The following is a 60,472-nucleotide window of genomic DNA, read 5'->3' as shown; positions in this document are numbered from 1 at the left end:
CTATAGATTGCTTCTTTGAACTCCATGTAAATGTTATGTCTTCCATATAGAAAATAAAACTCATAGTACTCTTTCTATCATCCATATCCCCAACTCAATTACTATCACTATAATCCACAAGTTTAAAGCTATTAGAATAACCATAGAATAAGCCAAAATCAATAGTACTTTTGATATATTGAAGAATTCGCTTCAATAATTTGAAATGTATCACGATTGGTGTCTCTATAAATATACTTTCAAGTCTTACTAAAAAATATATTCAGACGAGTGCATGTCAAATATCTTAAACTCCCAACTAAGCTTTTGAATGTTGTAAAGTTTATCTTCTCTCTTTCATCATTCTTTGATAGTTTTACTCCATACTCAACTACAATATTTACTCTTGCATAATCCTTTATCTTGAACTTCTTAACAACCTTCTTTGTAAATTTCTCTTGATTTACAAAGATTCCATCTTTTCATTGTTTGATTTCAATCCCTAAGTAGCAGGATATGAGACCAATGCTCATTATCTCAAACTCCTTGATCATTGCTTGCTTAAAGTCTCTAACCATTTTTGAATTATTTTCTGTAAAGATCAAGCCATCCATATACATATATACATACAATAAGAGTATCACCACTCTCTTTGATCTTTATATAGATAACATATTTATAGGCGCATTTAAAAAATCCATTCTTTAAGGAATATCCATCAATACATCTATACCAAGCCCTTGGGGCTTACGTCAATTTATATAAGGCTTTGTTCAACTTAATACCTTGTCTTTAAGTCCCTTCACTTTATCCTATACGTTGCTCAATATAAACCTTCTTTTTTAAGAAAACCATTAAGAAAAGATGATTTGACATCAATTTGATAGATTCTCGTATATTGGGCAGTAGTTGTAATGATTAATCGAATGGTTTCCAATATAGTAACTAGAGCAAATACTTCATCAAATACTCTTTCTTTGACATTCTTCTTTTCTTTAAAGATCTCTTTTACATCTATTGGATTCTTTCCTTTTGGTCTATAAACCAATTTCCATGTATCATTTTTCTCAATTGATGCAATCTTCTTATTCATAGTAATTCTTCATTTTGCATCTTTTATTGTTTCTTCAAACACTATAGGTATGTTGTAAGGTGACACTATAATGTTACATCATTATCAATAGAATTTGTTACCTCATATAAGTTATCAAGGCTCCTCATCTTTCTTGATGGATTTGGTGGAGTGCCACTACTTGAGCTTTGACTAGAAAAAAGAAGAAGAAGAAGAAGTTAAGCTTATTGATGTTTATAGAGGTGTAATTATAGGTTCTTGATGATCTTAATATCTTTCCTCCTCTGCATCAAGAATCGGTAGAAAGTCATATTTCTCAATATCATCTACCTTCCAATCTCGTACTCCTTTTTTTTTTTTATTGAACTTAACATCTATATTAATCATTATCTTTCCTTCATTAGGGTTGTAAAGCTTGTATCTCTTAGACTTTTATTCATAACCCACAAAGATTATCTTTTTGCTCTTGTCATTCGACTTAGTCTTTACTTGATCATCTACATACACATAGTCAATGCTCCTAAAAACTTTCAAGTGAGAAACACTTAGCTTTCTTCCACTCTATACTTCTTATGAAGTCATGCCATTCAAGCCTTTCATAGGAAAAATATTTTATAAGTAGATAGCACAATTTATAGCTTCGGTTCAAAACTTTTTAGGCATCTTCTTGGTTTTAAGCATCTTTCTTGCCATGTTGAGGATGCATCTATTCTTTCTCTCCATCATGCCATTTTGTTATGGGAATCTAGACACCATTAGGAGTCTCTTTATACCATGATCTTCACAAAACTCATTAAAATTATTAAAAAAAACTCATCATTTATCTATCCTAAGTGATTTTATAGAATAACCACTTTCTTTTTCAATTAATGCCTTAAATTTCTTAAAACAACTAAACACATTAAACTTTTCTTTTAAGAAGTATACCCATGTTTTTCTACTATAATCATTAATAAAAAGTAAAAAAAAAAAAGATTTCTACCAAACAAACATGGTTTGATAGGACCACAAACATCGACATGTATTTCTTGTAGGGGTTGACTTACTCTTGATGTAGACTCCTTTAGCAAGCTTTTACAAAATTGCTTACCCACTAAATATCATTCATACAACTGATTTGGATATTTAATGGATGATAGACCCTTCAACATCTTCTTTTATGCCATTATCTTTAAGCTATCAAAGTTCACATACCCAAGTTTCATGTGCCAAAGCCAAGTCTCATCTTTCACATATGTAATTAGGTATTTAGGCACATCCATCTCTATGTTTAGCATGAATATTCAATTCTTTGTCATGGATGCAATCATAACTTCTTTAATATCAAGTAATGTCAAAGTATGATATTTCATCATAATCTCGTATCCCTTCTCCAACAATTGTCATGAGCTCAATATTTTACTTTTCATTCTTAGTATATAATAGACATCACTAATAAATTGATGACTTTCATCTTTCAGTTTAATCAAAATCATAAATTGATAACTTTTTATACATATTAATTAAATCGAGAAAGACATAATTTTTGAAACAATTATTATTCCCGATATTAGTTGTGTTTAACTGCTATTCTAAGCAGCAATTGTGTTTAAACTATATTATTTTTCTAATACTTTTCTAATATGTATTATTTTCCCAAAACTTTTATCATAATGTGTTACGATTTTAAAATACCCACTTTTTCCAGGTAGGATAACATGTGATTTATGGATATAGTTTTAGATAGTGTTTGATATTGTGTCAACGGTTGTTTTTTAAAGTGTTTTTTTTGCTTGAAAGATACATCAAAATAATATATTTTTTTACTTGTTATTTTTTTTTACATCGGCAAATCAAAATAATTTAAAATTATAAAAATATTAATTTAAAATATAAAAAATAATTTAAAAAAAAAATATGAAGCATGTAGTTGCATACTTGCATAGGAAAAGATACGTATTTCTTTCCTTCTTTCCAGCCTTGATTACTTACCAAAAGTAAAGGTGGACCAATGATTCCCACCGGACTTCCTCGGAAAAGAGCAAGGCTTGTTTACAAAAAAAGGTCAAATGAGATAAGCATATACGAAATTACGAATTGTTGAATTGGCAAAAGTTCGTGCAATAACTCCCCACAAGGGAAAAGTCATTTCATCTGAAGTTGTTTAGCCCCTCCTAACATGTGAAGTACAACATGTAAAGTTCCTATCCTTTTTTTTTTTTTTAAATTGCATTACAATCCATTTTGACATAAAGAAAATCTACATGCAAATTTCCTAAGTGATTTTTATTAACTTGAAGTTATTTTGCCTGTTGTTCATCTTCATGTTATAGCATCCACAATTCGAATACTTTCAATATAATAAAAAAAATCAGTTGAATTTAGGTTGCAATAACCTATCAAAAAATTAATTTAATTCAAAAACTTAAACTGCCAAGTAATGTTTTAAGGGATATCTATTTGTTAGGTTATGCATTTTCACTTGTATTTTTTGATCTATTGGCCAACACTAAGTTCTAATTTCTAAGTTAATGATTCACCTTTTCATCTATACATGTGTCGTCATTTAGGGTAGCAGCAGGGGTGGATTTAAAAGGGCTAATTGGGTTAGGCCCTGTAAAAAAAGTTAAGTTTTCTCACCTGATCCGAGTGAGAGCCTCTCTTTTTATTTTTTTTTCCTTCCTTGGGAAAACATGTTGTTTTCCATCAGGGATACAAATTTCTATTTCAAAAGATCATGGCTCAACCAATTTTTTTTTTTTTTTATGGATTACTTATTCATCCTTATCTCTTTTTTTTTTCCGACTTTCCTAGCCCTTATTATTTTCAAGATTGTTGATCTCTAGTTTCTTCTCTCTATAGCAAAGATCCCACCTTTTAATTTTGGCAACTAATTCTCCAAAAACACATTTATTTCCTCTCTTTTTTATGTTTTTTTTTTTTTGTGGGATTGATGAATATGTGCATAAGCCTTTTTTTTTTCTTTGATGGGTTTAATTTGGATAAGCTAATATCCAAATTGAAAAGTTTGAGACTTTATGAATTGTGAGCAAGCTTAATTTGTTGATTATTAGAGAAGATTATTGTTGTTGTAATAGCTTGAGGGTTTGAATTCCCATTTTTGAATTTTGATTTGATGGAATTTTGATTAGAATTAGCCTCTGGTACAAAAGTTTATAGGTGCTTTCGTTTAAGCTCGAAATGAGTGAGAAAGAAATATGATTTTTTTTTTTTTGAAAATTTCTCATTTTGTCAAATTTAAAGATTGCATGTTATTTGGACATGAATGCTTGAATTGGTTGCATTGTATGTGAGTTGATAGCATAAGAGGGAAAAAGGAAGCATAAAGAGTTTTTAAAGGATTAATTTTGGTGTATTAATAGGAGTGGTTCCTGAGTATCGATAGCTTAGATATCGTCCAATATGTATCAAATACAAAATAAATTAAATTATTTAGTCTAGTCTAAAGCACACCAAACATAATATAAAATAATTATTTGTTCAGTTTTGTATAATTTATTTCAGTCTCATTTAATTAAAGAAATCTATCAAAATGAATAATAGTATTATAATAGTATCTAGCATACTAACCACTACTTAAAGAAATCTATCAAAATTTAAAATCAAAATTTGAATTAAATATAATGAAAGATAATTTATAATAATATATACATGTGGGATCCATCACTGGTATGAAAAAAAAAATATTCACAAGTTCAAAAACAATTTCCCCTCATAACATTTTTATTACTCAACCCCCACTTTCAATAGGTTTAAGTTTTCTCCTCCACTACTAAAGTTTCCTATATAGGATAAAAAGGTAGTGTCGGGGTTAACAATTAATCCTCTTAATCTCAAACCATACATAATTACTTTTAGAACAAAATGAATTAAAAAAGAGAGAGTATATGTTCCAAATTGCCTAAAAAATAAATAAATAAAAATTATTTTATAGGATTGTACTTGTTCATTTAACTTTTTTTTTTTTTTATTGCATCCACCACTCTCTCCCTGTCTTTTTTTTCCTTCTCTATTTTTAAAGGAATACCCGTTGTGCTTCTATTATATAGATATATAAGTTATGGTGCTCAGGTATGACACTTTTATCTTATCCATTTAGTATATAATGTCATTTAATCCGGTTCAATTTTTTATTCGATTTGACTAGCATCAAATTGATAACGAGTAAAATACAATTCAATCCAATAAGGGATTCATCTAATTCATCACCCAACCCTCGCTTCAGCCATTTATCTAACCTTTTTTTTTTTTTTTTTTTTAAATCTACGGAGTTGTTAGCATACTTTCTATCGATGGTTGTGTGTGTGTGTGGGGGGGGGGGTAACATATTATGAAGACCGAGGCCTTGAAATTAATCGATCGGAGATGAGTGCATAATTTAAGTCCCCATGCCAAATTATGAAGTATTTTGTTTTTTGTTTCCAAGAAGTTGGTTGAAACAGCAAGCACAGGATTCATTCAATCTAAATATTATATTTTAGTGAAGTATCTATGCTTGATTGGTTCTATTTATAGAGATATTTTAAATTTTAACTTCAATATAATTATAGTATGGATCGTATATGCATTGGTGTGAAGCTACAAAGTTCCTCATTGAATGTGAGATTGGCCTGTTTACGAACTCAATTTTAGAAAAAAGAAAAATAAAATAAGAAAAAGAGGAAGAAGTATTTGATTTTTGAGAATTTTAATTACTTCCCTATTTATGGACTTAAATCCTAAAATCAATACCTAATTGATTGCATTTAAATTTTGGCAAATCACGGCCTTGTAAATTCTCAAATGTGACTTCAGTATAATAAGAGTGTTCAATTTCAAAATCCAAACATCTATGTTTTGTCTTTTTTGAATTAATTAATAAATGCCTTGGCCCTTTTTTCTTCTTCAATATAAGTACCCAATTGATGATCCTATGGTTGACATAGCACCACACCTAGAGTAGCAAAAACATAGCCTTGACATTTTGTTTAATTCCCTTTTCTTTTATTTCCTTGTGTAGTAGTAGTGGTAAATTTAACTCTTTTTCTCAAGTTGCAATTTCTTGTAGGGCCCTTGATTTTAACGCTATCATGTAATAAACGGGGACACAGCATTGCTTTCATTTACTACATTAGCTTTCAAGATAGATACTATAAGATTTCCTCCTCCATAATAATGACATCTGAGTTTAATTGGGAAGGTGGTAGAGGGAGCTACACGAGAGTTAAGCCTTCAATGGTTCTTAGCCAGGATGGGGACATGGCATTAAAAAAATGGGACATAGAAATCTTAATATACAATGAAGTTGGTCCCAATTCCGGCCACCCGACATTCGTCCGGTGGCACAATCTCTGAGGACTGTGACACTTACCACCATGCAACACGACGGACTTGGGGGGTGTTATTCATCAAGAGATGATGATCAGAGAATCAAGGTGAGAGCTCTTCCCGCAGATGGTAACAAAGACAGTGTAGGATCGAGTAATGTTTTGCTCATACATTTCGTGGTGCCAGTAAATGATGCTCCAGATTGGAAAGTAAATGAAGCAGTGCTAGGTCTCAGCTTAATGATTTCAGCAACTTTGTTTTAAAATTTTGTCCCACACTCCCATTCACGACTTAGTAGGGCTCTAAATGATTATAAATAAATAAATTATGTTCTTTTATTATGTAATGTACAAAAATGCTCAGTAGCTTATCCATATCTGTTTGCTGTATGTTTGATGAAAAGAAAAGGTTGATATAAAATGATTATCAGATAATTTTATAGATCAGATCATGTTTTTTTTTTGGTATTTAAATAATAATATATATTATTTATATTGGAATTTTGACACACATTGGCTGCATTTGTTTACTTGTACCTTTTGCGTTTGCAATACAAAAAACGCAATAAGGTCTCTGGTAAAATATGAAATTGTGTTTTTTAATGTTGAATCCACTAAAACATCGAGTTTGAATCGCGGTTTTTAAAAAGCAGTTTTTTACGAACCTATTTGTTTCTGTTGTTGATACTGCTTTTGAAGCAAACCACGGTAAACAATTGTTTGGTATTGAATAAAACATTATTTACTATTCATGGGCCCTACTATTATTTGCGTTTAAAACACAATGTCACTAAAAGCAACCCGAAGCTGCTTCACCTTTGCAATGCTGTGAAGAGTGATTTAATTCACCTCTCCATTTCACTTAAATCAAAAGTTTAGAAACAATTTTCCTCAAATAAAAACAAATGAAAAATTCAACATGAACAATCAAACAAAAAATTATAAGGAAAAAGCAAATAGCAATTATAATAAGAGAATGTAATATTCAAAACAAAATATATATAGCTCACTTTGGTTTGGAAAGTCAAAACCAAGATCGGGTCCGATCCAAAGAAAACTTAAATTTCTGACATTTTTTTTTTTGAAACCGGGTCCGATCTAGTAAAAAAAAATTATTTTCCCGGAAACTATTTTTAATTGTATTTTATTCGAAAAACTAGTATTTAACATTATTCAATGACACTATTTAAATTAGATAGAGATCGCTTGATGATGTAGCATTTGCAAAATTTTGATCGCAATTTCAATTTTGTTTTTTGATGATATTTTACCTGATGTTATTGTACGCTTAATAAACCAAGAAAACTGCAGTTCTTATCAGATGTATTTCATACGTGATGGAATTATAGATAATTTAATAGAACAATAAAAAATATTTTATATAAAATATTATTTATTTTATGACGTAATAGCAGTAGTTAAATCTATATTATTTAAATTAAAAATCATCAATATATATATATATATATATATAACCTCAATTTGAAAAGCATTCTTAACCAAACACATTAAACTACTTTTTATTCAACCACAATTTTAACCAAACATATATAAATACCAAATCAACATCAACCAAAAGTATTTTTTTTTTTTATAAAAATATTTTTTTCAAACCACAACCACAAAACCAAACACACTAAAGTCCAATCTTATCTGGAGTTTTCTCATGACATGATCAATATATATGTATACATGTATTTGTATATGAGATAAATGATTTAGATGTTTTTTTTTTTTTTTAAATTTCTTTCCTATTTTTTTTTTCAAAGTAGCACACATGATTTTTTTTTTAAATATCACACTTAATAAGTTAAACTATTGAAAACAACATAACCTAGTAGATTAGGTTGCTCCTAACATGTAACTAAAATAAACTCGATGACTCAATACTCGATTTGTACTATATTTGAAATTAAACCAACTAAATACAGTAGCTTACTCTCTTGCAGCCGCTATGAGTGGTGCAATCTATCAAAAACTTCCATACAATACCGACACTCGTTAATTACAGTTTTAGTCTCTAATTATTGGGCACTGACATCTGACTTTCTCCCTATAATTTTTATATTTTAATTGTGAAATGTTATCAAAGGAACATAGAAATTACACTCGGCTCGGGTTGACTCAACTAAGAAATCGGATTCCAGATTTTATGCTCGGCTAAGGAACTAGGTTCCAGATTTTATGAGTCAATCTAAATTTTTTTTAAAAAAAAATTATGTATATATATACTAATAGATTTAAAATTCTAAATTAAAAAAATATAATTTTTTTCTTGTAAATATAGAGTATATATATTAATGGGTTTCAAATTTCACATTGAAAAAACATTATTTTTTTCTTAGAAACATAAAGTATATATACTAATGAGTTTCAAAGTTTTTTTTTTAGAAACATAGAGTATATATATTAATGAGTTTTAAATTTCATATTAAAAAAATATCATGTTATCCTTTTAAGTTGAAGTATTTAAACCAAAATATTTTTTACCCTATATTAAAAACATAATATTTTTCTTGAGAATATAAAATATTGGTTTCAAATTTTATATTTTTTTACAAAAAAAAAACCTAAACTTTTTTTTGGACAAGTGTTGTTAAAGAACCATCTCAACTTAAAAACTTATACTCTTATGTGAAATTTAAGGATATAATTTACATTATTACTTTGAAAAACCTAACACCCAATTATTTATTTATAGTGGTTACTGTATGGGCCTGCCTTGGGTTCATACATGATAACTGCGTCCTAAAAGAATCTCTCTGACATTGGAAAACCTAAACCTCGGGTTTGAGGCTGCAGTCCATAAAAAGCATCTGCAGAATTACTGCGTAAAAACAAGAATCTCCACAGTTACATGATTATCATGGCTTCTGGTTCAGCCAACAAAAATCCCATTTGTACTCTCAATCTAGAAACTAGAGAGAGAGAGTTTTGGTTGTTGAGTATGGTAAATGTTGAAAATTGATGGGTGAGAGCAAATTTTTGTATCCATTTGGAAGAAACATTGATTGACTGTGTTGAAAAATACTCATCAATGGTGAAGAAACATTGAGCAACTGTGTTGAAAAATACTCATCAATGGTGAAGAAACATTTTACTTTAAATGAAACCGCGCGCAATCCCATACTGAATCTGCATTTACTCCTTCCCTACAATCTCTGCCACATTTTATGTGACCTCTCCAGAAACACCAGAGCCAGAGACATTTAAGAGATTTTCGGACAAATTTTTATGCATCGAAATTAAATCCTTCCCTGCTTAGATCTTAAACAAGACATCTAAGAAATTTTCTTTCTCGTGAGTTCGTCCAAAACTCGAAGCCTTGGACGAAAACGAATAATGTACATAAAAACCCACTTGCCAGTTCGGCAAGAACTTAATCTCAAGATACGTGGAGAAATCAGAAATATTTATGAAAATATGAAGTATATTTTGGAATTTGATATAGATAAAGAAAATTAAATTACATCTTCACCGGAGATCACGCAGATGCCGTGCCTGCGCATTGAAAGCTAAGCTTCAATCTTTTTTATATATCGAATATTATTGTAGCGGACAACTTGCTGGCTTTGCTCAGCACTCGTCTTCATCACAACCTTCCTCTCTCATTTATTTCTTCCTCCTATCTCTGTTTACAAATTCAAATTCACAAGCTTATGTTCACTTAGTCGTGTTTAGAAAATGTTGCTGTAAGTAATGATACTGTAGCTGTCCATTAATTCATGTTTTTTTTTTTTTTTTTCTAGTGCATGTTCAATGAAACATTCGTGAATTTTGTAATTGCTAGCTGGGGCCTCCACACCATGGCAGTAGTCAAGCAAGTGCATGCTCAATGAAACATTCGTGAAGTCTTATGGTGCATGCTCAATGAAACATTCGTGATTTTTTCCCCTTAACTTTGTAATTCGTGAACTTTACTAAAATATTATTCCCCAATTTCTAAAAATTTCAGCTATTATTAAATTTGTGGGACCTGTCGATGAAATCCAATGTTTAAAGATTAGATTTTATTAAAATAATTAGTTTTGAGAATAATTCTTTGATAAAGTCAGCACTATTGTTTTCTAAAACAATGAATCTTTATTGGAATGTCTCATTTAAGAATTGTTTTTTTTTCTTCTAATTTATAAAAATTAATAAAAAGAAAAAAAAATCCTAGGTCGATTAATAAATATGTTATTTCTTGAAATCTCTTTTCTATTCAAAATTATGGTGTAATTAAAGTGTTTATCTTTATTTTATTATCTTAATTAATTTAATTTAATTAAATTTACTTAAGCTTGAATTAACTTTGAATTTCGCTTAGATTGATTCTACTTTTATTCTTTTTTCTTTTTTAACTAATTCAATTTTTTTTAAAAAAAAATAGAAGTTAGATATATTTAATTATATTTCTAATTTTCTTTCATAGTGGTGCTCATTGACGGCTCAATTCCTTCCTCCCCCCAAAGGAGACCTCCTGCGTCTTTCACCTAGGATGCGCAAGATAGGCCCAAATCCAAATACCCAGAACTATTTTCGAGGGAAAGACGAGAGTTTTGGAGGGGAAAAAACTACGTACTATTAAATTCATCCATGAATTATTACATTATTTTGGATTAATAAAATGACTAATCAGGCTATATTCAACTCATCCATGATTAAATGATGAGCTATTTAATTTTTGTTTTTGCTAAAAACGAAAAGGAAATCCAGGAAAGAGCCATGCGCGGTGTTTGCTTGCTGCTGTCGAGAACTATGGACTTTGCAACTTCAAAATGCATAAGAAAGTACAGAAATAGATTGCTTTCTGTGCTACAATGAATGAATGATTCTGATAGCCATTGAATTTTCTTCAACTGTTAATGGAAAAAAGAAAAGAACAGGCTTCATTAAGGCATTCTTTTCTGGGTGCTGGGATTTTTGGGTGAAACATTCTTCACAGCCCTGGCTTTGCAGCACATATTTTGGCTTTAGGTTTCTAATAAAGCCATGGCGGCATTCATGATTCCTTTTCCCTTTCCATTTCCTCTCAGAAGAAGGGGACTCCCCTCTTTCAAAAGTGCTTTCACTGCCTTCTCCAGCCCTGCATTTATGGCCATTCGTCCTGATTGCTTGTCCTTTCAATCAAATGAAAGAAACGTGCAAGTGAATCACAGTATTTCATCTGGCATTCTCATTTATCCTTTCATGGAAGACGATAGATTTGAACCTCTCAAGGTGTATATAAACCTAGCTAGATATATATATCCATGGAAATCCATTTTCATGTCTCTCCATAAATGAATATACATTGGTTGCAATGCCTATAATTTTTTTGGTTTTTATTTGGATATCCTTACATCTTTTTAAAGGATGAGGCTAGTCCCGTTCGGGGTTCATAACTGTCTCTTTTAATAAATGCGTTTTCTGAAAATCAAACTTGTATTCTTATCCTTACAGAAATATAATAATGCCTTAATTGCTAAACAAACACTTCATTTTTGCAATGCCCATTATAGCTTTTAACAAAAGTAGCCGTTTTTTTTTTTTTTTGGTAGAAAGCATCTTACAAAGCTTGCAATTGATTTAAAATAAGAAAGGTGCTATTGCAACTTTTTAAATTTTAAAGAACAGTGTAAAATAGGGAATACTACCAGAACTTTATGTAAGTATAACTTATCCTAAATTTTTCCCATATGGGTATATTACAATAATATTTTTCATAACGAAGAAAATTAATTCAAAATCTAAAATCTTTTTAATATGAATATACTCTGAAATCTTGAATCGACCTTCCATACTCCACACACCTGTGAAAAATAATCATTCAACCAAGTTAGTAAATGATCTGGTTTGGCTTTTAAAACGCATTGATACATGTTGAGATATTATTTTGATTTAAAAAAATATTAAAATGATATTATTTAAAAAAAATTAAAATCCAAACTAAATCTTGACTATGTCCACTAAATTAACGGGATCAATTTTAAGTTAATTTGTTTTTAAAATTTGTACTTTGTTTTCTAAAAAATTAAAAAAATTTATATTTTTTTAATTATATTATTTTAATATATTTTTAATTAAAAATATTTTAAAAATAATTATTACCGGACTTTAAAAAAACACTTATTTCTTCTCGATAGACGTCCGTTGAGCCGATTTACACAAGGTCACAACTCACAAGAGATGTATATTCTCGATACACAAGGTCACAACTCACAATTTTACAACCAATCCGTGTTGTTACAATAAATTCACGTCTTGTGCAGGTGGTCCTGTTGATGTCATAAAATATTGTTTTACTCCATGGCCGGGAGGCTGATCAACCAGTAATGTACAACTACAAGGCAGCCTCTGCCACCTGACATACAGCACATTCAATAGGTTTGAAAATTATTTTTAAATTTTTTTTTATTTTAAAAATTTTATTTTTAACATGATCAAATAAAAAATAATAAAATATATTAATTTAAAATAAAAAGAATAAAAAAAAATTAATTTTTCTTTAAAAAACTTTTAAAATACAAAAATAAATTTACCTTTAAATCAAACAACGTCTACAAAGAATCTAAGGCATACTTTTTTGCAGGATGATCTAAGTACACTCGATTACCATCGATTGTGTATTTTTTTTATTATTAATGTAAATATTTAGGTTAACTTGTGTGCATCTCGACTAATTCCACGAGTTTTAAAATTAACGGTCATATAAACTTTCAATGACCCTGAAATTTATAAAACTCAAACTAATAACTTCTAAAATATAAATTTATAACTTAACTAATTAAATTATACCCATATTAGTTTGGTTGTGAATTTCTTCTATCTTTAGCAAGCAGTACTAAAAGTCCAATCATGTTCGATTATGGAAAATTTTCTTTGCACTCCACCATTTCTCTTTACGTGTGTGTCTGTATGCCGAACACTTTTCTTTTCCTCTTTATTGAACAACTAATAGGGACTTGGAATTAATGCTGAGTGTGTATTTAGTTAAATATTAATCTCTTAGTTTCATTCAATATCTAGCGAATAAGAAATCATCAAATATAAGAATATTAAGATTATTCCATGTATTATGTGAACTAAATAATCAAACATATCATTTAGATATAATTATATTAATAAGTACAATAATTAACATAATTCATTATAACAACCAAAGTTATTAAATTTGACCGGGTGAGCAATTTTATAAGTGTTAATTAAAATAATCTTATTTTTAAAAAAAATAAACTAGGTTTTGATTAAAGAGATGGAATTATAGGTTTGAATAAACCTTTTAAATTGTAAATTTAATTGAGTTAATTTTTATTTTACTTTTTCAGAACTTAACTTGAAATTTCAAAGTTTGTTTGGTAGTGTGGTTGTGGTTGTTTTTCATATAATTTTTCATGTTAAAATACATGCCAATGATATTTTTTATATATTTTAAAAATTATTTTTGACATCAGTACATCAAAATGATTTAAAAACACTAAAAATATATTAATTTAAAGTTAATAAAAAAATAATTTTTTTTTAAATCACTTTTAAAACACAGAAACAAACATGACCCGATAAACCAGTAAAAGTTTAATAACACATGTGACAACAAATTAAACTATTTTAGCAAACATCCACTGAATTTAAGAATTCCTTCGAATAGAATCACTCTATCACAATAATGTCAAAAATATTTAATGTTTTATGGAATTGATTAATAGTTTTTGTCTCCTACATTCGTTGCATTTATTTTAGTCTCATATCATTCACTCTCATCTGTATGTATATTAAAAACGATACAGTAAATTAACATAATGTTTTCCACACGCTTTTGATGAGATGGAGAATATTTTTCAAATTCACAATAATATAATGAGCTTCGTGAACAATCACCAAGCCTCGATTGTTCTTTGAACACAATCTCCATTGCTCTTCATTAACATCCTCATCTTATATATAACCTCCTCACCCCCTCTCTCCCCATCCCTCCCCTCATCTCCTAATTTTCTCTCTCTAACGGGCACCTTTCCGTTGTTTGTGAGTTTTCACTGTCCCTTTGGCTTTGCATGTGTCATCCTGGGTGTCTGTGCTAAGTTTCTGCAACTATACCTCCCTAAATCCCGTAAGATCGATCACCAGCAACAGAAGGCAAGGGTTAACCTGACTTTCAGACAATGAGCTTAAAAGATACCCTTGATGGCGATGGTTTAGTCCCTTTCACATCACCACTTTAGTCTCTATGTTTACTCCATTTGCGATCCTTTTATCCATCTTGACAATCTCGAGAAATACTATTGTACTCGCTGTTTTCATGGATGCTATCATCTGCCTCTTGCTATACCACTTCACTCTCTCCGCCCTTGTTTAGCCCTTCATTTTTTTTGCTCGCTTTCCCAGAAAACTACAAGAAAAGCAAGTTTTTTTCAAGAAGGAAAAGGTCAAACGTTCGTTCAAAATGACTGAGAGTTTGTCTGATTTTCTTGAAGAAGTACACCCTGAATTTGGCGACACTGCCTTTGATGGAGATGATTTGTTTGCTATTTTTGAGAGTTTAGACAGTGTAACAGATTTCCCTCCGGTAACACCATTAGACGAAGCTGTTGTTAGCTCAAAAGAAAGCGAAGAAACAAGGCGGTTAGTGTCCCAAAAGTCTTCATCTTCTAATGCTTTGCATGATTTTGATGAGACCAATAATGAGCTTGAAACTTCTCCAAAAAGCAAGAGACAAAAGATTTCAGCGTCAGCAGCAGCCACAGCTTCTTCAGATCAGGAAGTAAATCCAGATGGGCAGCAACGTATGTCTCATATTACAGTGGAACGCAACCGGCGAAAGCAGATGAACGAGCACTTGTCTGTTTTAAGGTCCCTCATGCCTTGCTTCTATGTCAAAAGAGTAAGCTTTTTCACTTGTATTATTTTTTTTGTTTTCTTTAGGTGTTCTCCTCCATCTGTTCCTAATGTTTTTTGCACTCTTTTATTTCTTATTGTTCTACTATATATGCGTAGGGAGACCAAGCATCAATAATAGGAGGAGTTGTTGATTACATCAATGAGTTGCAGCAAGTTCTACAATCACTTGAAGCCAAGAAGAAAAGGAAAGTTTATAGTGAAGTTCTTAGCCCTAGGATTGTTTCAAGTACTCCAAGACCTTCACCACTTAGCCCTAGAAAACCACCACTAAGTCCTAGACTTAATTTGCCCATTAGCCCAACAACTCCACAACCATGTAGTCCTTACAAGCCAAGATTGCAACAAGGTTACCTTTCTCCTTCCATGGCTACTTCACTTGAATCGTCTCCATCTCCATCTTCCTCCTCCTCCATTAATGACAACATTAACGAACTCGTCGCGAATTCCAAGTCAGCAATTGCTGATGTTGAGGTTAAATTCTCAGGCCCAAATGTTCTATTGAAGACTGTATCTCCTCAGATTCCTGGTCAGGCTGTGAAGATAATTTCTGCCCTTGAAGACCTTGCCCTCGAGATTCTACATGTGAGCATTAGCATAGTAGATCATGAAACTATGCTCAACTCCTTCACAATCAAGGTAAAAGATGTCACTTCCCCTAGATTTAGTTTTCTTGCACCAATTTAATTATCATTCGATTTATAAGAGCAAAATAATAATTAATGGAGAAGAAAAGAAAAAAAAAATAAAAAAAAAGGAATTTATGCACCAAGTAGGCCTCTTAAATTAATGGTAGGAAGACAGACATTCATGTAGTTTTGTTTTCTCCCTACCTCTCTCTTGTCAGTGGAAGAAGAGGAAAAAAGTTTGAGCCCAAACGTACATGGAATGTCACCGCATGATAATTACATGTCCATGGATAGAATGCTATTTTTTTTCTTTTTATTAATAGTTCAATTTTCTTGGCCAAAATAATTAAACAATATTACAAATTAGCTGCACCTCAAAATTAATGGTAGATCAGCACTGAAAAGGACATGACCATTCACTAATTAATTGTGGGATTAATTTATATGTACAAATAGTAAATATGGTTGTAGTTGTAACGGTAATTGCATGTCCATTTGTGAAAAAGCACTTTATTGTACCACACACTTGTGCTGACTTTGAAGTTCATTGCATGTCTCTCGATATCCACGACATTAATTTTGCAGAAAACTAGGGAGTTTTTTTATATGAAAAAGGACACTATATGGTAAAATTTTTGAGAGAATGATACACGTTTGAAAACTATTTGGAAGTAAAAAAAACAACCATGTTTATGAATATCACAATCACTAATGAAATTTCAATAGCAATTGTTTAGTCATGTTTCAAGATTTCATAAAGATTTAATAACCAAAAAAAAAAATACAAGATAAGGTGATATAACAAGAAAGAAAAATAAAAAAATAAAAATAAAGAATGAATTATCAAGTACATATCAGGAATCTATTTTTGACACTCTCGGTATCATTAAAAAAAATTCAACGAGACAATTTTACTTAACTACACCTTAAAAGACTACCAAACAAGATTGTAATTAACATGTAAATTAATCTTAAACCAGTTATGACCTTGTTCGGTGATATTTTAATATATAGTTAGAATTGTTTCGTTAAAATCTTTCTAATGATACCAGTTGTGTCGAAAATGAATTCCCAATCTGTTTCTAGTGACCCATTTTTTCTTTTCTTTTTTTGTCTTCTCTTATTTTCTTTCATGTCACACTAGCTTCTCATATTAGTTCTTAAATATCATCTTTTATATTTTTGTACATATTAATTCATTTGAAGGAGACATTAATTTTGAAATAGTAGTTATTTTAGTAGCGGTTATGTTCAATCAGCGCTATTTTTCTAATTTTTTCTAACATGTGTTATTAAAAAAAATATTAATGTGTGGTAGAATAAATAAAAGAACCGAAAAATAGCTAGGGTATCTTTGCAGTCATTTGTCTTCACTGAGTTTGAATTCACTAAGGATTTGTTTTTGTCTCCTTGTGCTCATTTAAATTTAGATTTGCAGTAGCTAATGATTGAAAGCTACTGCTTTCTTGACAGATTGGAATTGGATGCCAACTAAGCGCAGAGGAACTTGCTCAACAAATTCAGCTAACATTCTGCTAACCATCTCGTTGTAGCTGGCTAGCTAGATAGCCAGGAAGGCCCTTGTATTCTTGAGCATTCTCTCAATTTCTCAAGCTTAATTTATTTCATTGTATGGATTCAATTTCCATTTCATTGATCAATCAAATTGCTTGCCTCTCGAGTGTCTATTCACTAATGTGTTGATGCTTCTCTTGCCCATCATGCTTTTAACAATAAATTAAGAATTATAGTCAAATTATCCGATTTTCTTGACATGGAAATCCAATGTTAAGTTGGTGATCTCCGGTGATATATATAACTCTTGAGCATGCTTTTTTATTTTTTCCTTTTTTGATAAATTGCATGCATGAACATATTCTACATAGGATCTCTTGCATGCTCTAATGGGAATTTGAAGCTTGATATTAAAGTTGAGGGGACTTTGTTATATAAAGATTTCAATTTCAAATCCCAATTTAATTCAATTCGTTTAGATGTTAAAAGGGGTTGCATGAAGTGAAAGTATAACTATATATGATTCTCATTTTTTTTAGAAACAAAATAAGACTAAATTGGTGATACGTACTATACTACAGGTTGGGTTAATGCTCAAGTGTTGTTAATATGTTTCTAAGAAGTGAAAAAAATCTCCAACTCAAGTCATAGACATGACTAGATTCAGTAAACATGCTTTATTTTATTATATGATAAAAACAAAACAAAACAATCAACCAGTAAATTAACTGAACTAAAAGAAAATTAATTATAATAAATGCACAAAAAAAGGCATGCCCATAATTTGAAAAGATTTCTTTTCAATGTTCTTAGAAATTTCATATAATCTTACATGATAACAATGTCAAAATTAAATGAAATTTAATAAAATAATAACTAAAATACAATTTTAATTCATCTAAAAACAATAAAAAAATATGTCAATAAACAAAAAGTTAAAGGTTAAAACTAAAAAAATATTAAATTTGAAAAACCGACCCAAAAAAATAACTGAATTAAGTCATCCTAATAAACATATGACTTAGGTTATTAGAATAAAATAACTCCGTGGAAAGAAAATTAAAAACATATTTGAATCTCCAATTCCTAGTCAACCCATTATTGAAGGATGAAATTGAAAAAAAAAATATATTTTTAAAAAAATTATAAAAAAAAAAATCGAGTTAAATCTTGTTAGCTTGCCAAACTCGTATCCCGAGTTGTGAGATCAAAATAACCTCATAAAAAATATATTAAAAAAAATTACAAAACTCAATTTTCAACTAACCCAATATAAAATGATGTTATAGAAAAAAATTCAATTAACAAAAAGGATCAAAAAATAAAATAACCCTAGTAAACTTGGGCAAGCACACCAAACCCTGCAATCTGGATCATGAGATTGAGATAACTTAATAGAAAGCTAAAACATATTATGAAGTCAAATTCTCAAACCAACCCATTGTTGAAGAACATAACTGAAAAACAACCAAAAGAAGATTTGAGCTAACCCATCAAACTTGTAACTTAGATCATGAGACCAGGATAACTCCATAATATAAAAATAAAAAATAGTTATGGAGCTCAATTCCCATTCAACCCAAATTAAATCATTAAATTGAAAAATAAATTAAAAATTACAAAAAATGACTGAAAAAATAATTCGATTCAGGTTAACCTTTCGAACTCATTACTCGAGTTATGAGACCAGAATTATCTCATAAAAGACAAATAAAAAAATCATGAAGCATAATTCCTAACCAATCTAATATTAAAAAAATAAAATTAAAAACAATAATAAAAAATTCAAAACAAAACAAATAGTAATTAAAAGAATAAAGACCAAAGTTAGCGCGGAAACCAAAGAAATGAGACAGAACCAAGAAATGAGAAGGAAAAAAAGAAGAAGGGGATGTTGGAACCACAACATGGCTTTTCTGTCGCCACATGCTGCTAAACACACAAGGCCTCACCGAGCTACTTCCAACACCACCAATAAACACGATATTCTAGGATTAGAGGAAGTTGCACACACCACTGCAGTGCACACTAGCGTATGGGTTGCACTTATCAGCCAATTTCTCTATATTGGCTCACTGTAATCCCTCTTATTTGTTTTAGTTTCAAATTTAATCCCTAAAACCTTACGTGTTTTATAATAATAAAATTTTATTTTATTTTATCAGAATTGAGCATTAACCAATGTCCAAAAAAAATTTCTCAATATTGCGAGATCTTCATATCTAAGCAGCTAAAACAAACCACTATGTTTAATCCCAAATAAACTTTATGTGAAAGGATCACATTAAAAAAAAAAAAGTCAAACAATAAAAAAAGGAGTTGAACTTTTCCTCTTATCCATGCAATTCAATCATTTGTGCTAGAAATAAAAAGTTGAATACTTGTTTAGATTTCAAATTTAATCATAAAAACTCTAATTATTTTAAATTAATAAAATTAAATTTTATTTTGCCAAAAAAATCATTAACCAAACGATGAAATATTTTCTTAACACCGTGAGTTTTTCATATGTAGACATCTAAAACAAATTAGTAAGAATAATCCCAAATCAACACAAAGTTAAAGAACCAAATATAAAAAAAGTCAAGTGATTAAAAAAAAAAAAAAAAACAAAGAATAGAGAAATCACCGTGTAACACCATTACACTCCACAAAGATTTATCTATTGGGTTACGGTAAATTCACTAGCTTATTTCATTTTAGTTTTAGTTTTAATTTAATGACCATCTTTTGTAAAGCATCTCATCTCAGTTTGGCCATAAAAATTGAGAAAAACTTCTTGTTATCCTTTTTCTTAAGAACGTTTTTTTTTTTTTTTTTGTCTACAAAAGAGAATTATAAGTGTGTGTTTATCCTTAAAAAAAAAAAAAAAGTATTGCAGGTACAATTTCCATGGAGGGGACCAAATAGTTCAAGATTTGCCTAGGAAAAGGGTAAAAAAAGACTGGACTTTTAAAGTTAAGAATTGGAGTGTTAGAAGAAGTGTGAGCACATGAATGGACCGCTAGCCGAAACGCCATTACCCTATCAATGTCATTGCATCTTTTTGATCAAGAAGAATTATTACATTTTGAAAAAAATTACTTAATTTGAATATGAGTTTTTCAAATTGATAAAATAATATTTTTGATAAAATATTTAAATAATTAATAAGTCGTAAATGTTATCTGTGAATCATTTTAAATTAAATATTAGATTTTGTTTTTATTTCTACTCTCTCTCTCTTCACCAATAAAAACACTTCATAACAACTATAAAACACTTTTATCTTTCTAAAATACTAATCTCTTTCTTTCTCTTTAACAAAAATCACGGCAACCAAGTTAATTTTCTCTTTGCCAGTGATGGGTATTGGATTTTCCAGCTACCGCTAGTCATTTTCACCACTCATATTTTACTCCTAGAGATATATTAAACACTTTTTCTCAATCAAATTTGATGTAATTTATTTCTAATTTGTATTAATTTAATTTTTTCTAATTTTTTGCAATGTGTTAACTCACCAAAACACTCATTTGAATAGCATCATGTATGTAGGGAGCTGGCCCCGGTCCTGGTCCCCTATAATCTTAGAAGGAGATTGAAGGGAAGCTAGCAGGAAATTGCATGAATGCCTTAATGGAGGCATGGACCACAGGAAAGTCTTGCTTTCTTTTGAAATTGCAATTTGAGCAGACAATTTATTGTTCTGTTCATATTTGTTTTGTTTGAAAGAAACCAGACACGGATGTGTTGTCATCGGAGTGTAATTAGGTTGTTGGGTCTAGTCATCGTTGAGGCTTCCCGACCTCTGAGCTTGGAGCCTGGGCCTTGTCCGAATGCTCTTTCTGGCTAAAAGATCTTTTCTTAGTATAAAACATCTTAGTCAATAATGGACCCAAATTCTATGAAAATTGGTAATTTCTATTTGGACCCAAATTCGTTTTGTCGTATAAGTTGGGAGGTTTAACTCCCATAAAAAGAGAACGTCTAAAAGTATCATAACTAGAGTGTTTAGACTGCCGTAGGCTTGTGCTTTAAAATATGTTTTAAAAATATATATTTTTAATATTACATGATTGTATGAAAAATTAAAAAAAAAATCTCTAAAACAATTATTTCAATATATTTTCTAGTGGAAAGCTATAAAACACATTGCACCATAATATCATACATGTATTTTCAAATCCCTATTTCTTCATACTTTTAATAATTTACTCCCTCCATCGATCCAATTACTTTTTCAATTTTATTTTTTGAAAATCAGAATAAAGAAAAGAGAAGTAATGATATGGGGAATTATGATTAGAAAACAAGGTATTGTGAAGAAAAAAAAGGTATTATATCAGGATGATTTAAATTACATGGGCTAATTTAATTATGAGTTTTTTTTTTTTGTAAACTATAGGGATTAAATGATAATTAACTCTAAATTTAAATTTTAAATTATTATTATGTGCTCGGTACAAAATAGATTGATTTATTTACGTATTGTGGATTTTTATAATTAAATACCAAAGAACAAATACCAAATTATTTACACTGCATAGAATTAAAATCTTGAAATAACTGTCTCACATAATGAAATCAATAAACAATTATATATATATTTAGTGTGTTTTTGGTAGTGTTACAGGGTATTTTTTAACAAATATTTTTTTATTTAAAAATATATTAAAATAAATTTTTTTGTTTGTGTTATGAACACATGATCAAAACCATCAAAAAAATATATTATAAAAATTTATCAATTTAAGATTTTTAAAAAATATATTTTTAAAAATTCATCTAAACACCGTTTAAAACACAAAATCAAATGTAGCTTTAAGTAAATGATGCAACTGCAGACCTTGATAAAGGGTGAAAAAAGCCCAAAAAAAGTATCCAATAAAACTATTTCTATCCATCTTGGCTCGATCAAAACAATACAATTATTAGTATTCCAAGGAAATTAATACAAAAAATGTTACAAGCAGTTTTCCTGAACACCTAGCTCTAGCAAACTATTTAATCACTTGATGATTCTCTTTCACTCTCTTGTATTAAATTAGTACAAACTGTGACCACTCACCAGGTGCAAGTGGCCTAGGTAATGAAGATTCTTAAGCTATCTTCACTTTATTTAATCCCTCCCTTAATGGACCTAAGAGAGGAATCCTGGATTATCAAATGTAAAGTTGGGATCAAAGTTAACATTCCCAAATGGGAAATCCAGTCCAACAGTAGGAGAGGTAGTAGTCGAGGCAGCAGCAGAGATGATATGATCAGTAAGCTCAGACTCAGAACTTTGAAAATTCTTGTTCCCTCCAAAGCCATGTTGCATCTCATTTGGAGACACAGAATAATAGTTTGTGACAGAATCTGAAGGAGATATAAATGGTGGTGAGAAATTCCCCACGAAACTGTTTTCTACCATGGAAGGAGGAAACAAGGAATCGTTTTCAGGTTTGACAGTGGATGTTGAAGGGAATTGGAATGTATTAGTTGGAAAAGATTGCTGATCATGAGAGTCTGAGCCTTCCGTCATGACTTTAAGTCCTCTGCGAAAGTTCAAGAGGAGCTCCTGTGTATGTGGATTGTTTTCTTGGTGGAGTTGGTTTTGTTGAGGCTCTATGGTGATATTAGTGCTAGGTCCTTGATTTTCTCGGAGTTGTGAAAGAGGAAGCAAATTAGAGGCTTGAGTGCATGTATGCCTTCCACGGTAGGTGATTTCAAAAATGGTTGGATCTTCATCGGACCTTTGCACTTGCTTTGTGGCTAAACAACCTTGGACATTGCGATGAGTGCATCTATAATAGCCTCTGAAAGCACAAAGAATCGTTTTGTTATGATAAAGTGCAGAAAATATCATGAGATCATATGATGTAATTATTAAAGATTAAGTCATAATCATGGGATGCAAGTTCATGGTGGAAGAAAAAGGTAATCTAGTTTAATCAGATATCGCCACCTGTTATGGTACAGTTCTAGCTCGGTAGTGTGAAACCATGGACTAATTGATGTAAGCAAGTGCTGAAGTGTAGCTGCTTGGAAATTAACGAAACAAGCCTATGGGCCTCAACTTCGAGGAAAGAAAAAAAGCGAAAGAAAGCTACTTTGAGCTATACTATTAGGAGGGGATTGGCCGTAGAAAGCACTCTCCGGCGATGTATGACCTGAAGAGGAAAGGGGGAACCATTTTATGCTCCATAACTATGGAGAGTCAACCGGCCGGTTATTCTATTCCATCCTTTTAAAAAGAAAAGAACTCCAATACATTACATTAATACAAAATTTTACCCCGAGAACACACTATAAATCCAATACATGAAAGAATTGGATCTATCGGCAGCATTGTAATGTCAGAGGAATCACTACTGCGGGGCATAGGAAGAGATAGACGTCTAATCGTAAAAATGATTCATGACGTGAGGCGAAAGATGCAGATATGCTCCATTACTAAGGAGAGTCACAAACTTGTACGAGAAAGGGACTTGCTATGATTTGCATGTGAATCTAAAAGAAAGTCATTTGGCACTCTTTCTCTGTGCATAAAGAAACCCATTTTAGAATTCATAATTCTAACAAGGATAAATTAAGGATACCCACCTTGGATATTTGGCTCCAAGAATGGCTTTCTGCCCATACTTTCTCCAGCTAAATCCATCATCGAGAGGCCCTTCCAGTCCCATTCCTGGGTTAACTCTCACTTGCTTTGTCCATCTAGGCATGCTCTTTCTGCAATCAATTAACATTCCAAAAATCACAATCTTGCAATGCAAAAAAAAACACTTGATGGACAAAACATTAAATAGGCTAGCTCATTTATATGATACAAAATATCTATCTACCTTGAACTAGAGCCATAATCTATTTGCCTCTCGTCCCTCGTATCACGGTCGGAGTCTTCACTCCGAGGACTTCCACTGTGCGAAGGAGGCGATTCAGAATTTCTAATCGTAATCCCTCCAACTGGATGCAGCTCTCCCACCAGGCTAGTACCAAAATTTAGCATCGAAAGCGCCTTTTCATAGGAAGTTAAGATCTTCTGGACCAAAACTTCACGGGTTTCTCTTGAAGAAGATGGCACGTTGAGATGAATTTGAAGTTGCTTTGCAAGCTCCATCCCTAGCGTTAGCTCCTCTACAAGATTCTTTTGCTCCCAGTCTCCCATGCTAGCCATTTGTAGTGGCAGCAAAATATTAAACAAAGATGACTTGCCTAGGTAGATTAGCTAGTTATATATCTAGCTAGTACGGTAGCTAAAATATTCAAGTTAAGGGAAAAAAAAAAAAAACTCTTGTTCATACTCTAGGAAATAAAATAGCAGGTAAGGATATATGAAGCTGATAGAACGAACAACAAGAAGCCAATAAGAAACATGGGTGCAAAAAACAAAAAAAAAGAGAAAGAAAGAGCCGAGTTTGGCAATATTGGACACAAAATCTGAAGCTAATGATGCGATGAAAAGGCTAAATCTTGAACTCTGGCTAAAACTAATATAAGATAAAGAACTCAGGAAAGTTGTTAATATGATATAGTTTTAACGTTGCTTGTTGATCTTGAAAGGGCTAAGTCTGATGAAGATAAAAAAAAAATAGCTGGTGGGAAGGGAAGAGTGGGCTAGAGATTTAAGGGAAGGCTGATTCTGAAGGAAGGGTAAGGGAGAAGTTTGACTGAGGAAATTGGAAAGCAACTTTCTTCGTTAAGACTGGTCGTTGGTCATAAGAAATCGGATTCAAAGAATAAGGAAAGTCCAACTGCTGACCATTTCATCACACAATTTATTACTTCTAGTTGTCTACTTCCTTTTTTTAAAACTCTGGGCTAGCTACAACATCTTTATACTAAAATCTGTTCCATGCAATAATTTGTAAACGTGCCAGCCGATATACTCTCAGAAAAAACTAGTTTGATGAAGTAAAATCGGATTCCCATAAAACCAAGTTAAACGTGGAGACCAAAGTATAAACACTTCATAAGTGTCTGGTCTGTATATGCATGATCTTATAACACGAATCACAGACATAAAACGTTTGTTCAATGGGAAGGGATGCTCGTTTTCACTCTTCACATGATATAGTAATTTGAGTCTACTTTATAACAAAAGAAATTAGCAACGGAGCTTGGGTCTAGCAGTTGGGGCTAGTCCTCTCAAGATGGCGAACACGGCTCGAGCCTCTCGTATGGTAATGGTGCCTACAATACATCGTGTCCTCGAGCCATGTTAAGAATTGGTCTCCTGATCCAAAAGAGGTAGAAGGAAATCTTGTACATAAAAAAATAATAAATAAATAAATAAATAAGCAACAAACATGATCGAAAATTAATGAGTTAGTGTAACATTTAGCTTAGAAATGAATATAGTATAATTAAAAAAAAATGTAATTGATTAGATATTAGATTAAGGATGAGGTACACAGAAAGTCAAAGAGGAACATGGAGAGAAGGGGACCGGGAATCTTCCAACATGCTTCCGTGTGTAGAAGAAGTTGATGGCGTGAACGTGACGTTTAGGTTCCATCTTTAGCTTACGTTCTCTTGACACCGTCGCGTTGCGCTGTGTTATCTTTTACCATATTCAATTTAGCAAGGGCACAAGGTGTCATCAAGACATGACTACTGATAATTAAATTAAAACTAAATTTAAAAAAAAATATCTTGAAATTACTGTAATCACTGCGGATTACCATATTCATTTGTTTTTTTTTCTTTTGATATTTTACGTTTTGGCCCTTTAATTCTTTTCCAAATCGGTCATTTAATGTTGCAATAGTATGGGTTTAGATTTGGTAGGTTATTTTGTTTACTTATTAATGGGGATCTCAAGATATGGATGAAATATTTTGTTAATAAGCTTTGACAAACATTAAACCCCTTTAATTTTCTTTCATTAGGGACTGGGTTACACCAACAGGGAAAAATTTAAGTATTTTGAAATTAAAACTAAATTTAATTTGCTTTACTTTCATCACTCAACATATTTTTTTTTTTTGAAAAAATAGGTTTTTTTTTATTTTCTTCAATTTTTTTCTTTATTGGATTCTCTTAATATGTAGATTTGACAAGATAGTCTAAGTTGGCTCGATTTGATTACTAGTATTATAGATTTATTATGTTAACTCGAGTTGACTCGAACCAATATTTTTAGGTGATATTTTTATCCAATTTTGTTTTTTTTTTTTTAGAAAAATGTTATTTTTTTTCAAGTTACTTGATCATTTTTTTTAATTTGATTTATCTATTTTTTTTATTTTTTAATTAAAATAAAATTAATTTATTTAATTGAGTTGGGTATATGACTGAGATGCAAATTATTTAAAAAAAACATATTTACGGTATCTAAACATTATTTTTTATATAAAAAACAATATTCTAACACCACAAGATAGCACATGTCCACGCCTCCTGGAGACAAAACAAAGAACCCATAAATTTTCAATGTCTTCTTTACACCAACAAGATCTCTCCCCAAAGAATTATAAACTATCCCCATAAACATAGAGTTGGTAAGAATTTTATTTTCTGAGACCATATAGTTAAAAAGAAAAAGAAAAATAAAAGATAGGAAGGCATCCTCTTTATAATGCCAAACCTCTCATGTTTTTTTTAGCAATAATGTATTCTCAATCAATTTATTTTTAAATTCAACCGTTCTTTTTTCTATAGAAATAAAATAAAAGAATTTACTGGACAGTTTAAGTCTATATTTGTTTTCTAACAAATATTTTATTTGATATCATCCACTTATTAATTTTAACTATCCTTATTAAATATTATCATTTCATTTAACTATTAATATAATTATAATTTTATTATTATAACCTTTTAATACAATAACTATCTCATCACCATTAATCACGGCAAACTATTATCATTACTATAATAATTACTATCATGCAATCATGCATGATTATTGTGATAAATGCTATTATCATAATCATTATTAATATTATCATCAAATATTTATCATTACATCTTTAGTTTTATGACTAATATAACAAATTGTTTTGAATCTTATTATCATTATTTAAAAAATAACAATGAAAAATATTTTATTTTATTAAAAAAAATTAATATATTTAAATAATGGAAAATAATTCCTTCTTTATTTTTATTTTTTTGCAAAACATGGTGTACCCTAAAACTAAAAAGTTTTCAGTTTTATGATAAAAAATTAAAAAGCAATTAATGAAGAAACACTTCCTGTGTTTTTAAAATGATTAAAATTAAAAGGACTGTAATGGAAATTAAAAAAAGAAATGCATCCTTTTTTTTTTTCATGGAAAAATCAAGCACAAAAAATCAAAGATACGATAAATAAAAAAAAGAGAGGGAAAGACAGAAAAGAAAAAGGTGGGTCATCATAGCAACACTAGTGTGTTTGTTTTTAAGGTAGTTTTTTTGTGGTTGTGTTAAAAAAAATAAAAAAAAAATATGGTTAGTTTGGATTTAGATACATGTTTGAAAAATATTATGGTTGAAGGTTTATGTGTAGCAAAAAAACATATATAATTTTTACTTGAAAATGTATTTCGTTAATAAAACTCGATTAAAAAAACATGTAAAAACTACTTCACAAAAACTGCATTTCAAACTTAATTTTTTAATCAGGCTTCACAATATAAAACATAATTTGGTATATTATCAAACATCTCACTTATGTTTTTTGCACTGCAAAACGCATAAAATAAAAAAACAAATGCACCAAATCTACATGCTCACTACATGCCACAATAAAAGGGAGCACTTGCTAGGATGTTTCCAATAATATCAAAAAAAGCTGCCATAGGAGCTCGAGGGAAGCCGCACAGGCTTTTATAATGCGATCGTCTTCCTCACATGTTGGTGCGTGTGATAAATCTATAGTGCATTTTTTTAATCTTTATTTAACTTAATTAATAATTCTCAAATAATTATTCAATTTACTTCCAAAATTCATAACAACCGAGGCCAATAAAGTCCTAACTGAGAAGAGGAGAAGGGGAGCTAATAAAAAAGGTTAGAATGGTCGAACCAGCTCCAAGTGCAACCCAACTAAACCCAACAGGAGAGAGAAACATATCGTCATGACTTGAAAAAATACAGTCATGCCCATGTTCTCGCTGCCTTATTCATCCATTGTTTAACACCACATCCATTTTTTTATTTACTTTACACTTTGTCATTACGGGAGCATAATTGTTAGTGTGGGCATCCACCTTTCTTACCAATGGCCAATACAACGCCTACATTATCCAGTTAACTATTCATTTATTGTTTTTTAAAAATATATTAATTAGGTTACTCAAAAATATATCGCTTCATATTTATTTTTGTTATACATTTTTTTTTAATCAACATTATTTATGAAATAATTTTTTATATAAAAAAAAAAATAAAAATCTGGTTTTTAATAGGGTTGACTGATTTGTTGGTTTTCCAATGGGCAACACTAAATCAGCTTTCACAAAGTTTGCTTTGAAACTTAGTCGGGTCGATGTTATCACAATGACTTACTAAGTTTTTGACTGAGTTTAATGATATTATTAAAAAAATAAAAAAATCCGCAACAACGACGCACTGAGGACCAAAACAGTCAGAACTAAATCAACTCCATAATTAGTTAATTCTCCACCCGCTGATCCCTTTGTTTAATTCCCATGAACTAGGCGAGTTCTTCAGAAAACATATTTCCATGAAGGTGAGTTAAAGAAATAATTTTTTATATATTTATTTGCTTCCATGCATATGTAAATAAAAGAGCCATGCCCTAAATTCCACGAGAAAGATCCACTAATTTTTTTTTTCGAACAGTCGTTGGTTCAAATTCAAATAAACGAAGAAAGTGATCAAGAATATAGGTTCATATTTATTAAACCTGAATATTAAATTAAACTAAGAAAACATTAATCTAGAAAGGTCTCAATGATTCAGTACAGTTAAATTTAGTTCAAACCCGATAAGATCAATTCTAAAAAATATTTAAAAAAAAAACTAAGATCTTTTTTTCCATAGATAGATAGATAGATGCTGAAATAGTAGAAAAGCATTGAAATTAAGAACCTAAACTAATTAATTAAAGTCACAAAGAAGAAAATTTGCATTGAATCATTTCTTGACAAATATCAACTGATGCATTAAAAGTCACAGACAGAATTTTGGGAAACATGGGAAGCACATGTTGATGGATCATGTTGTTGATAAGTATAAATATTCCACTGGAATATTTATTATCAGAACATGAACCATTAACAGGGACTTCCCATTCCCATGTGTTTCCCACATCATGTTTATTTATGTTTATTTCTATTTAAAAGTATAATTGTGATTTTTTTTTAAAATGATTTTTATACCAAAATACATTAAAATAATTTTTTTATTTTTTAAAAATAATTTTTTTGAAAAATTAACGCATCAAAACGATCCAAAATATAAAAAAAAATTAACAATTTTTATTTATTTTAGTGGAAACGCAGCTTGCACCATATTCCCAAACGCATAGGATCAGTTGATATTTGTTAAGAAATTATTAAATGCCAATTTTCTTCTTTGTGACTTTAATTAGTTTAGGTTATTTAATTTCAATTCTTTTATACTATTTTTAGCATCTATCTATCTAATAATAATTTTATGGTATCTTAAAAGGGTTATATTGTATTTTCAAATATAATAAATCACATTCATTCACAAATTATATAACCCGCAAATTTATATTGCATTGCAACTTGATATTTATCATGTAAGGGACTAAATCTTCTCCACCAAGTTTCTTTTACAATACACGAATCGAATTTTTTTTTCCTAGAAAATTAGTATCTAAATATATAATATTGCCAAAGATTATATTATTAAATATATAATTTTATGTAATGACTATATATAAATCTATAAGAATACATAATGTAAGAAAAAATGGACGTTCTAGATTAATAAGCCAGGCCTCCGACCACTGTTTTAAATCTTGGATGGCTTGGTATGTTGACCTAGAAACTAGCCAATCCAGGATGAAGAACCAAAAAAACAACTTCGGTGATTTGGTTAAAAATTCAGGTTAATCCAGTAATCTAGTTAACTCAAGTTTAATCCAATTAAAACCCGATATCAACCCATTAACGCTTTTTTAAAAAATGATTGGTAAAAACAAGTCATTTTGAGTTTTTTGACCTAAGCTAACCTTCCCAACCCACGAGACCTTATAATTTATCAACAAAATCTTTACCGGTAACAGTATCAGTGAATCTTTCATCAATAATTTTTTTTTCGTCGGTAAGTCTGTTGGTAATAAAAAAATATTATTACTTGCAAAAAAAAAAATTATCGGCTTCATTCTATCGGTATTTCTCTCGAAAAAAATACAGTATGTAATTTTATCGGTAGTTATTTAAAAATATTTTAAAAAAATCTATTTTACAAAACTATAAAATAATTAAATTAATATAAAATCAACACTCTATAATACTCAAAAACATGTGGAAAAAAAAAGAAGAAAATCATATGAAAAAACAAATCCTACAACAATATTCATATAATTATTAAGAACAAAAACAGTTAAAAATAAAATAAAATAACAAATATAGTGAAAAAAAAACATGAAAAAAAAATGTTACCTTAATATGGTTGCAAGTGAAGCTAAGAAGAGAAAAAACAAAACCCAGTTGCAACTCGTTGATTTTTTTACTAAAATAATATTATTTTGATTAAAAAAAAAGAATTAACCTAAGCGACCTAGTGACCCGGTCAAAATCTGAAACCCAAAGCCTTGGACTAGACCGGCCACCGGGCCGAGTTTAAAAACTATGTGTCGGTGATTTTGTCTGTAAAGATTAGTAATTAACAGTGCAATTGGAAAGTGAACAGTTCCAGAGCTCTCTGGAAAATACCGATGAAATTTTTCGTTGATGATTCCCTTTATAATTGACATGATGAACAATGTTCACAGTTTACCAATGAATTTACCGACGGAATAAATTCCGTCAGTAATTTTGTTGGTAAAAATAGCACATCATTATTTTTTTTACTTTGTTTTAATTTGTTTTCCACTATAATTCCCTCGGTAAATACCGAGGAAATATTTCCGTTGATAAAATCCATCGGCAATTTACCAAAAAAAATATTCCCTCAGTATTTTCGTTTTTATTTATCAATTTTCTGGTAGTGTATGACCACCTAAAATCAGAGTTTTTAAACCCGGCCTGGTGGTTGACCCGACCCAAGTCATGGGTTTTGTTGAGGTCATTGGGTTTTGATCGAATCACTCGGATCAATCCTAATTTTTTTTATAAACTAAAATAACGTCGTTTTGGTTAAAAAAATAGTCAATGGGGTTTTTTACTGGGTCTTGCCAAGTCACCCGGGTTTTTTAATTCCCTTATTTTTTCTTAAATCCAGCTTGGTTCCAGCCCCGAGTTAGCCGGGTCCCAAGTTGACCCACTAGGTTGGGCCGAGTTTTAAAACTTTGCCTAAAATTACCACAGTTGTTGACTCGGTCAAGGGATTAGGTTCTGGGTCAACCTAGAAAAATAAAAAATATATATATGTTTGAGGTTTTTATATACCATTTGAAAATGTTTGGAAATAATACATGTGAATGTAGTCTATAAAAAAAATATGAGGCATGAAGTGTCGTATAATTATTTGCATCAAAAAAATTCAAAAAACAATCCATGTAAATATAGGATATTAAAAATAAATGTGAAGTGTAATGTAATTACTCCACATTGAAAAATTAAAAAATAATTCATGTGGATATGAGGCATATGGCAATACAGCCAAAAAGTTGTTTACCCAAAAAATTTTGAATTTTTTTTCTTTACTTAAAATTAATTTTTTTTTAGTGTTTTTGAATAGTTTTAATATGCTGATTTCAAAAAGAAATTTTAAAAAATAAAAAATATATTATTTTGATATTTTTCCGAGTAAAAAAATACCTTGAAAAACCCAACATTTACCACACTTTCAAATAGGCCCATAAGCTATATATAGTTATCTCACATCAAAAAGTAAAGAAACATTTCATGTGGGATAACTATATGTATATGGTCTACATCCATATTGATTGTCTCTTTAATATATATAAAGAATTCAAGTCTTACCCAAGACATACTGGGTCACTTTAGTTATAGGCTAACTTAGTGGGTCACCTGGGTTTAACCAAACTAATTGCAAGCCCAAGTTTTTCTCATTTAAAAACCCAGCCGGGACCTTGCAAGACTCCCGAGTCAAGTTATCAAGTTGGATCGGGTTTCATAACACTAGAAAATACATGTTGCATGCTGCCCAATATCTAAGCGCATAGACCATTTATTACAAAACAAGTAAGATTTAGCATGTGAAATCACTTCCCATCGATAATAAATAGGAAATCCTTAAAAGACAAATCTCATCTACTTGAAGGACAAAGTCAAACTAGTTCAGCCCCATTAATTCGTTCTCTCAACCCAACAATACCTTCAATCAATTTCCATGAAGGTCATGATCATTTCCATCAGAACAATTTCCGTGAAGGTGAGGTAAAGAGAGAGCTTTTCAAGGCTGATATTTGATTTCCATTAGACATGGACGACTCAGCTCAAAATTAAACAACTATTTCTAAATTCTAAAGCATACGCTATGACCATTTCAAATTCAAGGATTTGCATACAAAATGATCGTCTAGACTTTACGTGTCCATCCAAATCACACAATATTGGCAGCCGCAATCTGAACAGTCTTTTTTCTGCGACTTTTATGATGGATTCTCATTTTTCATTAGCGTTGAATGCAATATTTTTTTATTTTTTTTAAAAATTAATTTTAAAATGAGTATATTAAAATAATTTAAAAATCACTAAATAAAACAAATTAGAGAGTTGAGAAACAGTGCGATATTTCTCCCAAGTTAATTTTATAATGGTTTTTTATTTTTTCAATTAGGTTCCTTACGTTTCAAACATTCGTAATCGAATCCTTCTGTCAATATCTATTGATATTTCCATCAAATGCCCATGCTTTTATCCAATAAAATCGAGCCTTTCTAGGAGAAATTGATAGAAATATTAAGGGACATGAAAATCGATCCAGCGGGTAAAATCCTCGATTTGAAATGGAGTGGAGGATCAACTATCTATATGTTATGGGGGTGAGTAAAAAAAATCAAAAATCAATTAAACTAAAAAAATTAAAAAAAAATAATTAAAAAAACCAAACTAAAAAAAAAAACTGATTAAAATTTTAAAAAAAACCGAGCCAAACTGGTTTTGTCCTAAAAAAACCAAACAAACCAAAACCAATCGGTTTGAACCGATTTTGGTTTTTTTTAAAAAAAAATTCAGTTTGATTATTTATTTTTTTATAAAAAACTGAATCGAACTGAAAATAATCATCCCTGCTATATTGGATATATTTGAGGGTTTTTTTTTCTTATTTTATCTATTAAAATAGTTTATTGAAAACTAGTATTTGCACCTATCTGAGTTTATAAGCCAAAACTAAATCTATTTTCTAAACAAAGTGTAAAAACATGAATTCTCGTGTATTCAGATGAATTTAATAGTTTTTTTTAAAATATTATTTTAAAAATTTGAACCTAAAAGGTAAAGAAATAAAGAGCTTATTTTCTTAGTCATCAAGTCAACTCTTTAAAATTTATGTAACATTAACATTTATTATTTAACAATCAATATAGTGCTATTTAGTTTAATAAAAACAATAAATATTTATGAGTGGTGATGCAGGGATGGCTTAGATGGGTTGGCTCGGTGATAGATTGACTGATGCAACCTAAAAGCTAGCCTTTGGATGAGCCCACCGGCCCAACCCATCCAAGGAAATGAGAGTCATCTCATGCCTGGAAAACCGGTCTTGTATTTTTTGAGACGATTTCTTCTAGTATTAAAAATAAGCCTAAAACCAACGGAAAAAGAGATAATTAACTCATAAATTAAGCACCAAGTATAAAACCATCCATCCATTCTCTCTATCGGTATGCAACCCAAAGTACTTACATAACAAATATACTAAAAAGTATGGCAGATTTAGTGTAGCCACTTTATATTTTTCTATTCATCTATTTAATGATCATTTTGTTCTTCCCATCAAAAAAATAAATGTCTATCATAAGTCAGTCATTATTGATTTGTTTTAACAGTATTTTTGTCTATTAAATGTTTTCATAAACACTAAATAAACCAAAATACCCACGAGAGCAAAAAAAAATTAAATGGTGTGGGCAGGGGTGTTTAGGTATTTTTCTTTTATACACAAATAGAATACCCTTGTATGCAAGATATTTAGTTCATTGTTGTAAGGGATATTTTGGCCTTTTAACCTCAGTTTTTTTTGTTAATTGTATGTTTGGTTGATGATAATTATGTAATTTACTATTAAAATAATTATTTTATATTAAAAAAGTTGTTGGCCAGGGCACATCACACACCTGTACGATGAAGTCGACGTATAACGTTGGTTTTCAGGTGTCTAAAATAGTCGTCTGTCATATTAAATTATTCTTTATTGTCTCCTCTTTTATTATAGGTGGCACATGTATGTCAAATCTGGTTGGTGTGTCACAAGTGACCTTTTGTTTTCCTTCATTTTTTTCTCTCTCTTACCCAATAAATACACTATGGTCCTTTTTTATTATTTCATATTCAGACCTTTGAGTTTTGATTATTGGTTTTTAGTCATTTTTCCATTTTATTGAAGTTTTGTTTATTTTTAATTTAACCTTTGGTTCTTAATTTGTACATATAAGGTATTTCAATTCGGTCCATTTAGTTTTAATTTCTTAATTTTTTTCTCTTTATTCTTTTATCAAAATTTTTATGGTTTGCAATTTAATCCTTCAAATCAAAGTATATGATTTTTTTTTATTTAATGATAATAGTGATTTCAATTTGATCCTTTTTCTTTATATTTCTTATTGTTTTTCTTTGTTTTTTTATCAAAGTTTTTATAGTTATCAATTATATCCTTCAAATCAAGTTCATGGTTTTTTATTTTTTCAACAGCAGCAATAACAACAATAATAAATAATAGTAGTAGTAACAATAATAATAATATAATAATAATACTAGTGGTGGTGGTAATGGAGTAGTAGTAACAATAATATTATTGTTGTAGTAACACCATTGTTATCACTCTACTACTATTACAAATAATATTATAATTTTTTTCATCAATTTTATTATTTATTATTTAATTTTTAAAAATTAGACTTTGTGATTTTTTTAGATTATATATTTCAAGTTTAATGACTCGACTCATAGTATTTTATTTTTAAATCTTTATAATTCTTTTTTATTTTTAATTAGGTTATTTTATTCATATAATTTAGATTATAAAGTTAACGAGACATCTCATGTTGACTTTGCTTTAGTTAGGTGTTTTTATATATATTTGTAGAAACGGTTTTTATATCTTTTTTTTTACTCATTTTCAGTACCTAAACATTGTTTTTTTATTCAAAAAGTTATACAGCCCCGTGACAAAAGCATGGGTAAGGAAGCTAGTGAATAGATAAGACCGAAGTTCATTTGTTAAAAAAACAATAAAATAAAAATAGAATTTGAAAAATTATATATATACTAAAAGGAAAATGTGTTTTTTATGTAGAGATTGTATAATTATAAATTTTGTCAATTTGTTTTACTGTAGCGGTACTGTTTGTTGTGGCAAAATTATAATTTTCTTTTTTAGTTTTAGAAAACAAGTTTTTCTTTTTTTTTTTTCTTTATACTTAGTATTTTTATCATTTTAACTTTTATTACTATTTTTTTCTTATTTTTATTTTTTTGGAAATGGAGTTTTTCCTGTAGAAATGATATAATTGTAAATTCTATTATTTTTATCATTTTACAGTTGGCCTACTTATCACCATTTTTTTTCTTATCTTTGTTTTTTTTTTTTTTTGTAATATGTTTTTTAGTTTTTCCTTTACACTTTTTTTTGAAAAAAAATATTTTATTTTTATTTGTTACACTTTAAATATTTATTACTCTACACTTAACCTATTTTTAATATTCTATTTTTTTTTTCTTATCTTTTTCTTTTTGTAATTTGTTTTTTTTTTAAACTTTTTTTTTAAAAAATTATTATATAAGGGACTAAGGAAATGGTGTTTCACTATAATGATTGCAAACAATTTCATTTTCAGCTATGTTAAAAATTAGCTTGAGATCTTACATATTTTCATTAACACATATAATCTTTACTATATTTTATTATATGTAAGTTTTATTTTTAATTCATGATTATATTTACATGATTTGGGTTGGGGTTTTTTGTTAAATTAGACTAAATATTAACCCGATAAAATTCAATTGATATGGTTGAGTTTTTAACAATCCATTTAACTTAGTCAGCATTAATTCAAATTCAGATGAGTGAATACTAAAGAAAAAAAAAGAACAAAATAATATTATTTTTAATAAAAATATTTAATCTAGGTTCATCCAATAACCTAATAGTCCAAGCATTTCTTTAAGTCAATTTGATAATCGAGTTTCACAATGGCTAATTGAACTTAACAGAAAAGAAAAAATAGATAACAAAAAATATATTTTGGCAATGAATTCCCTAGATTATCTAAACCAAATTATAAAGCTTTATTTTGATATATTTTATTTTTATTTATCTTGCATTATTTTTTGGATCAAAAGGAGGGCATTGTTCTAAATTAACATCAAACATAATTTAGATGTTACAACTTCACAAATGTCATTCATGATTAAACTTGAACACAGAGAATGGGTTTTTTGATAAGTTCACTGAACATCATCCACGTTCAAATTCAAGAAATAAGCATGAGTTGCATTATTTTTTTTCTATTTAAATGCTATTTCTATATAAGGCGGTCAAGTAACATCATCCTGTGAGCTTTTTTTTTTTCTTTAAATTTATTGATGTATTTGTGAATTATGAAATTTTCTTAGTTTAGAATCTAAATTTTAAATTGACAATTTTGTTTTTTATATATAATTAATTATCGATCTTCCTAATTAAAAAAAAGTATTTTTTTTTATAATATATATAAATTATTTAGGAAGTAGATAGGTGGCTTGTATTATATTGCGAGTCAGGCTAAATTTTTTTTTTATGTAAAATAGTGTTCTCAAGTGTTGTCAATGTATTTTATAGAAGAGAAAAAAATTCCACGACTTGATATTATAAAAAGAAAATTTAAAAAAAATATATGATTGACAATCCTGAAGAATCCAAACATATAAGGATGAAATGAAAAAAAAAAAGTTAACACAAAAAAGTCTAAAAACAAAGAACCAACAAATCTAGGTGAGGTTGCCAAAACTTGCAAGTGAGATCATGCGAACGAGATAACACAATAGAAAAATAAATGGTGGGTTAACCTGTGACCTGTGACTTAGGATGTGTTTGAGTTCAAAAGAAATTTGGGGAGAATTTACCTAGTGTGAAATAATAAAAAACATGGGCTAGCCCTTGACTTGGTCAACCTATGACAAACCTAGTTAAACCTGGGTTAAAACTGATTGATTATTTCCTTCTTCTTCTTCTTTTTTTCCTAGAATGAAGTTATTTTTTATTTATAAAAAGGATAATAAAAAACATGGGCTAGCCTTTGACTTGGTCATGACAAACCTAGTCAAACCTGGGTTAAAACTGATTGATTATTTCCTTCTTTTTTTTCTTTTTTTTTTTTCTAGAATGAAGTCATTTTTTATTTATAAAAGGGCTAAAAATAAAAATTTAAAATAAAAAAATTCAGGGTCTAAGTTTAAATATCATCAAACTTTGAATTGAAATGTAAAATTAAAAAGAAAAATCAAATTAACAAAATAATCCAAAATAGAAAATAAAAATCAAGAGAATGAGGACCAAATTAAAAAAAAAAATAAAAAACCAAGATCATGGATCCAAGAATGAGATTGTAAACAAATTAAAATTTGGTAAAAGGGTTAAAAATTAAAATTTGAAACAAAACATCTAAGGCATAACCTTAAATATCATCAAACTTTGAATTGAAGGGTAAAATTCACAAAAGAATCCAAATAAAAAAATAAAGACCAAGAAAATAAAGACCAAACTTTAAGAAATTAAAAATCAATATTATGGATCCAAAGAAGAAATTGAAAACAAATTAAAATCTGACAAAAACAAAGCTAAGAATCAAACTTAAAAACTAAAACATTAAGGGTCAAATATGAAATGTTATAAAATAAAAGGATAAAATTAATTTTATTTACCAACACGAAACTCGACAGGAAAAAAAGAGAGAAAAGGAAAAGAAAAGAACGTTGTGGAGCTTCAAATGCTATAGTGGAAGCTAGCATTCTTTCATCGAATGGTGGCTCATATGACACTTAGTGCCTGTTTGACATTGCGGCCAAATCAGCTTTTCGAAAAAATTCAAATTTTTTTTTTGCTAGAATTGAGTGCGGTTTGTACCTTTTGGATCGTTTTGATGTGTTGATATCAAAAATGATTTTTAAAAAATGAAAAAACATTATTGACATGCTTTTCGGTACGAAAAGCTATTTGAAAAGCAACCGCTACCACACTCCCAAACACCCTCTTAAAAAGTATGAAGTCATCCCATACATTGACGCTTGCATGGAACATGCCATTGATTTTTTTTAAAATATATTTTAAAAATAAAAAAGATTGAATCATCCTTAACCCAACTTCATTTCTATAGAAAAACATATAGAAAATAACAAAAACACTACTCAAAGCTTAGAAAATTCGGTTTTAGAAACAATTTAGTTATTCCAATTAAAAAAAACATAAAAAATAAAAAATACCCCTTAAAATAATTAAATAGAAATAACTTTTAAAGATAATTTAGTAGTTTTGGTGACCATAAAAATGAGATGACTGTAATAACCCTTATAAATTTGACAATCACATTTAAACTCTTATAAAATAATTTCAAATTACCCTTCTAGCAAAAAGATAAAATGATAAATTTACTGTGCAAAGAACACTAAATTGTAAGTGTACAGGAGTGAAGAACTGAGATACTTTACCTTTCGATATCATAGTGTGAAAGTTTATTCGAAAATAAAACAAAAGGAAGCCAAAAACCCTGTGAGCTCCTCCTCACCTCCAACAATGTTCTGTCACGCTCGATCTCATCTCCGCCGCCCCAACATCACACTAACCACCACTCTCCTCCGTACTCTAACCACCGTCGGCCCCGCCGCCTATCCTGAGATCCCACTCCTCCAAGAATCTACCTCCTACACAGTAACGCCCCCAATAAAACCCTGGCCTCAACGTCTCTACCCAAAACGCCTAATCTCCATGATTACCCACCAAGAAAATCTCGACCTCGCCTTCCAAATCTTCGATTACGCTGGAAAATATCACCCTGGTTTCTCCCATACGTACGCCACTTACCACTCCATCATCGACAAGCTCTCTCGTGCTCGCGCCTTTGATGGGGTAGAATCTCTACTCTCTCAACTGTCACGTAACTCCTCTCACATCAAATGCGGCGACGATGTTTTTATCTCTGTAATTCGCAATTATGGCCTTGCAGGTAGGCCTAGCTTAGCCCTCAAAACATTTACGCGAATCAAAGAAGAATTCAGTATGCAGCCTTCTGTGAAATTATTGAATACTTTATTGAATGTTTTTGTGCAGAATAAAAGGTATGATTTAGTGGGTTCTACGTTGAAAAATTGTAAAGATAAATATGGGGTTTTGCCTAATGTGTTTAGTTTTAATATTTTGATTAAGGCTCTTTGTAAAAAGAATGACGTTGAAAATGCTCTTATAGTGTTTGATGAAATGCCCACGATGGGAATGATTCCAAATCTGGTGACTTATACGACAATTTTAGGTGGGTTTGTTTCACGGGGCGATTTGGTTAATGCTGAGAAGGTTTTTAGTGAGATTTTGGATAAAGGGTGGTTGCCGGATGCGACTACTTATACAGTTTTGATGGTTGGGTATTGTAAACAAGGGAGGTTGAGTGATGCTATTAAGGTAATGGATAATATGGAGTATAACGGGGTGGAGCCGAATGAGGTTACTTATGGGGTTATGATTGAAGCTTATTGTAAAGAGAAAAAATCTGGTGAAGCTCGTAACTTGATTGATGATATGCTTGATAAGAAGTTTTTGCCAAGTTCGACCCTTTGTTGTAAGGTTATTGATGTGTTATGTGAGGACGGGAAGGTGGAGAATGCTTGTCATTTGTGGAAGAGGATGTTAGAGAAGAATTGTTTGCCAGATAATGCAATAATGAGCACACTTATACATTGGCTTTGTAAGGAGGGGAAAGTGTGGGAAGCCAGGAAATTGTTTGATGAGTTTGAGCAAGGTACAATTCCAAGTCTTATGACATATAATACTCTCATTGCAGGGATGTGTGAGAGAGGGGAGTTGAATGAGGCGGGCAGGTTGTGGGATGATATGGTGGAGAAGCGTTGCAGGCCCAATGCTTTTACATATAATATGTTGATTAAGGGTTTTGTGAGGGCTGGGAGTGTGAAGGAGGGAGTTAGGATTCTTGAAGAGATGTTGGATAATGGGTGCTTGCCTAACAAGTCAACATACACATTATTGATTGAGGGGTTACAGGAATTGGGAATGGAAGGAGATGTGGATAAGGTTGTGTCTATGGCCATGGCAAGCAGAGAAGTAGATGCTGATTCCTGGGATCTCTTCTTGCACAAGATTGTTGGTGATCTGGATTGTGGGACTGGTGCTCTTGATAGATTGTTAATGGAAAGTGCTACATAGAGATCCATTCATTGGGCTTCATACAGTAATGGACGAAGTGGTATTCGATTATTCAAGGGCACTGACTGCAGAAGCTCCCAGTAATTTATGGAGCTGCTAAAGAGGTTAAAGTTCACTTAGCAGGTGCTCTCTCTGTTGGTTTGGATGTCACTGTTAGGAGAGACTGAAATGCTCTGTGAAGCAGCAAGAGGAGCATATTGCAGGATTTTATGTTCAAACTGGCCTCAATTGCTGAACTACAGAGCAGATAACTGAGGATTTTTTAGCACCTCTAGTTTTAATAGATTGTTGGTAGTTTTCAAGATCATGCTTGCATTGGTGAATGAGCTGCCCAAAACACATGAGCTGCAGTTAGTTAATAAGTTATGTAAAATTTGTTGCTTATGTAGTCAGAAAATTCTATCCAAGGGTAGGACATTGGTATTCTTAAAGCTTTGAAAGAAGAGGTGCGCAATGTGAGGACCTGGTTTCTCTCTCTCTCTCTCTCTCTCTCACACACGCATAACCACAGAGGAAGCATCTGCTAGGTCTGAGTGCGAGCTCAGAGATACAGAATAAGGTAACTACTTTCTCTTTCTCTCACATGCATCACTGATGGATGTTCTCATGTTTTACTATGGGGTGAGTAATGTAATGTATTCTTCTCCTTGTATTTAAATTTTATTTTTTGTTTACTGGGTGCCAGTAAGTTTTAGTTTTACCCCCCCTCTTTCTCTCTGTTTTTTTTTTTAATAATAATTCATGCTTTTGCAACAGTGATTTTGATTTGAATAATTTGGTTAATACCACCATAATTTAAGCGTCCTTTTGCTATGGATGAAGCTTTTCAATGTTATGTTTATTGGTAAAAGGGAAAAGTTGAATTCTTTCAACTATTAATACCTAATTTGGCGCATTAGAAGGCCTAGCCTCAGAATTTTAATTGTTACTTCAAATGTTGGTCGCTCTTTTGCTTTTCTTTTTCTCTTAGCAACTAATGCTTATAAATTTGATTTTAACTGACTGACTTCTTTCAATTTAAGCCCATAATTTGTATGTTAAAATGATGAAACTTTCAACCATGTTTGTCTATTGTTTTCTCCTTTCATCTGCTATTACTGGCAAACTATGTGGCCTGCTTGCTGGAACTGTAAAATTCTATGAAACCTTAAATCTTGACTGTTGTGTGGAACAGGGATTTGGCTTAAGTGTCAAATTGTGGGGCAGTGCCTTGTTAGAAATCATGGAATACAGACATGCATAACAGCCTGCTTCTGAGAAGAACATCTCTTTTTATTTTTATTTTTTGCGTAGTATGTCAATGGAGGAAAAATATAAGGATCAAATCTAGCTAAACATATGGTAGCAATATTGAGAGAACATAACTGATTTTTCTCATAACATAACAATGAATCTCTGTTGGAAGATCTTTTCAGCTATTGGCTGTAATCTTAAGATGGTCAGCCATTATAAAACTGCTGGCAATGAATTCTTCTTCTTCTTCTATTTATTTTCCTTTTTGCGTGTGTGATAAGGATGGAAGATTACAATCAGTGTGGCTGAATATATTCAGTTTTCTTCCACTTTATTCGTTGTAAATTAACTTATGTTCTAAAATGATTGAGCTTGGCCGTATATTGGTGGTTCATTTGTGAATATTGAAGATTGTGGAATGCAAGGAATAGAAGACTAGAGCTTGATGTCTCTGTAATCTTCCCGTGAAGCAATTACTGATTAGCTTAGGCCATCTGTCAGTTCTTGATCTCCTCTCTTTCCAGGCAGTTTGCAAGTGTGGCATTCTTAATTCTTGAAATTTCCCATGCTAACATTGCAAAACCAAGCACATAAAAGGCTCCCATGGTTTCTGATCCTGAGGACCCAGCAACCCAAAAGAACATGTGCCAATCCTTCAGTCACTAGACCGTTTGCTGTTTACAACATGCAAGTTAGGACTTGTCTACGAGGCATGTTCATACTACTGACATACAAGAACTACATGGAACATGATCCTTACGTCCAGGTATGGGTGGCTTCCCAATTCTTTTTCTACAGCAAAAGTTGACCTTCTCATCATGGATGTATCTGAATTATGCTCTCCTGTATTTGACATTTCAGCACCGCCTAGTCATTGGTTTGCATGTTGTTTCTTATATGCTGCAACGTTTCTAATGAGAAGTTTCGGGTTTGTTTATGTAGCCTTAGAAAACCTGCATTGACCACAGGAGTCTATGGGGAGAAAATCGATGGAAATTTTATGGTCCAGGTGCTGTTGTTAATACTCTATTCGTCAATGGATAATGGTCCTGTTTTCATCAGATGGATGATTCTAGCACTTCTGATGTTGTGAGTAGAAGTTGGAAGCTCTTGGATCCACCAAAGGCTAGAAGAAATGACGTGTATGGAAATGCCAAAACAGTGTCGTAAGTGATCAAGAATGGTGGCCAAGTGTTTATGCTTGGTCATAATGCTACTTGGTATGTAATTGCGTTAAGGGATCCTCAAAAAATTTGAGTATTTATAGCAATAAACATGACTTCCTGAACAGACAAGAATTCGTGTTTCGCGTCAATGTAATCAGCTATCAAGCAGCTACAGCATGGCTTAGCAGCTAAGACTCATTCAACTTGGATGCATGATGTAGCGTGTGTGATACTGTGATTCAGATGGCTATGTACTTATCTTTTAATTTTTATATTTCTAGGAAAAAACATAAAAATGAAATAAACTGAAAAAGAATTTGAAAAAGGATTGAATATATGGTTTCTGATAAAAAGGGAGCTAATAGATGGTTCTTGTTAAACTCTAGGAACTTGTTTGTAATTAAATCTTTTCCGAGTTAGAGACATGAATGGTGCTTGGAATTTGCAACGATAGGCGATAGGCAATAGCATCCCTTTTCTTCCCTTCCAAAAAGAAAAAAATATGTTGATGACCAGTTACTTTCCTTGCAAGTCCCGCTATCTCATGGCTTCTATGAACTTTCGCGGTCGTCTGACACGCCAAAATCGGCCAACGAGACTATGGTCCCTACTGTTCGATAAAATGCCTGAACGAACTATAGCTTCATCAAACGCCGTGATTTTAACGGGGCAAGTTGAAGTAGTTGTTTTCCTTACTTTCGCTAAAGCACCGCTATAATATTCTTCTCGGTGAGGCCACTTTTAGTACTGTTTGTTTTGTTTTTTTATGCAAATTGTTTGTTAAACGAGGACGTTGAGTTGTTTTTTTGGTGAATTACATGATGGAATGGGTTATTGTGGGGTATGATGCATGTGGGTTATTGAACGGTGCTCATCTCGAGGTATACAAAGATGAGAACGGTTGAGGAAAAGGCTCTGGCATTGTTTAAATGGATGAGGAAGAGTGGAAAGGTGATGCCCAATGAGTATAATTTAGATTGTGTTTGAAGGTTTGTGGAAAGCTTGGTGCTTTAAGTGAAGGGATGGCCGTTCATGGGTTCTTACAAAATTTGGTTTGGAATGTGATCAATGAGCTGGTGCTGCTTTGATTGAGTTGTATTGTAATTGCGAGATATCGGCAATGCCAAGAGATTTTATAATGAAAGGATTAGCCCATGTTCAAGTGCTTCGAATTTACTTATGCGGGGGATTGAAGATGCGGAGTTGATATTTAACAAATTGAACGAGAAAAATTCAGTTGTGTAATTTGATGGTTGAAGGATAAGAATGAGTAGCTGAGTTGAGGACCAGAGAGATTGTTTGAGACAATGCCTCGCAAAGCTATATTTCCTTTGAATATTATTATGATTTCTGTGTATTCAAAGAATGGTGAAATTGACAAGGTTTTGATGCTTTTGAAGAATCCAAAGGCGAAAGAAATCCTGTCTCTTGGAACTCAATGATGCAAGGTTACATTTAAAATGACTGGCTCGAAGAAGCCTTGAAACTATATGAGACCGTGAGCTGATTGTTAATAGACTTCACAAGATCAACATTTTCTGTTCTATTTTCATGATTGATCAGCCATGGATCATTCCAACTAGGGCAGATGCTTCCTGCCATCTTGAGCATAACGCCATTTGTATCAAATGTTGATGGTGGAACTTTTCTTGTTGATATGTATTCCATATGTGGGAGCATATTTGATGCTCAGAAATCTCACTCTTGGCCCGTTGTGGCTGTTTGGACAGCTCTTATTAATGGATATGCACGTCTGGACTTGGCTCTGAAGCCATTATGCTGTTTAAGCACATGTTAGAGCTAAAGGTGGTCTCTAATGGAGCTACTTTTGCTGGGAATTTCTTCTTCCTATGGCCGTGCTACCCTAGGCAAGGAAGGGATGGGATTCTGCTACACAATGGATGAATATTATGGAGCAACTCCATCTTTAGAACATTAAGCATGCGTGGTGGATCTTCTGGATCGAGCAGGGTAACTACTATAAGCAATTCCAATTCAAGTAGATATTGTCATTTGGACAGCTTTTCTCAATGCTTGCTGGTTTTGGAAAGTAATGGAAGCGGGTGATAGGGTGGCCAAGCTTTTGTTCAGTTCGGATACCAAGCCAAACTCAGCTAATGTCATTTTGTCTAACATATATATATATATATATATATATGCAGCATGTGGAAAGTGGGGAGAGAAGCTGCATGTGAGAAATGGATTGAGAGACTTGAAGTGAACACATCCACATTGCACTATAATTTATAACACTTCGGAACAACTTACAGCAAATCTAATATTCTTTTCTCATTTAACTGTTTTTCCCTTTCAATGACAGATGATTATTGTTTTAGGGAATCAGATCCATGATTAAGCTTATTTTACTGGTTGTTTAATTTATGTTTCTCTCTACTAATTAACAGGTATAAATGATGCGAGTGATATAAAAGAAACAGAACAGATCACTTTCCTAGCTTATTCTAGTGGTATGATCTAAATTTAAGCTTTATATTGCTCATTGAAAATTATTCCACTGTTCATATTCATGTGAAAAGAGCAAGTTACTTATGTCATGTAGTCTGCTATAAAGTGTTCTTTATTAAAGCTGTTGTACTACAACTTGGATGCACTTCAGATGCTGCGTTTTTCGTTTCCTTAACCACATTTATGTTTTCGAGGTTGATCTGTTGCAGTAATTGTTCCACTTGAGTGGTCACTTTTCAGAATCTTTTTTTGGTTCTGTTTATTTTTTCACCTATGATCATGCTGGAACTCATTCCCTGTAATTGCCGACAATGGTTGGCTTCTCATCACGAATGTTATTGTTCCAAATTTCAGCATTGAATTTCTGTCTTCGTTTTCATGGTTGTGATTCATCAGGATATTGGACAATGAAAGCTGGCTGGCACTTCTCAAGCCTGTGGATTCTCAGAATATATCCTGTGTCGGAATAACGCTTCATGCACATTAGAGCAGGTCTGGTTATTCTGCTCATACTAATAATAATAATAGTGATAACAATAATAACAGTGTTATTGATTTATTGTCACTTTTGCATTTTTGAAAATTGATAGTTGAACTATATAAAGAGACTTTAAAAGAAATTCTTTCCTAGGTTGAGGTAGACCTGTGATTTGGAGTCTGATTTTAATTTAATCAGGTTTTGATATTAACCTCATTAAATCAGGATGGCTTATTAGATTGACTCATAATCTATTTAATCTGGTAAAATCAGACTTAAACCTGACCTGATAAAAACAAGAGATTTAAATAATAAAAAACTTAAAAGATATCATTTTAGATCAAAATGATAGAGCCAATAACTCAATAGGTTGGCCCGTGATCTAATGACCCTTACCCTTTTTCGTTTTAGATCAAAATAATAGAGACTTTCCAACCGTGGTGCCAAACACTAGTGAGGACATGAAAACAAATCAGTTGACCTAGTTTGGCCACTTTTTACCTTTTGCTAGTGAGGACATGAACACAAATCATTCCTTTTAGTTTCCCCAAAGATACAAGTAGTTATTTATGTCTTTTAGATGGCCTTTTTAGCAATCATTGGAAGGGCATTGTTCTGGTATATGCTGAATAGAAACAGTGGACGTCACGAGTGATTAACATGTGGGTTTCCACCTCAGGTGAAGGCTGACCTGGGAAGAAAGGAAGATACAAAAGGTTTTGGTTAACTATCTAATTAATGTGCCTGATACATTGTTAAAGTTGCATTCTACATTATTTTACTACCGTTTCCTTTCTCCTCAAGGTGTGCATTGATGTTTAGGAATTCTTGCAGATGCAGGGAGCTGATAAAATATTTCAGGTGGGATTTTCCACAGCATCTAAAATTATGAATGAATCTAGTCTGTTGCATTTGCAGGCGCGATTTTCCTTGATGATGATCAATGTTGCTCCTGTATTTGCACTCATTTGGGGAAAATAACAGTTGATTATAGTTGCACATCAGATACATTTAGGGTTGACATGAGAAGCTGCCATCCTTCATTTTAAGTTTTAAATTTCATGGTAATATTTTATTGATTTGACAACATTAGTTAATTTTATATAATCATAAACATCCGTCACTACAAGAGCTCTTGAAACTTCAGCTGCTTCCTGCCTCTCTGAAGTTCAGGAAAATTGATCACAGTGAAATATAGATTACCCTGTCACAAACAAGAAAATATGTTAAAATTTTGTTTGCGCGCGCTTGCGCTTGGAGATCATACTTTGTTAGGAAGGTAGATTAATTTTAGAGATTTAACAGAGGATATGTACACAAAACAAATGTCTTTCTCTTACGTGATTTTGCTAACTCTTGTCATTAGTACTGTCATTAATCACTAGCTGCAACTGTTTGGATTTCTCTTCATTCTTTTCTAGATCCCATTTTTCTGTTTCTTCCATGATCCCTGTTTTTCTGTACTTGCAGTACAGTATTAGTTGAAGAAATCCCAAGGGGCTACCAAGAAGATTTGGGGACTGCCAAAATTCAAGAAATTAGGTTAAAAGAAAACCAAAGAGTGCATGAACCGCAAAAGTTCTTGTTATAACCAATCAAAGATTGAATAATTGTACAAACCGCGAGAAAGAGATCATGGCTCAGTAGTCCATAGGCCATCCAAGAAGAACTTGCAAGGAAGGAAAAAAACGATAGGTAGAATGGCATGTACTCAACGCTGTGTGTCATTATCACCTTTTTCTGCAATTATTTATTTAGATAATTTATTAGAAGGAAAGCTTGAGCAAATAGTTGCTTCACCGAAAGGCCTGAGGGAGACAGAGAACTTAGATATTGAATGTGTTTACGTTATGCTAGACATGCTAGGATGCTAAATTTATTTCACATATTTGTTTATGTTTTAATGGTTCTTTAGCTTTCAACTTTGGCTGTATATGGTGAGGTAAAAAGAGATGAAGATGGCTCACCACAACCACTAGCGGAGAACCATACATTGCCACAGAGACCACAAGAGCAACACTCCCAACAAATATCTTGCGATGGTGGTGATCATGTAAAGCAAAAGCTGAGATAGTTGCCGTGATGCAGAAAACTAGGATAACAGGTATCACTGTGATTGCAACCTTTATCTGCACACCAATGGCTATTAATTGTAAATACACATAGCGATTCATATGCATACATCCATGCATTTATATAGCCAAGAAGTTGTGTTACTTTGTGTTCTGGCTGAAAGGCAGCAAGGAATAAAAACGTACTTTGAAATACACAAACGTATGTGTAAACTTGAGTTGTTAGTCTACGGTGTGCATGCTAGCATTGATAATTCAAGCATGCAAGGAAAAACATTAATTTCTGCAATAGTTTGACAGATAAAGTTCAAATAACTTACCTTTCCTCTGGCTGAAGTGAACCAAAAATATATGAAAATGAAGGAAAACTCGAAAAGAATCCCTAAACCATTGATGGTGACCACAGGGAAGTTTTCCCATCTGTAGCTTACGACAGGCAACCCATACCAAGTGTACAGGAGACAGTTTAGCAGTGCAATGATGTAAGGAACACATGAGAACTCTTCAGTGCTTTTCTTCCTTATGATCCTATAGAAAGTTAATCTGGAGACATAAAAAAATTAAGACTTTGAGTTCCATTTTCAAATGTTTTAAAATGATAAACTAATATTTTGTTTACAAGTATCAGAGTCTTGGCATTACATAGGTGCTGAATAAAGCAACATGGAAGCTGCATTCCCTGCAATAAAATCATGAAGATTTGATATATTAGTTTACTTGAGTAGAATAGTTATATTTAATGCTAGATAGCTGATACAGGGAAAGAAAAAAAACAGAGAAGAAACTCATACCCATGACTCCTACTGCTAGGCGCAGCGTATCTCCCATGTTAATTATTCTCTCTGCAATGATGGTCCTAAGTTGAAAGAACGTTCCCAGCAAGTAGACTCTCTAAATTACTAGCTATGAATGTCATGTGAACTGTTTAACAACATGGGGATATAAATAAGGGGCCGGGGACATGGATAAAGAGAATATAGTGCTGTCGACGTTTTCATGAAACCTGTGGACTTGCTTTATCTTAATTTGTGGATGGAAAGAGCTTGCCTAATGTTGAATTTTGTTTTTTATAATCTTTACTGGGAAATTGTCATAAAATCAGGTTGTGTTTTGAGAATAAGATTAGAGGAACAAAGACAAGGAATTCTTTGCTGTTGCCTGTTGCAAGTGGAAGATGCCATGGCACTTCCACTTCCCACTTGCTAGAAATCCCTTATGTGATGTTTGGCTAATCAATCAACCTGCAATACGTTTATTAAATGTTTTTTTTCCCCTTTGCGCCTGGCAACATTTTCGAAATCTTTAATGTATATGACGATATGCACTTTCATTTTTCGTGTAAAAAAAGAAAAAGCCTGTGCGCACCCCTTACACAGACACAGACACAGACACGTACATGAACCGTGTTCTCATCAGTGGATCAGGACATTTATGCTTCTTTATGTTCGTGTCACCATCAGAGATCTTGTCAAGGGTGATCATGTTTCTAGGGATACTGCTAAGAGATCGAATTAGAAAAAAGATAGAAAGTTTGTTAGAAGACCACCCATAGTCGAGGAGTTGTCCATACGTTCTTACCTCATTAGCATACCTGTGCTGTGTTAGAGTGCATCATGAAAGGATCTGCAGTTTTTTTTTTTTAATCTCTGTGTACAGGTATCCCGTTCGAAAGATCTGGTTTGTGCATGCCTGTATTAATATATCATTTGTTGAGAGAGAGCTGTGCCACTTTCCTACAGTGAGATTTGAGGCATTACTGTTGATTATGATCTTAATGAAAGCAACATGCATGATTACTTCTTAAGTTTTGGAAAACAATGCTTTCACTTCTTAAGACCTGAAACTTCATCAACTGTAAATGTTAAATTTTCCAGTTTTACATCTGTGCCACTGCTGCTTTATGTATTTTTTTACTCGTGATTTTTATTGAAAAAGAAATATATATTTTTTCATAAATTCTAATGAGTAAATTATAATTTAGTTGTATGTTCTGTGTTTTTTAAGTTGGTTCTTTTGATTGACTATAGTTGACAGTTATTTTTCTTTTTCTTTTGTAATTTTCTAAATTATTCTTTTGAAATGCATTTTTGTTGTTGTTTATAATAAGTGAGATGGGAAAATATGACTCGACATGAAGGGTAATTTAGGGAAACAATTAAATTGCCATGTCAAACTAAGGAGGATTGAGTTACACACAATTGACGAGGATGATTTTTAGGGGATATTATTTGTTTTCTAATTATTATTTTTTTTCTATTTAGCTTAGAAAATCAAATATTATACTTAGTAATTTTATTTTATTTAGGGATTAATCTCTATAATAACTCACTATTTATTTATTGAGATTTTTTTAGGTAAACCTATGGTTAGTACAAATATAGACCGATGGGTTCCTGATTCTTTAGCTTTAATCATCATCAACAACAATATGCAATTCATTCAAGAACAATGATAACATTTATCTTAAATGACCAGAACTCAAGGATAAATTCTCTCAAACATTGAAAATGTCTGAAGTCTTCTTAAGCATTTATTTCCTTCTCTAGTAGATGGCCATAACTTAATGATAAGTTCTTTAAAACATAAGTATATTAATGCAAAAGGTTTTTTTTTTTTTAGAAAACTATTTGTTTTCTTAATTTTTTTATATTTAGCTAGGGAAATACAAAAAATATGCTTTGTAATTTTTTTTTATTTGGTTTAAGAATCCGTATAATATCTCTCTAATTGCTTGTTGGGTTTATTTGATTTGGAGTTGTTTAGTTTGCATTTTAATAGATTTTTAAAAAATTTATAATTAATGAAAAGAATATTCTCCTAATTTCTTTTATGTGAGAGATTATCTACGGTTTAAGAAAAAAATAAAAAAAAATTAATTTTTTTTAAAAAAATTTAAAATGTAAAAATAAACAAGATTAGAAAATAAAAAATATGCTTCTAAGATTTTTTACTCAAGCCCTTTTCATTCAAATTCCTTTTTTTTTTTTTTTTTTTTTTTAATCATGTTCGGCTACATCACAAATGCAAAGAGCACAGGGATATGATTACCGACGTTTTTAAACTAAAAAAAAACTTATTATTTAGCTAAAAACATCGGATTTCAAAAATAGTTTACTCAATTCTGCTAGGGCTAGCTCCTCCCACATCAATTCTTGGAGAATATCGGCATGTATATATGAACTTACAAGAACCGTAATATCTTCAAAAATGTTCTGCATCCACATCTTCTGGCCGGAATATTTAAAGCTATTTTTATTCCAATACTCTAATAGCAATGGTTCTTAGAACAGGAGAAGAATTTTAATTGGCATCAAACCATGCATTTTTTTTAGTGAAATGCATTTTAAGTGGTTGCTTTTAATAAAAATAAAATAAAATTTATTCTAATTCTAAAAATAAAATTATTCTAAAGCCGCCCATAAACATAGTTGGCCGAAGATCTTTAAAATTCAGCAGGAAATGAGTTGATCTATGAGAAGATACATATGAAGTCATCCTCTCCTATCAAGCAACATTTTTTATTTTATATGATAAAGGGAAAGACTATTTTGCTATGATGGTGATCTCGTCACCCTTCTGTCTGTCTTCCATTTTTATTCTTTCTTGGCCTCCAACACTTCATTAAAATTCTTTATCCTCCAACAATGGGGTTTCTGATTCCTTGTTTTGTCATATGGTTCTTGTTCTTGAGTGTTCTACAGAGTCCACAATCTAGCTTCACATTACAGGCAGCATAACACTCACTCGTTGCTGTTAAGTACTGCTTTTTACGTCCGCTTATTTGAAATTATACTCTCAAAGTCCGATTCTTGGACTGTAAACAGTTTAATTTCGTAAAAGTTTGGAGGATAATTTCAATCACCATTTATTGGTCATCCATGCAACTTACATAAATTCTTTTTAGGGCACAATGTGCTGGGATTACGAATATATTCTCTTTACAGGGATGACTCGCTTGCACCATTTTACTTGTCATGTCAAGCACACTAAACCCTAGATATGGATGCTTGAAAAATGCTATTGATAAATCTGCACGAGTTATAAGACGAATCAGAAGTCTGGTGAATGCTATGGCCAACAACATGGTTTCAAGTTAAATGAATCAAAGATGAATGTTTGGTCATTGTCAATTCTAGGAGATGAAAATCACATAGACTATTCTAATTAATCTTATCTGCTTTTTCATGAAACGTTTTATTCACATTATTCCACAAAAATCTCCCCTCACTGGAAAGGGAACTCGGAGCAGAGTTGAAGGTGATCGATGGAAGGAAGAGAGAAATAGTGGACTCTGAAGGACCTAAACTTTGAGACTTCATTGATTTGTGGTTTTCCGAGTTAGCTTTTGTCTATTTTCTGTAGTTAAATTGCAAAGGTTGAAAGTCCTTGAAACTATTTAATCCTTTAATTTGTAGAATTGATCAAAATTTTGTTTTAGCCTCGAACTTGAAGATGTTTTCATTTTCTTATAGTTTTCTCTCGTAAAAAGAAACTCTCTTTTTTATTATACAATTACGATTAAAAAAAAAAACTGAAGGGTATGGCTTATTCATTGTAAGCAGTACTGTGAAAATATTGCGGATTGTAATAGTATTATATTTTTTTTATTGTTCTTTTCTTATTTTTTATTTCGATTCCTTAATTTTTTATTTATTTGTTCCTTAATTTGACCTTGTGTACGTTTAGGATCAATATCCTTGTATTAAGTTTTTTGTTAGAGAGGCAAAAACGCCATTAAACTATTTTAGTGAACGGTGAGAATAGGTCTGGAGCTACACTACTTTTCAAAGGGGTTTTAATTCTTTTTAGTTAATATGAAGATAAATCTCTCTTCGAGTCTTAGATAAATAAGCTAAATTAATACATTAATAATAAATTTATTTTCCAGATCCTCTCATTGTACTTGAATCTTAAGATTTCGCTATTTATTTTCTGCACCGGGCCGGTGAAAACTGTGCGATGCAAGATTTTATTTTATTTTATTTTAATACCACTACCAGTGCAGCAATTACCTGTATATTTTCCAGTTTACCATGTAAAGTAGTGGAACTACACAATAGAATATAGCCAGTTTACGCAATCTGCCTGCCATGGAACCTGGGAAAAGACTTGTGGAGGATAAATTATACAAAGTATTCCAATCACAGTGGGCAAGCAATATCGTATTTTTTCAACCCAAGAAAAGATGTTGCTAAGGTGTAATCTGATGTTGAGAAGCATTAGAGAAAAATAATGCTTTGCAGCTTTCATTTGGATACATGTATGCGCATAAATGCAAGATTTATTGTGGGTTAGGTGTGGGATAGCATAGGCCAAAAACCAAATCTTTCAGGGCCTGTTATTGCATATATAATATGGAAAAACCACATAAAAAGAGTTGCTTGTTTCGAGTTCTTAAAATCCATCCATGGTGGATTCTGGCTTTTTCTTCAGATTTGGAAAAAAAAATCTTAATAACTCGGCTCTTCTACCATTAATATCAAAGACATCATACGTAGGGGACTTTGTCAAAGCTGACTGTTTGAAATAGAGAGTAAAGCCTGAATCTACTATGGATGGATTTTAAAAAAAGTTAACCTACTTTAAAAAAAAAAAGGTTATAACTTGTAAAGCTTGAACTTGGCACCTCTATCTGATAAAAATTATGCACTTCGATCTATTTTATCTTTTATTGCTTATACTTTGCGATGATGTTGAGACTTCCCCTTGAAATTATGGCTTAAGGCTTATATATGATGATGATTTCAAGGATTATATCTTGAATAATTAGTCAATTTTTTTTTATTTATTATAGTACTCTAATTGATTCTTCCACGTGTGTGTGTATGAGCTTAATTTTTTTGGGGTATTTGAAAGTGTAGTAGAAGTTATTTTTTAAAGTTATTTTTACTTGAAAATGCATCAAAATAATATTTTTATTTTTAAAAAATTATATTTAATATCAACACATAAAAACTATTTAAAAACATAAAAATTTAAACGAAAAATAATTTTAATTTTACCTAACATCTGTTTGGAACACAATACAAAACATGGGCTTAGTTGAATTTACGGATATTGAGTTATCATCCTATCATTAGTCATTTTTCAAGGAAAAAAAAAAATCTAGGTAAAAACAAAAAACATCCATCACTTTATATATAGCAAAATGTGCATATTTTATAATTAAAAAAAATTCAATAACCTAACTAATGACCAATTAACTGGCTGAACCAATCTAATATCATCATCTCATCATTTTAATTTAAAGAGATAAGTGTAGTAAACTAGCACATCGTTATATCACTGCAAATGTGAAAATACAAATTTGATGTCTAAAAAGTGCACTTGTTGGGAGGGGTAACTACGAACCCCGAACGAGAATAATTTTACCTCTTAAAACGGTGTGAGGATACCTGGATAAGAATTATAAAAATTAAAAAATAATAATAAAAAAAAACCTAGCTTATTATGAGCTTAGTGATGTAAGACAATATGAATTAATATACAGGAGGTGACTATATTTTATTTTTCATATTATTATTCGGGTTTCTCGTAAAATTTAGGCCAGAAATAAGAAATTTATTATCTCATTTTCAATTGAGATAATAAATTTGCAGAAGCTAGCCTAAGAATTGCCTGGTGAAAAGAAAGAAAAAAAAAACCCACATTTAAAAGCGTCACAAACTTTTGTTTTTTTGCTAATGATGAAGTGGGTTAATGTCCTAAACTCATAATATATTCTCTCTTTCTATGAGAGGTGTTCTACATAACCATATGGATAAGCTAGAATATTAAACTTGTCTGGTGATGTGGCCAACCACAGCTCACAATCAATAAGCTAACTTTTGCTTTATGTCAATTTCTAACCTTCGATGAGATGGCCCTGTCCAGGACTTCGTGTTTGTCCATGAAGATCAAGCACTAAACTCTAGCAAAATTGTAGGATTTCTATAATTAATGCCTAAAAACGACGGTAGATGAGACAAATAATCGGAGAATGTTTTCGATCCTTATCTAACCTACTAGCTCGTCAAAAAATCCAAGCCATGAAATTAGTTAAATATGGTGGATTGAGACTCCAAAGTCAATTTTTTCACCTAATCTGTTTAATATTTTGCTGCAATTGACCAGACGGTGAAGAAAGGATTCTCCTTTCAGTTTATGTCCTTTTCTGAGCTGCTGAGTTGAATTCGCTGAATTGAGAAAAAGGTATGGTTTCAGAAGGCAGCATTAATTGCCAAGAATTTATATTGCTCTTGGATTTTCTATCAAACACGATAATATATAGGTAGAGGATTTTGGCCGTGGAGGAAAAATTAAATAATCAGCATTTCGTAGATAATTTACCACATTAGAATTAAGTACTGGATAACCAAAAAAAATCGAAAAGAAAAACTATGCATGAGCGTAAAAGAAAATGATGTCAAAAAAGGAAATGATAAATAGTAAAAAAAAAATATAATAACGAGCTTTGTCAAAAATAATAATAATCATAGATTGCAGCTCCAATCATTGGGTTTGTAATGAACAGTACGATGAGGAGAATTCTTATAATAATGAGAGATTATATAATCATGATAGATGAAGGTAATTTTGGTATTACTGTATAATTATATTTTTGAAAAAACAATTTAACTTTAAATTAATATTTATATTTTTAGATTATTCTGATATTTATAAATAAAAAATATTTTAAAAAATAACTAAAATTACACTTTTAAATAAACCCTTAATTAATTAAAAATTCAAGCTTAACCAAGTTGGAAAAAGGAGATATTTCAAGTTTTGCCCAATGATTTGAAATTGTCAGTGTTTGCATGAACAATTAATAAATACTCTAAAATATATAAGTTTTTCACTGCAGTAGGTTTTTTTTCTTCTTTTTTTTTTTACATGTTTTTTTTCCTTCTTTTTTTACCCAAAATTAAATTTTTTCTTCTTCTTTTCTTTCTTTTATTTTTTTTTTAAAATTATCTTTGCTAATTTTCTAAAATATTGAGCTAGTTGAAAATTTAACTATGTAGTTTTTTTCTTTAAAACATTATGGAAATTGCTATAATATTCTCATACATAGTTTCCCCTATATAGTTTTTTTCTTAAAAAAAAATATATGAATTACTACAACGTTTTTTTTATATAGTTTTTTGTTTTGCTGCAATGTTTCTCATATATTTTTTTTAAAAAATTATCTTTATCGAATTTATTTTTTCAATATTGAGTTGGCTTGATAATCTAGTTTTAGCTTTCCCCACATGTTTTTTATTATTTTTATTTTTCAAAATTGTCATTTTTATATATTTTCTTTTTTTGTTTTTTTTTTTCAGAATTATTTTTGTTGATTTTATTTTTTTACTATTGAGCTGGTTAAAAATTTAGTTTTTTAGTTTTTTTCTTTAAAACACTGTAGCTTTCCCTACGTGTTTTTTTTCTCGCTTTTGTTTCTTTTTTTACATGTTTTTTTTTTCATTTTTTATCCAAAATTGACTTCTTCTTTTTTTGTTTGAAAATAGTCTTTGTCGGTTTTTTTTATATATTGAGCTGGTTGAGAACTTATCTTTATAGCTTTTTTCAAAAAAAAAAAAAAACACTATGGATTACTGCAGTGTTTCCCTTACATGGTTTTTGTTTGGCTGCAGTGTTTCCCCCACATGTTTTTTTTTAAATTATCTTTATCGAATTTATTTTTTCAATATTGAGTCGGTTGAGAATTTAGCTTTAGCTTTCGCCACGTTTTTTTTTTTTTTTTTAAAAAAATTTTTCCCAAAATTGTCTTTCTTCTTTATATTTTCTTTTTTTTTTCATAATTATTTTTGTTGATTTTATTTTTTTTACTATTGAGCTGATTGAGAATTTAGTTTTTTAATTTTTTTTTAAAAACACTAGATTACTACAGTGTTTCTCTACATGATTTTTTGTTAAATAATTTTTTTTTTTCAGAATTATCTTTGTCGATTTTATTTTTTTCATATTAAACTAATTGAGAATTTAGTTTTGTAGTTATTTAAAACACTGAAGATTGCTACATTGTTTTCCCACATGATTTTTGCCTTACTACAGTGTTTCGTCACATGTTTTTTTATCGATTTTTTTTTTCAAATATGTTTTTGTCAAATTTATTTTTTTCATACTGAGCCGATTGACAATTTAGCTTTTTTTTTCCTTAAAACATTGTTGATTGCTATACTGTTTTTTCATATGATTTGTTTTGTTATGTTTTTTTTTAAAACAAATTATCTTTGTCGTTTTTATTGTTTTTAATATTGAGCTAGTTAAAAATTACAACTATAGATTTTCTCATGAAATACTATAGATTGTTATAGTATTTCCCTGCATATTTTTTTTCCTTTTGTTTTTTTTTATATTTGTCAAAATTATCTTTGTTGATTTTTTTTAATATTGAGTTGGTTGAGAATTATAATTGTAAATTTCCTCACAAAAACACTATAGATTGCTACAGTGTTTTCTTAAATGATTTTAATATTAAGCTGGTTAAAAATTTAGCTTTAACTTTCCCCACATGTTTTTTTTTCTATTTTTTATTATTTGCTTTTTGCTTTTTTCTTCCAAAATTGTTATCTTTTTTTTATTATTATTTTTGTGTTTTTTTTATAATTGTTTTTATTAATTTTATTTTTTTAATATTAAGCTGGTTAAGAATATAGCTTTATAATTTTTTTATTTAAAATATTATGAATAATAACAGTGTTTTTTATATAATTTTTTTACAAATATGTAATAATATATAAGCATACCACAAACCCGTCACACGGGCATGTGACTTAATTGAATACCTAAATCACGAGGAATCTGTTTGATCATGACGTGAATTTAGGGTACTTTGACAGTAAAAAAAATGACAAAACAGTGATATTCATATAAGTAATATTTGTTAGAATCCATCCAAAGATTGAACAAGTAAAGGTTTTGGCCGTTAGCCACAAGTTCAACCATCTATTCATCAATTTCACTGTCAACTTTAGTCAAATCCATCGTTATATTTTTATTCTTACAATATATAATTGATTTATTCTTAAATAAAATAATTTTATGAAAAAAATAAAAGATGACCGGTTCATCAACCCAACCATTTAACTCGACCAACCTATCACCGAGTCAATCTATTTTCAGAGTCAACTGTTCATGTTTAACAATGCTTTCTCAAACCAGATGCAGACTTGGACAAAAACCCAATGGCTCTGTTCATGTTATTATTATGATAATGTTTCTATAGTAACTTTTTACTAATCCAACCTTTCCTTTAAACATAAATATTGCACCACAACAGACCGATCCTAGTCTGGAAATTCTTACGGTTCCTGGTGACTTTCCGGTGGTGGTTGTTTTGGATAAAACCACCATTCCAAGAAAAGGAAGCCAGCCATCCCACTTTATCCATGCCTCCAGATTCCCAATATAGAATTATTTTTTAATTGAATTTGCGTACTCCTGGGGCCAATACAAGGTTTGGCCTTTTGTAGAGAGGTGTACATCAGCTTTATTCTCTCGTCACGGATCTCCACCCTCCATTGTTTTCCAAGGGCATGTGTTGCCTGTAATTAAGAGAAACTACGTTATTAAAACCATGGCACTCGACAGCAGAGCTAGGCTAAGACCCGTGTGCAACCAAAATGTTTGTTCGAACCTTCCTTCTTCCTTGAGTTTCAACTAGTTTGAACTTTGAACGTCTGCTTCCAGACAACTATGCTAGTAACCAAACAGAAAAGTAGAGTGATACATCTTTCCATGCATTTTGTGGGAGCAAAGACTATTTGTTTCAAGTATTTTATGGGTGTGTTTGGTATTGAGGTTTCTGTTGTGGTTGTGGTTTTAAAAAAGTTGTTTTATAAAAAGTACTTTTAGTTGAGGTTGGTTTGGAAAAATATATGTTTGTTAAAACTGTGGTTGAAATTTCTAGAGGGCTTGAACAAAAAGTAGTTTAATGTGTTTGGGGCTAAAAAAATGTTTACTTGCAATTTTTCAAATTGAGGTTATAAAATAATTAATATATATATATATATATATTAATATTAATATTAATGATTTTTTATTTAAATATTGTAGATTTAACCACTGTTATTATATCATGAAATAAATAAACATTGATATCAAATATTTTTATTATTCCATTAAACTATGTGCAATATCATTACATACGAAATCTATCCAACAAGAACTATATTTTCATGGTTTCTTAAATGCACAATAAAAAAAACTGAATTTTTGTTACGTCATTAAACGATCTCCTTTTAAGTTTATAAATAAAACACAATTAAAAAAAAAAACTGAATTTCTTTTTAACTGGGTCGGACCCGGCAAGAACATAATTGGAATTGCGATCAAATCCCCCAAATGCTACGTTATCATGCGATATATTTCTAATTTATGTAGTGTTATTAAATAATATTAAATACTATTTTTTCAAGTAAAACACAATTTTTTTTAAAAAAATTACAATTTTATTATGTACAAAATTCATTCGACAAGAACTATAGAAAAAAATATTTTTTGAGTGTGCAATAAATTTAAGTAAAATATTACCAGTAATAAAATCGAGATTACAGTACGAATAAATTTAATTCACCTTAAACTAAGTAAAATCAATTAATTGTATTTGTTTTTCAAGAAAAAAAAACGCAATGTTTAAAAAAAAAAAACTAAAACTAAAACTGTAACAGTGCGAGTGAAATTCACTCGCACTGTTGCAAGTTGCAACAGTGGAGCATGGCTCCACTGTTCACTGAACAATTGAGCCATGCTCCACTGTTCTGCTTTTCTTCCCTGTGATTTTGCTGCTTCTCCAAAACATGCGGTGCAGCCGGGATTTTGATGGGTCCCACCATCAGAAAACAACTTTCTTTTGCTAACCAAACAGCATTTGGTGTGGCTGCGGGTGAACCTCACCTGCAGCCACGTTACCAAACGGGGCCTATATAGCTGGTGTGATTTCCTAGATAATGTGGGACTAAAGCTATCGCCGGTACTTTATATACGACCACTCTTTTCTATATTTGACCTAGTATGGTCTAGTACAGCATCCCTGAAGTGTTAAAAGTTTTGTCATTTTAACCTTGTATTTTA

The 60,472-nt window shown here is 30.8% G+C and overlaps 4 protein-coding genes across 7 annotated transcripts; 2 read left to right on the top strand and 2 right to left on the bottom strand.

Annotated features, from left to right (window-relative positions):
* Positions 1-14,300: 14,300 nt before the first annotated feature.
* On the top strand, positions 14,301-17,551 carry LOC118044260 (transcription factor SPEECHLESS). The gene is made up of 3 exons (XM_035052487.2): positions 14,301-15,196; positions 15,310-15,849; positions 17,313-17,551. Exons 1-3 carry the CDS (start codon positions 14,759-14,761, stop codon positions 17,376-17,378), a joined length of 1,044 nt encoding a protein of 347 aa, XP_034908378.1. The 5' UTR covers positions 14,301-14,758; the 3' UTR covers positions 17,379-17,551.
* A 4,690-nt stretch (positions 17,552-22,241) lies between these two features.
* On the bottom strand, positions 22,242-24,902 carry LOC118044266 (probable WRKY transcription factor 53). Its single transcript, XM_035052495.2, has 3 exons — positions 24,164-24,902; positions 23,922-24,050; positions 22,242-23,134 (listed from the first exon to the last, which is right to left on the bottom strand). The coding sequence occupies exons 1-3, from the start codon at positions 24,493-24,495 to the stop codon at positions 22,477-22,479; spliced, it is 1,119 nt and encodes a 372-aa protein (XP_034908386.1). The 5' UTR covers positions 24,496-24,902; the 3' UTR covers positions 22,242-22,476.
* A 14,376-nt stretch (positions 24,903-39,278) lies between these two features.
* LOC118044267 (uncharacterized) lies at positions 39,279-43,757 on the top strand. 4 transcript variants are annotated; one of them, XM_035052500.2, is made up of 4 exons: positions 39,628-39,789; positions 39,894-41,556; positions 42,172-42,996; positions 43,173-43,757. In XM_035052500.2, exons 1-2 carry the CDS (start codon positions 39,778-39,780, stop codon positions 40,995-40,997), a joined length of 1,116 nt encoding a protein of 371 aa, XP_034908391.1. In that variant the 5' UTR covers positions 39,628-39,777; the 3' UTR covers positions 40,998-41,556; positions 42,172-42,996; positions 43,173-43,757. The 4 variants fall into 4 exon arrangements, with proteins under 4 accessions (XP_034908390.1, XP_034908389.1, XP_034908388.1 ...); XM_035052499.2 differs by having other exon boundaries at positions 39,279-41,556; positions 42,755-42,996; XM_035052498.2 differs by having other exon boundaries at positions 39,279-41,556; positions 42,641-42,996.
* A 3,550-nt stretch (positions 43,758-47,307) lies between these two features.
* On the bottom strand, positions 47,308-49,596 carry LOC118044268 (bidirectional sugar transporter SWEET3). Its single transcript, XM_035052502.2, has 7 exons — positions 49,204-49,596; positions 49,055-49,091; positions 48,733-48,955; positions 48,308-48,469; positions 47,961-48,080; positions 47,681-47,860; positions 47,308-47,544 (listed from the first exon to the last, which is right to left on the bottom strand). The coding sequence occupies exons 1-6, from the start codon at positions 49,238-49,240 to the stop codon at positions 47,690-47,692; spliced, it is 750 nt and encodes a 249-aa protein (XP_034908393.1). The 5' UTR covers positions 49,241-49,596; the 3' UTR covers positions 47,308-47,544; positions 47,681-47,689.
* Positions 49,597-60,472: the final 10,876 nt, after the last annotated feature.

Source organism: Populus alba, chromosome 12, assembly GCF_005239225.2.
Source record: "Populus alba chromosome 12, ASM523922v2, whole genome shotgun sequence".
NCBI classification, from domain to species: Eukaryota; Viridiplantae; Streptophyta; class Magnoliopsida; order Malpighiales; family Salicaceae; genus Populus; species Populus alba.
The sequence above is the reverse complement of the archived record's forward strand: the minus strand, read 5'-3'. Positions and strand labels throughout refer to the sequence as shown.

What these genes read in the sequence shown, in the direction of transcription:
- LOC118044267 (XM_035052499.2), top strand. Translation starts at nt 39,360, where the DNA reads ATGTTCTGTCACGCTCGATCTCATCTCCGCCGCCCCAACATCACACTA.
- LOC118044268 (XM_035052502.2), bottom strand. Translation starts at nt 49,240, where the DNA reads ATGGGAGATACGCTGCGCCTAGCAGTAGGAGTCATGG. An exon ending in TCACTTCAGCCAGAGGAAAG is followed by an intron (nt 48,470 to 48,732) that starts GTAAGTTATTTG and finishes ATTGGTGTGCAG; the next exon opens with ATAAAGGTTGCAATCACAGT. An exon ending in GCCATGATCTCTTTCTCGCG is followed by an intron (nt 47,861 to 47,960) that starts GTTTGTACAATT and finishes GAATTTTGGCAG; the next exon opens with TCCCCAAATCTTCTTGGTAG.
- LOC118044266 (XM_035052495.2), bottom strand. Translation starts at nt 24,495, where the DNA reads ATGGCTAGCATGGGAGACTGGGAGCAAAAGAATCTTGTAGAGGAGCTA. An exon ending in GATTATGGCTCTAGTTCAAG is followed by an intron (nt 24,051 to 24,163) that starts GTAGATAGATAT and finishes AATTGATTGCAG; the next exon opens with AAAGAGCATGCCTAGATGGA. An exon ending in CTTGGAGCCAAATATCCAAG is followed by an intron (nt 23,135 to 23,921) that starts GTGGGTATCCTT and finishes TTGTGCTTTCAG; the next exon opens with AGGCTATTATAGATGCACTC.
- LOC118044260 (XM_035052487.2), top strand. Translation starts at nt 14,759, where the DNA reads ATGACTGAGAGTTTGTCTGATTTTCTTGAAGAAGTACACCCTGAATTT. An exon ending in CTTGCTTCTATGTCAAAAGA is followed by an intron (nt 15,197 to 15,309) that starts GTAAGCTTTTTC and finishes ATATATGCGTAG; the next exon opens with GGAGACCAAGCATCAATAAT. An exon ending in TCAACTCCTTCACAATCAAG is followed by an intron (nt 15,850 to 17,312) that starts GTAAAAGATGTC and finishes CTTTCTTGACAG; the next exon opens with ATTGGAATTGGATGCCAACT.